This window comes from Dromaius novaehollandiae, chromosome 5, assembly GCF_036370855.1.
Source record: "Dromaius novaehollandiae isolate bDroNov1 chromosome 5, bDroNov1.hap1, whole genome shotgun sequence".
Lineage (NCBI taxonomy): Eukaryota > Metazoa > Chordata > Aves > Casuariiformes > Dromaiidae > Dromaius > Dromaius novaehollandiae.
In genome coordinates, this window is record NC_088102.1 from 521,031 (window position 1) to 593,119 (window position 72,089).

A 72,089-nucleotide genomic window follows, 5' to 3' on the forward strand; every position below is an offset into this window, starting at 1 on the left:
GGGAGCCAAGAGCAAGCGTGAGTGAGAAGCAGTGCGGGGTGTTCAGGGCACCCCCGGGAAGGCCAGGCCCTGCTCTGGGAGCGGTGACGCCTCGCGCGCCCGTCTCGGTCTGGCCCTGACAGCTAAGACGTGTCGGAAGCTTGTGAGGCTCCTGTCCGTGAAACTGAAGGGAGATAGAGATATATATATATATATGTAACAAATAAATGTTCACGGAAGCCTTCAGATCTTTGAATCTGTGAAAATCCGTTGACTTTTCAAGCTGGGGCGCGGGGTGCCGTCCTCAGCCTGGGCAGGCGGCGGGGTCTGGCAGAGCCCTGAGCCGCCGGGCCGCCCCGTCCCGCCCCAGGTGCCCGCGATCAGCAGCTTGGGGCCGCGTTCGTCCTTTCGGCACCTGCACGTTTAATAGCGCCATGATTTAACAGTAACTGTCAGTCCCGCGTCTCGCCAGACCCAGCAGAGGCACCGCAGCATTAAAAATACCTGCAGGATCTCCGGTAGAGTCGACAATATTTTGGGGAGAATTAAGAAAATAAATATTAAATATGACCAGGGTATTTGCTAAAGAGAGTTTTTGTTTTTTCAATCACGTTCTGTTTTCACTACTGTTTCTGGTCTAAAACAGTAGGGGTACCAAAAGTTATAGGCTTTGTTAGATTTCCTGTTTTAAAACTCCTGCTTATCTTATGTCAGAGTCTGAAACAGGGCTAACGTCTCGCATTCGTGCTTGTCTTTGCTCCGCTATGATGGCGGCTGTTTTGACAACGAAGCTTTTTCTGTGTACTTTTTTCAGTACAAGTGCATAGATAGGAGGCAACCTTTAGGACTTCAGACGTTCGGGACAGTTATTTAAAGTTATTTACCGTACTCATGGTAAATATCCCATTAGATGGAGGAAAGGAGAGAAAAGGTGTTTCCCGAAGTGTTTGTTTAATTGCTTATGTCTTCCCTGTTTTCCAATACCTGAATCAGTAATTAAAGGTTTGTGTTAATGGGCAATACATCAAATTAATCACAGAATCACAGAATAGTTGGGGTTGGCAGGGACCTCTGGAGATCATCCGGTCCAACCCCTGCTCAAGCAGGGTCAGCTGGAGCAGGTGGCCCAGGACCATGTCCAGCCAGGTTTTGAATGTTTCCAATGATGGAGATGCCACAGCCTCTGGGCAACCTGTTCCAATGTTCAACCACTCTCACAGTGAAGTGTTTTCTTACGTTCAGACAGAATTTCCTGTGTTTCACTTTGTGCCCGTTGCCTCTCTTCCTGTCACCGGGCACCACTGAGAAGAGTCTGGTTGTGTCTGCTTTACACCCTCCCCTCGGATATCTATAAACCTTGGTATGATACACACACACACACACACACCCCCCTCAGAGCCTTCTGTTCTCCAGGCTGAGCAGTCCCAGCTGTGTCAGCCCCTTCTCACCTAAGAGATGCTCCAGACCCCTAATTATCTTCGTGGTCCTCCGCTGGACTCGCTCCTGTAGGTCCACGTGTTTCTTTTACTGGGGTGAAAGTGCACGAATCAAATTTGTTTGCCCACGACAGGCCTCCATGTAAACTTAGGTATTCAGTTTTCCCATTTATCGTAATTATTGTGAGCCAAGAAGGCCTCTCCCTGTGTTCCTGTATCCTGAGAGAGAATCTCTGACAATGTGCCAGTGACACCTGCAGTCTTTGTGCTCTTTGCTTTTGTCAGAACTGCATTACAGGAGGAGCCGCTGGATAGAGCCAGGATTTGAGAAGGGATGAGCATTGCAGTCCCATTTCTTGGAGAATCACTGCAACACATATATTCTCTGCCAATTAATTTCTTCATATCTTAATCTTATTTCACCATCTTACTTCACCACCTGATGCCTGGCACCATAGTTATTGCCGATAAGTGTCAATAGTCCTGTCGAGTGAGCTTTGGATGTTTTACTTTCTCATCAGCATCACTGAGCACAGACTGCTGGTACAGAGTTCAACGGAAGAGAGTTTCCCGGATCAGAAGTGGGAAGACCTGAGGGCAGCCCCAGCACTGATAGCAGCCTGTATGTAACACTGATCACGCTTAAGTTGTTTTTGTGATTATGCTTTGTCCCTTGTCTAAAATTTAACACAAATAAAGACAGACTATGTCTCACTGTGGCATAGTCTTGTCTCAGGTATTATCCCAGAAGTACACAGAGAAAACTACATTTAAAAATCGCTAAGTCAGAAAACCAACTACTCCGAAGGTAAGCCTTGGTCGGAGTGAAGCTTTCGCACACTTTGCCATAGCCAGCAGTTATCCAATATTTTGCCTTCTCTTGCTGCTTGATGTCTTAGGCCTTATTTATTGCACTCTATTCAAGCCAAACTCTTAAGAAAAATAATTTTCTTCATAGGTCTTCCTGGACTGATCACAATTATCATACTGTAAAGGCCCACAAGCGTTGGTATATTTTTGTGATGTGTCTGAAAGCTGAAGCAGGACTAGGTCGGCCTCACCTGGGAAAGACTGAGGAACAGAGAGACAGAGTTTGACATGTCAATTAATTCTAGCTATAAGAAGTTATTACGCGTTTCCTGGCATTATACAGTTTTCCTTTGTGTTGCTCTGAGCATTTAGCAGTTCTGCAAATTTGATTAAAGCCTTTGAATCTAGCACACAGGAATATTCAGAGTACACTTGGAGAGCACCTGAGGGTTGCTGTGACTTACCTGTAGAAAAGGCTTATGGACTTCATTTCTCCTAGGCAACCTTCAGCTGGGTCACATTAGCTTTTCTCATCTTACCTTGTGTATCTCTTACCTCTGTTCTGCACCGAAAAGCACATGGGTCCTAGAGGCAGGTGGCTGCCTATGCGCTGGTGAGCTGGGGAAGGGAAGACAAAAGGAAAAGAGCAGCGGACCACATACATGGATATGCTTCACAGTACGAGAGGGTATAAATTAATATTGAAATTGATCCTGGCATTTTGTCTCTGTGTTAATGCTTGATCTTGACATTTCCATAACATTCCTTTAATACTTGTTTTTCTTCTAATTCGGGTAATTTCACTGGTTTAAAGAAAAAAATCAGGCAAGATTTTCCAGTGCAGGCACCCGGCAAGGACAGGTTAGCCAAGTAGTAAGTGTCCTTGGCCCTTGGACAGATCTGTGATCTTTCTGCAGGGATCCATTAAGCTTAGAAGCTTTGGGGCTGAGCAAGGTGATCATTCACTGCAGAAACACATTCCTGAAGAATAGGGCTTTGGAGACCTGTGTTCGACCACCTTCAAAGCCAACCGAAGCAGCCTGCAAGCAGGTCATATTCTCCCTTTGCTAGATCCGAGGGAAGCAATAGGGAGACCCAAGGCCACTGGAAACACTGAGCTAAACAGTTCCTCCTTTAATAATTCCCTCCAGGGGGTTGCATGCCGCCTTCTTTCAGATGACCCTGAGCATCTCTGCACACAGCCTCAGGTATTGCTTGGAAGCCAGGCTGCAAGGACACAGCATGCTGCGACCTTCAGCGTCAGTCCCGAGCAGAGGATGCTCTGCTCCAGCCTTCCACCCTCCACCCCGTGTCCCAGTGTTCCTCTTCCATTCAAGCCAAGCTTTCATCTCATTTGTAAGCTGGGGGCTTAATTCTCTCTGTTACTTGACCCAGTGGCGGGGAGGGAGGCCCTAGGGGACCAGAGCCAAGGCTGCTGTCACCTGGCTGCCACAGAGCATGGAAACAGAGGGAGGCTTCAGCTGGTGTACACTCGGTGTGGACAGGGAGCTGGCTCCCGTGAGCTAGCAAGACTCAAATGTCACGGTAATTACCATTATGGGCAGTTTTTTCTTAGACAGCCAGAAAGCCAATCCATGGCACAAAGCCTCCCTGACAAATTCCAAGTTTGTGCTTCAGAAACAGGGAGAACTTCTTAAAGAGAAAGCACAACAAAGTATAATGAAAAAGAGGTGAAATAATATATTTTTGTTTCCCTTCAGTGTGAGAAATAGCTAAACTGTTCTGCCTAAAGTTTTCCAAACAGTATAATACAGTAGCAAGCTTGAAGGAGAAAACTAGCATGAAAAAATTTGAAGCAAACTATAAATGTTTGGCAACTGAAGGTGGTGTTTTATGAGAAGTACTAAGGAACCTTAAAATTCACAGCATTATTAGCTTTGCCTATAATTATACTGGTACCTTGACTGCAGCCTTTTTTTCCTCATGATGAGATGAAGTAATTTGCCCAAATTTTCTTCCACAGAAAACTGGCATAAATTATGTGACAAAATATTAACCTATTCATCAGAATTCAAATGTTTTGCTTCATCACCAGCTTTAAGGTACAGTCTGACAAAAGCTCCCCTGCAATCACAGCAGTACAATAGAGCACTGATTCTTCTTTTTCAATAGGCTGCTGATTAAAACAGGTGATGAAAATCACCTGCTCTAGCTGTGATCTGGCTGAAAAGGAGCCCAGCTTAACCTAACAGATTATTGGGATAAAGATGTTCAGGCAGCAGAGGGTTTATAGGAATTCATTGGCTATATTAGTTAGTGTAGGAAAGATTTTGTTGCTGTTCTGTAAGTATTCTAAGGGAGAGCGGCACATTGCAGCTACCTATGATGTGTCCTCGTTTGTGCAAACTTTGTTCAGGGAAGGGCTGTGAGACTGGTGCTTCATTCAAGTCCTGGGTCACCTATGGGGAAACGGCCTAGGAAAGGGCCCTAATGAGAATATTGGATAGTGTGGACTGCCCCAGCTGGCAGTGGCCTGGGAAACAGGCAGGCTGGCAGGAGTCTATGAATAGCAGGATTTGATCCTGAGACTCTAACTACTGAGTTTTAGGATGAATGGCATCGCTGAAGCTGGCTGAGAAGATCTAGCTCTCCTTTCAGTGGGACTGGCTTGTACAATAGTGAGTGAGCACCTGAAAATCTAGAGAAAGTCCCTCAAAGGGCAAAGAATTGCATGTGCTATGAGAGAGGACCAGGGCAACTTGGGGAAGCTCACTCTGTGAAGGATGGATGGAGAACATCTGCTTTCGGTGGTGCAAGATGAGTTAGTCTTAGCCAGCAAGGACAGGTTAGCAGCGAGTGTCCTTGGCCCTTGGACAGATCTGTGATCTTTCTGCAGGGATCCATTAAGCTTAGAAGCTTTGGGGCTGAGCAAGGTGATCATTCACTGCAGAAACACGTTTGTGAAGAATAGGGCTTTGGAGACCTGCAGAACAAGGCGTTGCGGCGCTGATGTTCACGGTAAAAAACGTGATTTGGAAAAAACTTTAAAGCATTAGGCTGTTGAAACACTCAAAGGGGATGTTACTGCAGTCCAACACCCCTTATTAGAAGTTTACAAACCCCGTCAGGGAGGGTCTGGGTATCTTTGGCCCTCTGTTGATGCAGGTAGGAGTAGATGGCATCTTATTATCTGTTCTAGCCAAAGTGAAAACTGCCATTACTATAAAGGAGAGGGGATTTTCTCTTTGCATTTTTGGAAACACTAAATTCATTAAAAAAAAAAAATCTGCAGAATATAAGTTGTTAGAAAACTGGAAAGCTCAGCTGCAGAGTAGGATTGTGCAATACTGAGGCACAGATTTTAACTCTTTAACTCTAGCTGTCTTGGGAATGCCAGAATAACTGCTGGAGGCAAGTTGATTGCTAGACTGGTGAACTTCAGGAACAGGTGAAGTCTTGCAGCCAAAGTACAGACTATTAATAGGCAGTATGTCGTCGGTGACTGTTATCAGAGCTACGCAGAGAAAGGAAATAACCATTTTTGAAGGTTTTTGAGAACTCAGAGTGTGGCTGTGTCTCAAAGCACAAAATCTGTAGATTTTTAAGCACACTTTTAAGAATGCCTTCATTGGCACATTTACAAAAATAAGAAGTAATAGAAAACATAGGCAATTATAAAAAATCTAAAAAAGTCCTTGTGTGCCCTACTTCTACAGCTACCTGCTCCCAGGTCCCGGCCTGCCAGAGCCCTTCCAGGTCCTCCATCTTCCTTCCCCGAGCACCACGGAGCTCTCTAGACGGCTCAGGAGGAGCACCTCAGGGGAAAAGGTCTTCCCGGTCCGCCCTTCCCTCGCCATGGCCGGGGCTCTTTCCCCACGGGGAGCACCTCGGCGGTGGCACCTCCCCGGTTTCAGAAGGACAGAAGAGGACTCCCAGTGCTTCCTGGGACTAAGTACTTAGACCTCTCCGGTATTTTGTAATCCACAGAACACGGCTTCTCCTCCCCGCCTCGCTTCTTCCTCAGGTTTTTCTCAGGCAAGCCCCCACTGAGGGTTCGGCAACACAAAATCCAGAGCCAAAGCACCCAGAAATGGCCAGAGGCTGCTCCTCCAGACGCTGGAAGATAAATCCCCATTGTGCCGGAAAACAACCCTCCACAGACAAACACACTCTGGAGTCGCTTGCCCACCTCATGGTGTTCAAGGTCGGGTCAGGATTCACGGCCCTCTCTAGCTCCAGCTCCACATACATAGCTCAGACACACGGCAAGAACAGCAGGTCCGCAGGCACCACAGCAGCCCTGCCGCAGCCAGGGGCTGGTCGAGAGGCCTCGGCCCCCGAGGAAGCTCCGCAGGGGCTTCTGTTCAACACGCAATGCTTTATTTTGGTCCGCTGGTTGCGCCGGCTCCATGGTAACACGGCCACCTCTCTGGGCTGGCTGCCCTCTCCTCGCCCCTCTGGCCTTCCCACTCCTCACTTTCCTGGGGCCGGGGCACGCGCATGACCTCCCAGCTGGTGTGGACATTCCTCAGCTGGGACCAGTTGTCTCCCAGGACCTGAGCTGCTGCCTGCTGCACACTGGGATGCTGGTCTTCCTGCATCAGCTGGAGAGCTGGAACAACACAGGCAGATGCATCAGTGACTGTCAAAGCCCAGGACAGACTGGTCCTCACGTCCCTGGCTCTCTCAGCAGAGCATCGCTTGGCACAGCTGCCAAGCCTTCCCTGGCCTCACTGCTGGCGCAGGGTGGCAAGGCTGCACTAGCAACAGCTGCCTTTGCACACTCTCACTGCAAGCCCTCGGCCTTCCGCACATATCCAGCAAGAGAAATTCTCCTGTGAGACCAACGGTCCCTCCAGTAGCAGTCTTCCACGCCCCACGAAGCAGGAAGGAGGCTTCTGCAGCCATTTTGCCAAACGTGTGCAAAGGTCTAATTTCTCAAGAGCTTGACAACTTTTCCCAAGTTTGCTTTCATGCGAAAGACATTTTTGGTTTAGCAGGAACTTGTCTGTCTGGGGATGCAAGGCCTCGGAGTCCATATTCACCTGGGATTAAGTCACAGCCCGGGCAAGGTTTGGGGCAGGACACCAGGCAGAAGGGGAAGCACAGGGGAGCAGAAGGTGGGGATGTCTCTGCCCAGGCAAGGAGAGAGTGCAGTGCAGGAGGGGCAACTGTGACCTACCTGTACTTAGAGCACTCATATCCTGCTCTCCCAGCCACCGGGCATCTGCGTTTTCCAGGATCACACCTACTCACACAATGCAAATGCGTCAACAGCAATACACTTCCCATGGTGGCCCCACTTCCCAGGCTAGTCTCGGACTCGTCTTGCACATTGAGGATGAGCTTTGGGGAGCACAGGAATGTGCTAGATATGAAACCAGCAGGCTCCCGTCTACATTTAACTCCCTAGGAAGAGGCATGAAGTGGAGCTGAGAAAGCTGTGTGCCAGGGGCTAAGCCTCATCTGGAACACTATTTCCACCGTGCTTTTCCTACAGAGACTTCAGCCCCTTACGACCCTTACGGCCCCTAATTCCTCCTGCTGCCAGCCTCATAAGGCACGTGGCTGTTCCCACCCCACTGCAGAGAAAGTGGAGCTGGCCCTTCGCTGCCTCTTGGAGGCAGGAGCAGAAGAGAACTGCAGCTTTGTCTCTCACCGGTTAATTTGATGGCCGCAGTCTGCATCGCCCAACACGAGCTCCAGAAGTAGGTCCGGAAGGTGTCATAGACACTGTCCAGAAGCTCGGGGACGTTTCTGGCCTAGGGGAAAACAGAGACAAAGGAGTTCTTGGGCTGAAAAGGCCCTGCCATTGACCCTGGGCAAGCAGAGTGGGCAAACCGGGAGAGGAGGAAAAGAGCTGCTGGCTGCAAGGCACTGACAGCTCCCATCACTGCCATGCCAGATGCTGCTCTTCCAGCTCTCTGAAGAGCACTCCATGCTCCAGGTCTCTGGGCCAGGGAAAGTCCCTGACACCACTCAGTCTTACCCTGGGCCACAGCTTACTCACCAGGTGACTGCAGACAGCTTCCTGGAGCTCTTCTGCACTCTTCTCCATGTTCAGGGTAACGTGAGTCTGCAGCTTCCGCAGGCCCAGCAGTGGAGTGCACAGCACAAAAGTGCTTCTGCAGGCCTGCAAAGGAGAGGGGCTCCAGCTCAGTCCTCCCCAGGCACAGCCAGGTGCCTTTCAAGGGGACTTCTGGAGCTGAGCACTGCTCATGTGCTGCAAGAAGAGGCAATGCAATTGCCAGCAAGGAGAGGGAAAGCTTGCAATAGCAAGGACATGTAGAGAGAACGTGCAGCTATGTAGAGAGCGGCAGGAAGGGCAGACCTGCTCTGCTCTTGCCCTGCATTGCACTCCCTCGGAAGAGAGAAGTGAAACATGGCTCTTACATTGTAAACTGCAGGGTCAGGGTCCCGAAGGTGGAGCAGAATTCTGACCCAGGTAGTTTTGGCTTCTTGGCGCAGGAAAGATTTCCATCTCCTCTTGGCAAAGGAGGCCAGGATTCCATATAAGGTGAAGGCTGCGGAAGGAAGCACTGCCTCATCCTGCAACCAAGAAACCCCAACCATCAGGTTGCTAACTAGGGCCCCAAAACAAACATCTCTTGACCAGACAAACGCTTGCAGCTGAGCCCAACGTCCTGAGCAACAGGTCGGCTCCATTTGTCCGAGGCCCACGGATCAGGAGAAACCATTTCTCTGAAGGACATCCCTCGGGAAACAAGAGAGGCTGGCAGGGTGCCGCTTCCTTCCTTGTCCCTTGCTCTGCTCCTCGTGGCCTTGCCCACTCAGCTACTGGGCACTTGGGCTAGTGGCCTCTGAGGTCCTCAGCGACTTTACGGGCAGCTGACACCGAGACAAAAGCCGAGCAGCTCTCGGCCTCTCAAGGAGTCCCACAAAGGGACTCCCTCCCTTAGTGGCCAGACTTTCTTCACCACTCTCCAAGGCCAAGCCCAAGATGACTCCCTCTGCGTGCCCCTGGGTAGCACTATGTCTCCTGCTTTCTCTGCAGCCTTCTCCATGAATGACCCTTCTTCCCTGAACACACACAGGCCTCATGCACGTTTGCCCCCATCAGAGCTTTCACATGGATGACCTTACCAAGACTGCTGCCACAAGCGTTATCTACTGCTCTTCACTTACAGCATCAAAGAAAGTCTTGGTGTACAGGGCAATGTCCCGGAGGGTCATGCCAAGGCCCTTCTCTTTCAACTCCGCCACCACTTTGGCCAGCGCTGACAAGCTCTCCCCTGCGATCTGCGAAGAGCTGACGTCCTTGATGGCCCTCAGCAACACCTCCACAACGGCCGCCTTCTGCTCTCGCAGCTGTCAAAGCAGAAGACATACAAGAGCTTCTCACTAGCCAGACCTCGCACATCTCTTCTTTACCATTTCTCCCAAGAACAGAATTTCATGGAGACCATTGCAGAGCACACCTTAGCCCAAGCCTACACGCTCAGCCTCACAATACACCTTGGAGGCCAGAGGCATGGGCTAGAATGGCACATGGTCTCAAGGAACACCAGCGTTTCCCTTTTTGCTGCTCTGCCCAGTTGCTTGAAGCCCTGTGCAGCTCTTCACTAGGACCTTTTGTGTTCAGGGATGCCTTTAGTCAGCAGCAATCTCATTCTCACCTTCTCAGGTGCTCTGCTGGCCAGATTTCCCAGGCCTCTCACCGCCATCTGGCAGACAGTGCTGCTGGTGTCCTGGCATTTGTCCACCAAGGCAGAGAGGACAGGCTGAAGCAGCTTCCTTTCCTGAAGCATTGGGTGCTTCATCAGCTACAAAAGAGCAACATGACCATCAGCACTGATACAGCGATCCTGACCACTCACCATGTGTGAATAACAACGTTCATGGATTCCAGCACAGACAGGACGCACTCTGCTAGGGCCATCCTGAAGAAAGACACGTCCCAGGCAGCAGTTTCCAAAGGCAACTGCCCTCAGCCCTCCCTTTCCCACCTTCCATCTTACCTCAGCAAAGAAGGACGTTGCCGTGGTCCTCAGGTTTGCGGCTGGCGACTCCAGCCAGGGGAAGACAGCATTTACAACAGCCAGTGTGATTACGCCAGCTTGGAGCAGAACACTGCACACACAGCACAATAAGACAAGGAGGCAACAGCCCACGGACTTCCAAAAGGCAAGTGCTGTGGTGCACATGGTCTTCCTCAGCAGCTCAGGACAGCCTCCCCAGGCAGACATGCCAGAGAGCTCCCCATTTAGCCCCTTGCTGGCTTCGAGTCATCCCCCGAGAGGGAAAGAAGACCTCCCAAAGGCTCTCACCTAGTCAGCAGACACAGGGCCTCGTGGTGAGTCTGGGGATTTTCCAGAAAAGCCCAGGTTCTCTGCTTCCTGAGAATCCCTGTCCATTTTTCATCAATGCACTTGCAGAGCACCATATCGAGTGCTTTGATGGAAAGCCTGATTGAAAAAACACTTGGAATCACAGTGCTTGAAACTGTGCCATGATCACAACTAAAGAAGCTCAGCCACTTTCGGAGGTGCTCCTTATCGTGTCCTAAGCCCCACGGAATGACATGCCAAGTACCCCCTGCAAGCACACTCCATAACCCAGAAGTGGGCCAAGCTAACAGGAGAGCGGCATAGCCATCCACTTGGATGCCCCCCAGCTCGCTGAACACCTAGGGAAAAGCAGAAGCCTTGATTTCCTTGATGCTAGAACCTGAGGCTTCTTCTAATCGTCGTCTGGAGGGAACTACCTGCAGACCATAGTCAGCATCTCTTTGCCCTCACCCTTGAGGAGCATGCACATTTTCAGAATACCATTCTGTGCAAAAGATGCACCCCGAGCCGCTCCCCGGATGGGGAAATGAACAGTGATGGGCAAGAATCACCATTCAGTAGTTGCATCCTTGAACAGACCAGTACGAGTGGAATAGGAGGCCCAGCCCAGCTTGAGAGGGACACTCAGTCATGCAAGAGCAAGAAATACTTTGCTCTCTACCATTCGCATGAGCAAAGCCTCTCAGGGGTCACCAAAAAGCTGGCATCCCCAGCTGCATTTCAAAGGAGGTAAGAACCACCATACTAGTCTCTCTCAGCATCGAGGAAACAGGGCAGACCAAAGAGCTCCCTCCATGCCAAGAACAAACATGAGCTGCAGATGTAAGCCAAAGCCAGCCCCCTCCATCTCTGCCCCTTTCGCTCATCACCTGCAAGGATGGCTGTCTTCTCCACATGCCACAGGGACCAGCTTCTCCTCCACTCTTCCTGGAGACGAAGGCATCTCCTTTCCAAGAGTGTCGCTGACCTGCTTCAGAAGCATTGGAAGTAACCACGGAAGCAAGAAGGGCACTGTCTCCTGGGTCTGCACGGCCGACACCAGCTCAGAGATGGCACAGGTCACCTAAGAAGAAATGCCATCACAGACAACCGGTTGGAAAGAAGAGCTTTCCCCACCACTTGCCCTGTCTGCCTGCCTGCCTGCAATTCCCTGTCTGGATCTCTGACTTCTGCCACAACCTTGAAGACCAGGAACAACAAGCTCTTGCAGCTTCTCACAGTGATAAAGACGAGGCTGACCTAGCAAAGCACCCTGGGAGGCTTCTCCACGTGGATTTGCAAATGCCTGTGCAACAAGACGATGCCCTACCCCTCGCTTTCACTCAGCAGGATTCTCGGCCAAAGAGGGGACAGAAATGTGCCTGTCAGTTTACATACCGTGAGAGGTTCCAGAGCAGCCTCCTTGTCCTTCACTGCATCCTCAGGGCAGTTCCTGCTGCTGCTGGTAGTTTCTGCACTCTCGAGTCTCTCTAGTAGCAACTGGAGCACTTGGAGCGCAAAGCAGCTTCTCCCAAGGGTCCTCCACAATGCCGCTGTGTCACTGGAAGTTGAACACAAGTGCACACTGGATCCCTTGTGTTCTCCGACCTGCAACCCCTCAAAGACAGCTGAAATGCTCCCCCTGCGCAGCATGGAGCTTTAGCAGCTCAGGTTTGTCGCAAATCCTTAAGTGCACGATCTTGCAACAGTCTCCCTTTTCAGGGAGAAGAGCAGCCTGCTTCTTCATGGACTCTCTCCCAGCGCAGTCAGGCTGCGGCACCTCTGTGTTCCTGCGATGCAAGGCCGGGAGGAGTGGCACCTACCTGTCCATGGGCAGCTGTCTCTGCAGGAGGCTGTTGGTCACTGCCTCTGGGTGATAGGAGGCCAGCAGAGATACGGCATCAAGGAGACTCTCTTTCAGGGCGCCCTGCTGGCAAGCTGGCAGACGGTCGTAAAGGATGGTCAGGACTTCTGGCACCTGGATGGAACAAGGCAAGCACAGGTCCAGGATGCAAGCTGAGCCCTCCTGACTGGAAGGTGTAGCGCAGCAGCCCAATGTCAATGTCCAAACGCCCAAGAGAAACCAAGGGTGTTTCACCTCTGGGAGGAGTTCTCTCCCACGTTGCTCCAGAAAGATCATCATCCACTGTCTTGCTGCATTTGCACAAGCGGGGCTGATGGACAACGAGTAGCACCAGGCGGGGGGATGACTTACTCTCGCCATCCCGCTCACTGAGACGTCCAGGGAGTGAAGGACTTGCAAGCACAGAGCTTGAAGTGTGCTTTCTTCCCGCACTTTCCTCTCAGAGAGGTTCCTTGTCTCCTGCAAGACAGAAGTTTGCAGACGCTGCCATCAGTTCCTGTTTCTTCACCAGGAGGCTAGAGGCTTCAGGAGGAGACTTGGCTTTTGCTTTGGGAGCACAGGTCCCCTGAGGAAGGACAAGAGTGGGAAGCCTTGGAGGGTGTTGGGGGGGATGGGGAGGGCCAGGGGGTTGGAGGCAGGTCCCAGGCTGCAGGGAAAACGACACAGAATGGCACCCGAGAGAGCCGCTGCCTGTTTGGGAGTGCAACCCAGTCACCTAAATTGTGCATTAAGCCCAGGAGGTGCTCCAAGGCGCGAGCTCTCTTTCAATGACACCAAAGGAAATGCAAGGAACTGTGTTCTTCAGAGGGGTTACGCTCCTTTCCTGCCCTGGGAATACAGCAGGACTGGCCCCCGGGTGGAGGAGGAGGAGGAGGAGGAGGAGGAGGAGAGAGTGGGAGTGCACCAGGGGCACAAGAGCTGCCGTTCGGGGGCCTCCACATCCTCAGGGAAGTCCAATGGAGGGGTCAATATACAAAGGGCACAGAACACAGTCCAAAATGCCACGTTCCCCCCTTACCAGTCTGCTGGCGGCCCGGCTGAACTCCTGGAAAACATAGGCCACCATCCCCCACGCCGAACAGTTCTCCACACCAGCGCTGAACAGCTCCTTGATGAAAGAGAGGACCGCAGCCTTCACCTGCCAGGGAGGCGATGGCAAAGGAGGGTAACGATTAGTCCTTCTCTCCGGAAGCTCAAGGAAAGCTGCCTGTCCCTGACCTATGCATGAAGGCCCTACTTTGGGTCTTTGGTGAGGTGACAAGCAGACAGTCCCCAAGGCCCCTCCTGGCAGCAGCTCTGCTGCTAACATGACAGAGCCGGGAACCTCGGCTAGGTCCAAACTAGCAGCCTCCTCTTGTTTCCTTGCCAGGCTCCACACAGAGGGAAAGGCTTTTTCTGCCACCATCCCTCCCCAACCACCTCCCCTTCCTCCGGCGGTCTCCAAACACCGACTCCACTGCCCTCACAACCAGGCGCCTTTTCTCTCTTGTTCTCAGGGCTGAAAGAAATACAGGTACATTGCCCCAGAGTCCCCTCCCAAAAGCAACAGGGTCAGAGTGGCCCTATCCCACACAACGAGACAGAAAGCACAGGGCAAAAGTCTGGCTTCAGCAGAAGCAGCAGAAGCCCCGAGCAGCTCCACGCCTACCACTATTTTGCAGGGACTGCCTCACACAGAGAGCTCGAGAAATGGGGTCTGCCCTGGAATTCGCTGCTGTTTGCGCTTGGAGCGTTCCTGAGCTTCAAACGTCATCCCTGGGGTAGCGTGGTTTATAACTGCCCAGACAGATTCTTCAGCTGCTTCAGTGCAGTTCAGCAGAACACAATTCCCCTGGGCAGCATAAGCTTTGTGAGCACGCACGCACCTCTGTGCATCACCACTGGAGTGACCTTTCTCAGGTGAAACATGGAAAGGAGCTTGGGCCACATTCAGCGTGCATGCGGTCAAACGCACACCACTGCTCACCCTTTCTTCCGGGTGTTACTTACGGTCACAGCGAACCAAAGATCTGAGCAGATACAGGGACGTTCTACGAGCCTCGCTCTTCCTCCCCAGTTGTGAGAACAGAAACTTCATGGTGGCCTTAGGGAAACTTCGGGCTGGAGGGAAGAAATCATCTTCTAGGTTAACGACCAACCTCTTCACCCATTGCAGAGGTTTGCAGGAGAGAGCCACTCCCTCTGATGGAGAGCACCGTATAGGGGAACAGCCCTGAGGGGCTCCATCCATCCCCACGAAAGCCAAATGTCCCTGTGTCGCCAGTCACTCCTATTTGGGTCTCACTGCTAGAATGCTGGGGACTCTTGACTTGGTCTGAAGGTCTCCTCACCCCTCCTCTTCTGCTCAGTTAGCATGTTCCAGCCACCAGAGACGGAGTGGTCTCCAGTGGCTGGCCTGGCCCTTGTCTGTCTTTGCTTCCTGCCCTGACCTCCGCAGAACCACCGGCCATCGCGTTGCCCCTGCGCGTGCTTGGCTGGGTCATTCTCTCTGTCTCCTCCAACACATTTGCACTCTTTGTCCAACTAGAACAGAACTGGACAGACACTGGAGACAGAGACTGGCTAGTTAGTTCCCCTGCTGGCACAAATCCTCGAGTGTGGTCAGCACAAAGACCTTCTTGGCATGCCATGAACTGATGGGATTAGGTCAGAAGTTTCTCATTTATATTGACTTCACACTAGTGTTCCATTTCCAGAGCCAGCTAAGGAAGCCTGTTTTTTTTTTTTTTTTTTTTTTTTTTAAGCTGAACAGAGAATGGCATAACAGTCAGATGCTAGGCCACATCCTCCTCTTCTGCTTTTGTTCTTACTGGTATTTTTGTGGCACCTTGGAGCCCTTCTGAAAGAGCAGAACCTGGTTGTGCTCTGGGCTGTGCAAATGACAAGCAAAGAGGTGGTCCCAAGTGCCCTAAGGCACTTCCAGTCTCCGTGCATGCAGAGAGCCCACACGTGGACGAGCGCAACGTGTTCATCCAAGCACTTTGCAGAGGAAGGCTGGGGGAACGGGCAACGGTGCCGTCTCTCATCCCGAAAGGAATGGCTGGAACGGCCAGGATCGAACTCTGCCTTCTTCTCTTTACCCAGCAGCAGCATGCAGTAGGACAGCTCTGTTTCTCTCAGGTCATTATTTCTTGATGCATGCTGTTTGTTGTTATTTAAATCACTTTGCCATATGTGGATGTGGGGCTCCCAGGTCTATAATATCTGAGATCATTGTTCGCATTCTTCTAAAACAAAGCTGCCGCAGTTGCTACCTTTCTTCCCTGCTGTGGTTCTGTGTCATGATTTCTTGCTTAGAAGAAAAACAAACCCATGTTTTCTTAGTGAGTCCACCATATCTTAGCTGAATTGCTTCAGGACTCTTGGAACAATTCCCACAGGGGCCTGTTTAGTTTACAAGTCAACTTGTCTGTATTTTCCTGAAAATAAGGCTGACAAGTAAAAACCTCTTGTCTTTTGGGAAAGAACATATCTGGGGTAGTTATCACTCTAATACTCTCAGGGCTACAGACTGCTGCCAGTAGTGCATATTAGGGTTGGATGTTACAGATACCTTGCACATGGGAAATCCTGATTTTCCAAAAAATTCCCCAAACAGAACAAAACAAAAGCCTGGGAATTTGGGAACTGAATGATACTCATAGAAATAGCTGTCACAGTTTTCCTTCCTGAGACATGTTTTTAACAGGTGACAGATACAATTTAGTTCTGCCTTGTCACGGTCACTTTGAACATAAAAAGGTATCATTGTGAAGAAGAAAGACTTGCCAAAAAATTACTTGTCAGTTGTTCCGTTGGCACATTGCTTCTTTCAAATAGTACAGCACAGTATGTCCAAATTAGCCTTCTCTATGGAAATTAAACTGTCTCTTACATTTGAGCTGGTATGCATGAAAACTGAACATATAATGTAAATCCAATGAAATGACAATTATTTTCAGGTTTTAGTTATTCCCGTGCTCTTTTCTGGTCAAAAATAAGTACCTCTACTGTCTACAATGATGTCCTAGCAAAAGTTGCAATGAGACTCTTCTCCTATTACTTCTTGATGATGCAAATTCATGATTTGCCTTGGTTCTGTGCTTTTGTTGTTTGCAGTTTTGGAGGCACGGGAGAGCAATAAATGTCTTAATAAGAAATCTTTTCTGTAGCAGCTGAACACCTGTGTTACTCCTAAAGCCATTGCCGTGTGCAGAACGTATGCGCTCTGCGCCTGCGGTGCAGTGTGGAGGTGTCGTGGGTTCCCAGCTTGCTCCTTCAGAAGCACGTGAGCGTGGAGCAGAGTTGTGCCTGGGCCAGGCACTGGGTGTCAAACCCCAGAGTGCCTGAGGACAGTCACTCTTAGGCTCTTTATACAAAACCCATGCAGACATGGGAATGCACGGTTTCTGGAAGGCCATGTTAGCGCCGTGCACCCCTCTGCTCAGCATGAGGAGTAGGAGCTGAAAACAGCAGAAGGCCAGAGATTGCCAGCGAGTGAGCTGTGTACTGCAAGGGAGGGTCTGTGGAGTCCTTGGTCTTTGGATATGTGGTCTTCTGTACTTTGTGGCCATCTCATTTGACTGGAAGGGACTGATTCTATTTTCTATTTTGACTTCTTGCATAACACTAGGTAGAGAGCATTCATTAATGCTTCTGCTTCGTACTCTTAGTTTTTTGTTTGGGGTTGGGCAAATAATTTTTTCTGGATACCCTCCCATTTCGATTAGGAAATCCTGTGACTTATTGCTGGAACAGCCTGACAGAATTTAGTCACTTAAAAGTAGACACAAGTGCCTTACTTGGGTCTAAAGTTTGAAATATCAGGAAAAAAAAATTGAAATAAAAGCCTGAAGATGGAAATTGAGCCTAAACAAATACATGCCCATATTAAGATCTTTTCTCAGTATAATTGCTGTGAGCACATACTTCTTCCCTTAATTTCCTCCCAACCTCTGTTGGAGAAAACATAATGGAGCCTCCTAAATCTCAAGATTAATTTCTGTAGGTGTTTCCTGAACCTTCCCCACATGTTAGCTCCCGAGCTGGACATGCCGTGATGTGACCTGCCCCAGTGTCACGGGTGCTGGGCCGCCCCTCCTTCCTCTCCGTAGTTCCCTGCAAAAACCGCTGCCCAGTAGTGCAGTAGGACTGGTGCTCTGTTTGGTCCTGTCACTGCCCCAATGCCTCAACATCCATTTTCAGTGGACCTTGGTGGATCTAAGATATCAAACTTGTACTTTAGCTTAATTTTGACATTAACCGCCATATCACTCCATGTATGCTTAGCTTTGATGACCCTCATATTTCTGTGTCCTTACTTTCATGTGCACAGAAATGAGCTGACATCGGTGGAGACCACGCCAATACTATGGTGATTTTCTGGGTTTTATGAAATCATATGGGCTGGCTTTTGGCAATGGGGTATGTACTGATGAGGTACTTCTTATGAAGTATTTCTTATTCCTATGTTTATTTGGTAGTATTTAAACTCTTTTCCTGTTGCATATAGAGATAGTCAACATGTCAATGTTTGAAGCACATGAGCTGGATGGCAGTGTTGAATGGAAGATGCTTTCATTAAATGCAGCTTCTGTAAGAATCTGTGCCCAGTGAACCTGCTGTTAAGGAAAGAGAGTAGAAAGAAGAGAAGAACATAAAGATAAATGGAGAAACAGTTCCCATTTTCACTTAAACAGTAACATTGATAGTGTATATTTCTCAGAGGAACTATTTCTTCATGAAACTGCGTGATACTCCTTTTACTGCTAGGGTTTTGCAACAGTCCAAGGCTTGGTGTAAACTGCTGCTGCTGTCAGCTCACAGCTTTTGAAAGCAAGAAGACTTTGCCTTACAGCAAATATATGTGCGATTGCTAAAGATGCCTCCCTGCAGTCCTGTTTCTCACTCTCAAGAACTTATGCCAAACTACCAAAGATGCTTTTCCTTTCCTTTGCCTTTAGTGGCAGTGGTGAGAGGGACTCTCACCTGTGCAGATGTGCTCTCTGAAACCACCGTGGGAGTGCAAAGCATTTCTCTTTGCTCTACACGTGCACCATTGTAAGATGCTGCGTCTCTTCAGATTGGTCTGCTTTGTGTATCTGTGGACACAGTTTGTCTCATTCTTGCTGTTCTGAGTGCCTTGCTCACAGCTAATTGTTATGCGTTTGCACAGTTTAAATTGCCTGTCTCCCTCGTGTCATTATTTGGCTCACATATCTTCTGAGAACAGTGTACCTTCCTTATCCGATCAGCTATCTGAGGAATATTAGCAATGATTTCAGTGTCACTGCAAGTCCCAATCTCACATATGGTCTTATTCACTTCCCCAGAGTTTATGCTTGTATCAGTGAGCCTGAGCAGGTGCATCAGATTGTCCTGGACTTTAAGATCTGTATTTATATATTTTCTCTATTGCTGTGCTATAGAAACATCACAAGAAACACAGCCAAGCTTGGAACGCGAAGGCTGAGTAAACACAGGAGAGTGATTCATAAGTTTCGAGTGGCTTAACATTTCTGATTTTATTGAGAAACCATGTTTACAGAATACCTTATTATTTGGCATGAGAATGTAGCAAAATGAGGGAGGTGCCTTTTTCTTCACTCATGGAATACTGTTCAAGTTTGTCTGAATTGCAAACTCTTGAATATAATCTTTGCTCTCTCAGTTTTAAGGATATGATTCATTCAGTTTATGTGCTGGAATGCAGAAGGAAGTAGAATGAAATTTCTGTGGCTATTCACATGAAAAGCAATATTTGAAAGTTGTCCAACTTTTTAAAATGCCTGAAGCCACAAATTAAACATCTTTCCACTGTCTTCTTAAATCCAGGCAACACGCGCTCTACCATTACGTCAGCTTGCTCTCCAGCAGCGTGTGCTCTGACACACCACAGCACGCTGCAGTGGCGCACGCTCCAACGTGCTAACGTCACCCAGGCTGCTTACGCTAGCAGCTCGCGGAGCAGCAGCCTTTGAGCTGCACTCCTCCTGTCCCAGCAACCGGCGGTCTAACATCTGCTCTCGCTTTGCAGTGACGTCCCCTCCGGCAGCATCCTTCTGTCCCTGCAGCGGGATGCACCCGGGCAGCTCACGTTCTGCAGGGCACGTCCTAACGCCGCAGCAGCGTGCACGCCGACGGGTCGGCAGTGCCTTCCAGCAGCACGCTCTTGAACAGCACACTTTAATGCTAAAACAGTGTTTCCTAGCAGCGCACACCCGCGGCACACCTTCTGACCGCGCGCTTTCTGTCGCTGTAGCCCCCCAACACCGACACACGCGGTGTGGCGGTTGCAGGCAGATGACAAGCAGCCCAGCAGCACGCTCCACAGCATGCTGACAGCTCCCAGCGGAATGGCACGCTTCCCGGCGTCCCGACGGCACACGTACCGAGAGCTCACCTGCCAGAGACACACGTGCTGGCGTGCCTCTGCTGCTTTAACAACGTGCTTTCTAGCAGCACCTCTTCCGACAGGACTCACTTTAAAATCACACTTTCTGGCATTCTGCTGCACGCTTTCTGCAGCACCACGACGACGTCCCTGCCGGCAGGACTCGCTCAGGCAGCGCTGCCGCCGTCGCCCGCGCGCTCCAGCAGCGCCGTGTGTCCCTCACGCGACCCGCGTTCCTGCGCCTGGCCGTGTGAAACCCGGCTTTCTTTCACCCCAACAGGAAAGACAGGCAGAGGGAAAGAGAACAGTTGCCCTGTGTGTAAGGCTTTTAGTCCCAGAAGGAAAAGGGAGGACAGACTAACTAAAAGTTGTTGGATAATAACTGAAGTGGAAAAGAGCAGCGGCTCTGTCGCGGTGTCGATGTAGCTACAGACCGACAAGCTGGCCAGACTGGGTTAAGGGAGTTATGGCAAAGCTGGTATAGGACTAGCGCTGATGGGGCCTTAACTGCCCAGGCTCACGTTGGAAAAGGTGCAAATAAGGGAAACACCCAGCAAATTATTGAAAAGCATTCAGAACATTATTTCTTTTCTTCAGAAGGTGGCAGAAAAAAGCAAAATCCTGGACAAGTGCAGGAAAAGGAGAATGCATGGAGAACTGCATTTTGAGTAGCTTATGATAAGAGCACCAGCACAGACAGAAGAGGAAGGCTGGAAAGAGCAGCAAGAGGCTAAACTAGCTGGATCATGGGATCCCTTTTGACCTCACGGGACTGGGTGAGGACACATTCCCTCCACGGCCTCCAGCATCTGTTGCAGCTGAGGGGGTGAAGCAGGGACGGCCCAGAGCAGGCAGAGCAGCGCGCTGTCTCGGCTGGCTCTGCTGCCAAATCGCTGCCTCGTGCGAGTGAGACATTTTTGGATTAGCTTTCCCTGAAGAAATGAATCCTCAGGTCTGCAGAAAATTGGCTGAGGCAGTCATAAGCATTAGTGGTTATCTTCGGGAAACGGTGAAAGCTGAGTGAGGTAACAGAAAGCTGGGAAAGAGAAGACATGTCCTTTTCCAGAAAGGGGAAAGAAGGCAGAATGAATTTTAGGTCAGTGAGTTTAACTGCAAGTCCCTGAAAAATACTAGAATAAAGAAACTCTTTGTGAAGACAGCTAGATGTTTATCAGCAGTGTTGTGCTGCACAAAGCTAATTTCCATGTGCAACAGAGAGAAGAGCCTTATAGACACAGAGAAGCTGGCCATGTCTTCTCTTTTGATTTTAGTAAAGCTTCAGCACTGATACTTTTATAAGCAACGTAGAGTAATATTGACAAGTAGAACTAAATTAGGTGGATGAATAATGGTCTGGAAACGGTGTTTGCAGATTGATCGTCAGTCATTGACTGTCAAACTGGGGCGCCACGCAGAGCAGAGTTTCACAGGCATCCATCCTAGATCTAATATAATTTAGTATGTTTATGGTTTATGTATATAACAAGGCAAATGAATCCAGAATGTTTTTGCAGTTGAAGAATAAATAGCAACAGATTGCCTAGCAGTAATAATTGTAATAACTGATTGCTGAAGAGTGTGTGACGTGTTTTATGCAGAGGAACCAAAGGATCCCCTGAGATCCTCCAGCTCAGTCTTCCAAGAGTTTGTGAGATGGTCAGAAACAAAGAAATAAACTATAGCTTGTTTTTCAGACCAGCTCCTACCTGCCAGGCGGTCCATGGAGGGCTGTTTGATGCTCAGGCAAGATTTCTTTTGACTGCCTGTGCATTTCCCCATTTGCTGGCGTCAGAAGCCCTCGTGGGGGAGTGCAGGGAGGAGTGGTGGGGCTGGAGCAGGGGTGTAGGGTCCCTGTCCTGTCTCTCCAGCCGCTGTCAGAAATGACACTGCACTCGGTTGACGGCTGTGCCGCAGCCTCGTCTCAGGCTGTTGAGGCAATGGGAAGGGGATCTCCGGTTCCTCGCTGGCGGCTGGACTAGGTGATCTCCCGAGGTCCCTTCCAACCTCCGCCACTCTGCGACTCTGTGAAAGCTATACCAGCAAGAGCAAGGCTGGCTTCTTAGGGTGGTGGTGTTTTTCTTTCACCTCCTACTTAGCCAGGGGCTCAAAGAAATTTTGCAGAAGATACGGTCTTACTCTGCAATGGGCTTAACTTGATGAAGGCAGTCTATGGTTTATCTAAAGTCTTCCCTTGCTTTAGCTTTGCTAGTCTTGGCAAATCAAGAATTTTAAATTCAAAGTTCCTGAGGTAAGGAAATGGATTGTATGCTATCTTTTTTGGGATCATATGTTTCAAAACAAACACAGATTTTTATAAAATAATGTGTAAATCTAAATATGTGTGTGTAAAAACATTAGTAGTTATCAATAACATTTTGTATTAATGACTGCTGTCCAACTGTCTTAAAGAGGTACACTTTTACAAATAACATTGGAAATTCAAGATTGTGACTGCAAGGAGGGAAAGGCAGTGCCGGATACCAGCACAGAGAGACCCTCAAGGTTCATGAGGGGTTAAACAGGGCAGATTTTATAAAGGCCTTACTTCCACTGCAAGCTGCACGGGGAGCCCCGGGAGCGGCGTGGAGGGGTCGCTGATGGGAGGCTGCCGGGGGCACGTGCCGGACGCCCAGGCAGGACTCACCTCCTTGTGTCCTAAGGGCCCCTTGAATCTACTAGAACCATTTCCTTATCCCAGCTGTGCTAACCTTGGGAAACTGCTGTCTGGGAAGCAGCGAGGCATTGCTGACAGAACGGAATATGGATGCCCGGCCCTGATGGGAATTAGGTCAGTGTGTAGGTTCACACTCTGGGGCTGCTGTCACGCGCTCTGCCCGGCACCGGACTCCTGGCCAGATCTTCTGCAGGTCTTGTTACTACATGGGTCCATTCAGCAAAACAGTATTTTTAATTGCGTTCTTGTCACAGTATTAAAATATACTGAAACCTAATAAATAATTTATATTTTATAATTGTTATATTTTATGAATTAAAGTATGTTTTATATTCATTTTCACCGTGCTATGGAGTAAAGCTTTATGATGATTGCTGCACTGCAATCTGAAATTAAACTAACCAGACTCTTCCAGTTCCCATAAAATGAGAGATCTTTGCAGCTGGAGTTAAATATGCTAAGGACAGTGAATTTAATTTTGACAAATTAATAATTCAGTTACTACAGCCACCAGTAAGGCACATTCGAAATATGAGAACCCGTGGCATCTGAGGTAAGTTATTTCCTCTTATAAGAATTGGGAAGTGTGTGATTCTATAATTGAGCTCACTACATTTTCCATAAATCATTGCTATGACTCTATACTAATCTAATTTAGTTAAGTTCTTATTCTGCTTTCATCACCCCTGTATCCGACATCATCAGCATCTGTCGTGTTCTACCAGATGGAGACGTGTGTGTACAGTGTAGTTTACAGTGATTATGTACAGAAAGATGGGAGTGTTTGACCAATTAATGTTGGTGATTGACCAAATTACCGTATGTTTTGTGAAAAGTTACTCAGACTTCCTTTTACAGAAACCACCATGACTATATTTTCTCTCATTCCAGCATGTGATTGACTTTGTAGCTGTGTAAAATGTGAGACTCTTTTCATGTTGCTCGCTTGCTGGACTGGTTTGTCAAAGCAAGACCTGGCTTGGGTATAATTCCTGGGGCCCCAAACAGCAGCTTGCGGGCAGCACCATGCAGGTGTGCCTCTGGGGCTGGCTGTGCAAGCACCGGTGTTGGCTCACATGCTGGGAAGGATCACCTGGAAGAGAGAGGAACCAAGGCAGCAAGTGGTTTCTAACAACGAGGAAGCCAGTCTGACATCTGCCTTCACTGCTTTTGTGCTCGCCTTTTGCTTACACACGTTGTACAGCTGAACTTCTCTTAAGCAAATAACAAGTTGCCTTTAATTCTCTAAATTCACAGACTTCGTATTCTGTCTGTTACCAATCCTTTTGGCTGCAGTAGAGGGGCAGAAAGGTTTCAAGCTGAGAAACAGCGTTAAGCCTCTTGTGCTAGGGCCGGTCTGTAATTACCAACATCCTTGATGAGACACAGTTTTGGTGCCATTCCATCTACTTATGTTTCCTGCATCTTCCTGAGAGGTAAGGTTTCAAGGGAAAGGTGCAGACTTTTTCTGGCATTCGACCTGGTGACCTCATGGCCCACGGTTCTCCAGATAGCTGCCTTGTGCAGCAGCAAATCTCATGGGGAAACAGGGTGCCACAACACCTTTGTGCTATTAGTAACTATAGACCTGTTTGAATGAAAGCCGTATCGCACATTATTTAGTGATTGCTACAGAACTGTTGCATCCTCATTCTGCCAAACTTTGGATCAGATTTTCATTCTTCAGACTAGAAGGTTATGGATAACAGATTGTCATCACTGGCACTTTATCGAATGCCCATTGCCTTTACTAGTGAAAAGTGTGGTAGAAGTTAAAAAAGACCAATGCATTTGGCTGAAGAAAATGCACCTTAAAGGGAACCACAAGAGGATTGCTCCCAGGACCATATCAGAGCACCTTGTTTTCAGACCAAGCATAATCTGAATAGTCTGAAAGTCGTAAACAGTATTGCAAATGGATTTTGTAAACCAGCTGGTTCTTCCTAGCAGGAGGTCTGTGTGAAGGTGTCTTTCTGTCTCTGTCTCTGTCTGAAGTGGAACCTCACCTGCAGGCAGCTGCATGTTCTTGGTAACCATAAGGATTAGACTGACTGTTTTGCCATGAAGACTCTGAAGCATCTTCATCCTCCTGCCCGGGAGCCTCTCTGCTGTGCCCAATGCCTCTTGCTCACTCTTCCCACCATCTCCTGTGCTCCCTCGTGCCTGGAGGGACGGTGAGGGCCCCAGCAAACCTCAAAAGTGTCCAGGAGGCTCCTGAAGTCCAATACCTTTGCAGCTGGCAGGAAAATGCCCATACAGGCCTCAGTGGCACTGCAAATACGGTTATCCATGTGTCTGATGATCATTACCACCACCACGTAGCTGTGCAGCTACCTCTTGATCTGTTCTACGTTGCTGGGTCTGGAACACTTGAGGCTTGTATTTTAAATCTTTTCATTCATTTGAAGAAATGAATTTAAGCTTCCAGATTCTAAAATATGTTAGGGTTCAAAAACAGGTTTCAAAATAAAAACAGGTTATAAGCTTTAAATAAGTCTTTTCTCTTATTCTCTTAACTAGCTATGTTTTACGCTGCGCACATGCACAAAGTGAATGAACTTCAGGTTTACCCGAATGCTGTTAGCTCCCCCTAAGCAAAATGTTTCACTACAGTCTTCAAAATAATCATAATCATTACCCGACGGATTAGTCCCTTTTCAACTGTGTAGTAATGAACATCTGTTGGAAACTGCTTGATATTTCTGTCAGTGACCATGGGGAAAAAAATCATCCTTTTCAGTCTACTCTCTTATTTTTTTGTTTTTGTCATTTGAAAGACTTGGCAAGTTAGCTTTTCACCACACAGATCCTTTGGTATGACAAAGACATACAGTTTTAGCTGTGGGAGCATTTAGGAAATGATCACTATTTAACATTAGGTTGCAATTAAATGACCTATATGACTGATTAAAGATGATGCCACGCTATGCTATGCTCCTGTTGCTTCTGCAACAGCCAGCTTGGTGTTTTCTGTATTTCGTTGTTAGCTACAAAAAAGTTCCAAGAGGTTCGTTCTCGTACACTCTGCTGATGTTATTTGTGTGATCCTTGGATATTTGCTCAAATACTCATTCTGCAAAGTGAAAAGCTTCTTTTATTCATGGGCTACCTTTGGCAGCCTGCTAGAGGTCACCATCCACTTGGGGATTGAAGCAATTAAAATGCATGAATAATGCTCAGATCAGATCGCGATCACGCTCATCTCTGCACCTCTGGAGAGCTGCACACGTGTGTTAATCTCAGAGCGTCTCTGGTTAGCGCGCTGGGCAGCAGCAAGGGCCGCCCCGGCAGTCAGCACCCCCAGGCTCGCTGCAGACGTGGGCCGGGAGGTGCAGGGCCTCGTCTCCCTCCGCAGCGCGGGAGGGCGGTGGGGGGCTGCGGAGAGGGGCCTGGGCATCGTGTGCCGGGGGGGGGGGGGGGGGAGCAGCCGCGGCAGGGGCAGGTGGGGAAGCCGTGCCGAGGGGAGGGGGGTTTTGCAGCGGTGCAGCCCCAAAAGCGGGGGGTGCGGTGTTGTGGGAGCAGAGGGGCAGAAGGGTTTGGGGGGAGGAGGTGGCAGCGTCCCTCACGCTGCAGCACTTGCACAGTTTGGCTGCTCTCCGAGTAAGAGCGGCAGCAGCTGCAGCGGGGAGCAGACATCGGCTGGTGCCTCTGTGCCTCTGCCCTGCCCTTCTGCTCCGCGCTGCGTGCTCGGGCTGCTCGACAGCCCTGCCCTGCTCGCTGTGAGCTGTTACGCAGCAAAATAAAGTCAGTCAACTAGCCATATGAAAAGGGGACTATTTCGGCTAGCGGAGATTAGGTGGGGAGCATGTTAAGCTGGAATTCAGCACGCTGTGATGTGCAGAATAAACTACCCTGGAAGAAAAGCGGTTTTAAAACTGAGCTTCACTTGGCTTGCTTGCAGGAAAGAAAAATGCTTTCAAACTCTGAAATATTTGGAAGCGTGTGTAAGACAAGCAGTGTACAATTATCATTTATGTAACGTATAATAGCTTGGATAATTCCAGAATAAAAAGGGTCTGTCTGGTCTATTAGATTAACAGTCATATCACTTAAAATGTTCAAAATACTTGCATGCATTTAGATAGTATTGTAAATACCACTGAAAAAATTGTTTTGTGTGGGTTTCTGCATTCACTATAGAGCAACTTAGAGAGATGTAGTATTAATGCACTTTGGCAGCAATGGGACAAAACAGAGGAAATTAATACTAATGAAATCTTTAGATTTATATCTGAAAGAGGCCACAGTCCAAAAAAGCAGTATGACACTAATATTGAACAACAGGTCTGACAACGTATGCTGAAGAAACAGGGTATCAAGGGCACCAGCTGAAAAGTCCAGTGAGAAAAGAAATGGAGGTGATCAGTAAGTAATGCTGAACCTTCTGGCCTCTCCGCTCCTTTCAGCGCTGGAGAGCAGTGGAAAAATGCCGAGTCTGGGTTTGCACAGACAGGTTTGGGATGCAGGAGCAGGGCGGGAGCACTGGGGGGTCTCAGCACCCGCACCAGACGGAGTGCTTTCCCGGGTGGTCCTCGCTTCTGAGCCGCTGTAGACCTGGGCCAGGACGTAGGGGATGGTGGGCCCTGCGTCTCCTTGCCCACAGCTGGCGGTGCGGGGGGGGGGGGGGGGCCGAGCCTGGCTCTGCAGGGTGGGCATTGCATTGCATCGACCCACCAGCCCCAGGGTCCCCAGTGCAAAATGGCATGTGCAAGCAGCACTTGAGGATCTGTCTGGGCATGAGGTTAAATTTTGCTGTGTGCTTCCTGCAAACCGGCAAGGGACCAGCGTGGGGCTGTGCACTGCGGCTGTCGGTCCCAGGACGGGACCCGCATGACCTGCAGACCCGTCCTCCCGACACGCCGCGGTCCGACACAGCCCCCTGGCACTCAGTGGTCTGAGAAGGGTCGAGAGACTGGCACTGGCTGCTGGCAAAATGCTCCAGGTCAGATCTCAGGCGTTTAGTGTTAATAATTTCTGTGCAGCAGAGCACTCCTCTGAGCAAGCAGAGAGTAGTATGTTTGCATTATATATATATATATATATATAATCCCCTGCACCTTGCTTTGCATCACCACCAAGAAACACAAGAGGACTTTCACAAACTGAAGAGGCCGAGGATTCCTTATCTGTCCATATGCAGTCCTCCCGTGAGCCCGGAGGTGAAGGTTCGTTGCTGATGAGGGATGGGACGACGGGCATGCTTAGGGGACTGATATTTTGCAGTGTGACAAGTCATGCTCTCTGCTGTCTCTTAGTCTTAAGGTGGGAACAGAAGACAGTTCTGATAACTGAATGTCAGCAACAAGCTAAAAATAACTTGTAATATATAAATGTATGCATAATAGCAAAATACAAATAAAACATAAGGAATAGGAAACGATACACTTTACTGATAAAAGAATGGCTGTTAAAACCTCACAGGAGTCTCATTTTTATCTTTGAGGTCATTAGCAGCTGGCCAGCCAACTACTCGCTTCCCTTTTTCAGCTGCTGCATTTTCTGTGAAGACTTTGGGAATCTGCTGAATGGGACTTCTCTACGATGTGAGTCTGGAATAGCTGTAACACTATCTCAGAGGCACCTTTTAATTATGGCTAATTTAAATATATATCTGTTATTCATAGCATATTCTTAAAGCTATTTTTAGTCTAATTGCATTTTATATAATCTTCTAAAGCCTAAAAAGAGGTGAATCTGTAGGACTGGATGACACCCCACCTTGGGCTCTCGTCCTCCCAGGCAGCTGCGAGTGCAGGGCCCGTTTGCTCGGGGACCTTTTGTGGGATGCTGGCGAGTGCTGAATGAGTTCTGGTGACTTGGCCTTATTGTCCGATACGTCTTGGTGTTTGCAACCACAGCTGACAGGGAGCATCACAGACCTGGGTGTAGATGGGCCATGGCGGGGACATCAGAACGTAAAAATTACTGTATCGAGGCAGGCTGTTTACCACCAATATCACTTTCCCCATTCTTCATTTGAAAACAACTTTTTGACTGCTGTGTCATTCTTTGTGTTAGTGTCCTTTTTCCATTGTTTAACCATGATGGCAATTTAGTTTCATTTTTTCTTAGATTTTCCAAAAAGTAAATTAAATAATACCCTTACAGTTATTTTTCCTTTCATTCCCTCCCTCTCCCCTTTCCTGCTTCCACAATTTTCTGTAGATCCCAGTTTTAAATTAACCACCCCTGCAGCCATTTTTCAGCCCAGAAGTGCTGAAGCCGAGCTGCCGTTGCAGAGGGCCGTGGTGCTCGGGGCACGGTGCAGCGGACGCGGGAGAGGGCTGAGCGGGGCCCCGGCCCGGCTGCGCGGGGCGAGCTCGCAGGGAGAGGGCAGGACTGTTTGCGTGGCCTGGGGAGCTGACACAAACATGAGTGGAAACGGGGCACCTTTTTCCAAATCCGACTACTAAAATAAGTGGTGAGAGGGCTGCAGGACTGCGTCGTTTCCCCGCATGTGCCCTGCACAGCCTAAATAATTTAGAGTCCAGCCCTGCCACGGCCACTCAGCTCAGCAGATCCAGCTGCAACCTGAAGGATCACAGTTTAATTAAAAGGAAAGGTAAGCGGGAGTTAACTTTCCTCTGAGACTTCACAGCTCTGTTGTGATTTTCACACAGTGCATGCTGAGCCAATCTGAGCAGCTGTAATTTAGATTTTCTGCTTATTTCTTCTATGCTGTCAGAAATTCAGGATAAATCGAAACTAAAAGTGCATTTGTAAGCACTGACTTACTTCTATAACAACCTTTGTATCAACTTCTTACCATTACAGTGTGGAAATTGGATTTTACTTCATGAAACTTTCATGCAGTTTTCATGAATTTCCTCAGGACTGATCAGAAGATCTTTCAGTGCGTACCCAGGTAATGAGACACAGTCCAGACTTACGGGTCCCAAATCCCTTTTTCTCTCAAAACCAACATTTAAAAATATCATTATGATGCACTGTGAAAATCTATCAGCTCCCAGAAACAGAAGCTGGGACAGACGCCGAGCGCTTCGGTCCCGGTAGGGAGATCGGTCACTCGGGTTAGGCGGGAATGGCTCATTTGTCCCCGGGGCGAAGCGGGGCTGTCGGTCGGGGTCTCGCCTGGAGAACAAGCCTGGTGTTTGCCGTTGCAGTGGTGCAACCAAACGCTGCTGGCACTGTCGCCGAAGGCACGAGGTGACCAGCCCGATCTGGGCTGTGCAAGCAACCGTTTCCCATCAAGATGCAGAGATGCAAGGCAATTCATCATTTAAAACAGTAATATTACTAATGATTTGAATGTGGCAGCTGCCTTTTGGTGAAGAAAAGGGAACTCAACGGGATTTTCAAGACTATAAAGTGGAGTGGTTATGGCCTATTTTAGCCTCTCGCTGGGGGCTAATACTAACATGGGCTGTGGGAGAGGCGGCGGCGGGAGGGGCAGAAAAGGCATGTGGGATGCACGCCCCGTTTGTCCGGGAGTGTTCCCGGACGCTGGCGCACTGCTGCATTTACCCACGGGGCCAGGGCTGGGTCCTCCTTCGGTAGCGGGGGGGCAACCAGCCGCCCCAGCGCCAGGTGTGCTGGCAGGAGCCTCTCCCACGCCACCGGGAAGGTCTCCCCTCGGTGGAGACCCTGCTGCTCCAACAGGGGCCGTAGGAAAGCACGGAGCCGCAGAATAACGGGCTGGAAGGGACCTCTGGAAGTCTCCAGTCCAAACTGCTGCTCAAAGCAGGGCTATAGCAGGTTGCGCATGTCCTGGTCCAGCTGAGTCCCGAAAATCTCCGGGGCTGGAGCCCCCAGAGCCCCGTCCCAGCACTGCACCTCGCTCAAGGGAGGATTTATTTTACTTTTGCTCTGCTGGGCTTTCCCTTGTCACAGCTTGCGCCATTGAGGGGAGACGGATCTCCGTGTTTCTCTCTTTGCCGTCATGCCAGGAGGAGCAGGATGCCACTTGCTGCTGCTTCCTTCCTCGGCCCGTGCCGTCCGTGCTTGTCCACCTTGCTCAAGGCCACGAGGCTTCCAGCCTTAGTGACGGTTTTGTTTGATTTCCTTTCTTAAGCAATAAACTAAAACAAAAATGCCAATGTACAGAAGCAAAATAGCCAATAACTCAAGTAATCTTCACACGGATCTTTTGGGAATTAACAGTCTCCTCTGAACAACAGCTCAGTGTTCCCTAATCCTAGGAACAAACAGCCATATAAAGAAAACATGCTAAAAAAGGTGGAAATCAAAACTGGAAATAAAATTCCAAATTATTAATGCTATCGACAATCTGTCAGGTTTGGATCCTACAGAAACAAACTCTCTGAAATTAATTTCAAATAATTTCAAGAGAAAATCAAATGCAAAAACCTGCAGCCTCTCTACAAGAGCTGCTGTAATTTGGAAAGCGAGATTCAGCGTGTTGTTGTGATGTTCATGGTGGCAGTGCTTCATAACTGGGCTGCAGAACAGCCTTGCTTGTTGGCAAGAAAGTGATGTTTTCTTCATCTAGAGCTTTCTCAGGACTCATTTAAAAAAAAAAACCCCAAACCCCAAAATTCCTCCCCAAACAGACAAGTAAGAGTGACAGAGCGCTGCTGTGCTCACGCCTTGCTTTCCTACCGAGGTCGATGCTGTTCGTCTTGGCCCCGTGGCGGCTCATGTGAAAGTGCCGACGGCTTTGGACGGGGCGGGTAAGCCCGGGCTGCCGGGTCTTTGCTCTGTGATCCGCCGGGCGCTGCCGCAAAGGATCAATTAGTGACAACAACTGAGCATCGTTTTGCATTAAGCCCTTACGAGCCATGCACGTGCCCGTATTCTGTGTCTGCGCCAACCACTACTTCTGCCGTGGTTGGGAAATACAGGCAGTGGTGCAGGACATGAGCGGAAGGGCCCTGCGGAGCGGTGACACCCAGGAGAGTACAGGCGGCAGCACAGAGACAGGAGAAGGAGTGAAGCTCGGCTAGGTGACGTTGCCGGTGCTAATCCGGTATCCTACCGTCGCTTCAGCGTGTGAGAGGCTGAAGTGAGAGAGCCCTGGCCGGTGCCAGCCGTCGTGCTCGCTCACAGCCGTTCCCTACCTGCGGCTCCGCGGGTGCGTGAACGCTGCAGCGCGGAGCACGCGGGCTGTGCGGGCTGCTGAAGTGCGGGTGCGCGATAGCCGGGGTGCCGTGCTCTGAGTCGGAGCAAAGGCAGCAGCACTGCCCCTGGCACCCAGCTGGCTAGCGAATAGCCCGGTCGGGCGTCTCTGCAGCGTACGCCCTGCGCTGCTGAGCCCGCATCAGTGTAGCGACGCACATCTCACGTCTGCCTGCGCCCGACCACTCAGTTCCCGCCAGCAGGTTCCCACCAGCCTGCCCTGCCTTTCTGTGACTTTGCTAATTGGCAGGAGGCAGCTGCATTTGCTGGTAGCAATGAGGTACTGGGTTAGTCCTACCTACTGCTCATGTGCAATCAAACCCTGTGTGCGTGTCAAGCCTAACGCATGCCCTCCACTTCCAGCGTGTTGCCTGCGTTCAGACCCATACGGAAACAAAAGCGTGAAATAGGTCCGACTCATCGCAGGGCTGCTGGACATCTGATGCACGTGTGCACAGACCCTGCGGTGCATCCTGGACTTGCAGGCGATGCTGAGCCGGAGCTGCTGCATACCAACGCCCACCTCTTCCGTCGTGAGAGCGTAGGAACGGGCCAGCGACCTAACGAGCCCGACAGGAGCCAGGGGCAATTGGGTAAGGAGAAGTACAAGAGCGAGGCAAACAGTGCCTGGATGCTTTCCCAGAGCATCCTCCCAGCCTCCAGCAACTTGTGACACAGGAATGTCCTTCAGTGGACTCTCGTTCTCATTTCACTTCTGTCCGTTCACTTTTTGAACCCACATGAACGTTTTTGGTACATACAACATGCTGTGGGAGGACTTCCACCGTGTAGTGATCTGCCTGTGAAGAACTGTATCCTGCTAATTTTGAATCTCCCATTTGCTAGTTTTATTCCAGGTTCATCTCATTTCATTTTCATTTCATTTAATTTCAGGTTAATCTCTCAGAAGTTCTTGTATTACAACGACTGGTTGCTCCCTGCACACTTTCTCTAAGCCCTTCAGTGTTTCACAGACCCCTCTATTTCCTCTCACTTGTCCGCTTTCCAGACGGAGGAGTTCTACTATCCACCTTTTTCTTTTTCAGAAGACAGCCCTTATTTCTAATTATTTTATTAGCACTTCTGTGATCTTTTCCAGTAAGAGCTTCCTTTTTTGGGGGAGGGGGGAGGATCAAAAATGAATGTAGTAGAGATAAAGGTGCTCCATGAATTTATATTGTTGTGTAACCATGTTTTCTGGTTTATTGTCTCTCTCTTTAACCAGTAAGTGCTTCCTAACATTTGTGACTGTTTGTGAGCACATAAAGCTTCACAGAACTATCAGAATCCCAAGAATTCGCTTCTGGGTGATAACAGTCAGCTTAGTGCTCATTACAGTTTTTGTGAAGTTGGGATTTTTTTCCAAGTGTAACCCTCTGCATTTATCTACAGTGAATCTGATCTGCTATTTTAATGCCCAGTCATTACTGAAAAGTCCTTCTGCATTTCTTTTTGGTAAGCCTGTCTCTTACTTTCTGTAACTGTGTATTGCTGTCAAACGTTATTACTTCACCCGTGACCCTTCTTTTCTAGATCCTTTATATGTTGCATTGCTCCACTGGTGACCTCTCACCTCTGTAAAAAATTAATGATTTTTTTCCACTCTTTATTTCCTGCTTTAACCAGTAGTGTATCCACATAGGACGCTCCCTCTTATCCCAAAATATCTCAATTTCCTTAAAGGCACCTAGTGAGGGATCTTGCTGAAAGCCTTTGGGAGAGGAGTAAACCCCAGCAACCCACCAGAGCTCTTGGGCTCTGCCTTGGAGCTGCGGCACGTCGGTGCCTTGCACGCGGTGCACCTGCAGAAAGCCGGCAGGCTTCGCGCAGCCTGGGACCCCCGGAGCTGCTGCGCGCGGGTGCAGAAGGAGCCCCTCGTCCCCTCAACCCGGCTCGTTGCACTGCGTGCGCGATTCGCGTGCTCGGCCGCAGGCGCACGTCCTCGGGGTGATCTCCTGATGCTACTTGTGTTTGTCTGAGTCTGAGGCAAACCCTCCCGCTGGTGTAAAATCCCCCAGAGGTTTCCGTCGCGCTCCTGGCGCTTGCAGGGGAGCAGGCGGTGGTGTGGGGACCCGGGAGGTGTCGTGACACGGGCAGAGGCACCAGCACGCGCAGTGCTGGGGAGGACACTGCCAGCACGTCTGCACCCCCCAAGCAGCAGCGCTCATTTGTCAGGGCTGCGTCGAGAACTGCCTCACCGTGCTGCCTTGCGCCGCCGCGGCTCCGGGCAGTGCCCCCCCACGCAGGGACACTGGGCTCTGCCCGGGCTGCGGGTGCTGCTGGCCTCGTCATTAGTTATTTCTGTTTCCTCAGCTTGTTTTTGGGCAAGAAATCTCGGAATCCAGGTGCATACAGCACTATGTTCTGATATCTCTATTTTAAATGGTCTCATCAACCTCACGTAAATTGGATCAGGGATGTAGTCCTTCGAGGACCCTTGATTTAGGAGCAGGTTAAGAACTGAAGCAGAAGGGGCCTGCACGTGCTGCACGATCGCACTCACAGGTCTGTGCGCTCAGTGCGCACAAGCCGTCAGGGTGAGGAGGCAATGCCATCTGCTTCGACAAATTCTTTCTTTTTCCACCTTAAGCATCTGTGCCAATAGCAGTACCCATCACTCTGATTAATACTCCCCTGTGGCACTGCATCTGAATCAGATTATTCCTCTTCCAAGCTGTCATATGCAGCTTCAGTAACATTATAAAAAAATGAATTCTTTAAATGATTAAGTCTCAAAATGGGAATTCTGGGATTTCAGTATTGATTTCAGGTGCAGCAAATCAATTGAGTGCTTTATTTTTTTATTTAAATCTGAAAATTGCAGTGACTTTCACATTTATTGTTCTATTTTATCGGTTTGTTCTAAATTAGCTCTTTCTATAAAAAATGAAAAGAACATTTGTTTTGGCACAGGGGAAAATTCTCTATACAGAATCGCATTATCAGCAGCTCAGGGCAAGGCTGTTGTGATTCATGATCCCCAAGCTTGAAGGCAGGTTTCTCCCAGGCTGCGTAGGGACTGGAAGTGCTGCCATTCTGCCTGAGAAACCTCGTCCAGAAATCAAGGGCGTTTAGTCCTCTGCTTGTGGGTCTGCAGGCTCAAGAGCTGCTGCCATGAACTACGTGGGGGTGCAGTTCCTTGTAGCTGACTTCCCACTCTTCCAGCAAGCCAGGGTACGTGCTACCTTTGCAAGACAGGGGCAGGAGTGCTAAATTTTATGCAGGGATGGGGAGGGGCATATGTAACCTTGGAAATAAGGAAAAGCAGCTGTGTGATGTTCCCTTCCCCTCTGTGGTCACTGGTGACCCGTTGCAGCGGAGAGCTGCTGTACAGGATACCCCAGGCAAACATTAGCTAGCTGTGTGTCTGTACTAAGCTGACCAAAAGCCAGGCAACTCCGCTGGTGCAGTACCGCATCACACCAGCTCCACCCACCTTTGGAAATGTGACATAAATGAAACAGAAATTGATGTGAAAATAAACTCCCAAGGGCAGCTCCATCCCTCATTTCCTATTCCATTCACTTAACTTTCATTTAGCCACCCTTTCTTAATTTAAATTAAGAATTTAAAAATAGATGCTTGTATTTCAGATGACTGAAGTTACTTCCTACCTAGTATTTGTCTCACGAGACCTGCTGAAGAGCAATGGTCCAGAAACAGATCTTGGAATTACAATGAATCGTAAACCAAATACGAACTACTAACAGGTCCTTTTCTTCCCTCCAAAACAAAACAAGCTCAGACATGTAAACAAATGTATTTTCTGCAAGTTGTCACAAGGCAGTTCTTCCGATCTGCATGGCACTGGTGAAGTTTCAGGTGGGGAACATCATCCCAGGTGATGCACCGTGAGGGGCATTGACCAGCTGGAGAGTTCTGGGGAAATGCAACCAGCACGACTAGAGAGCTAGAGGATATCACCCAGGAAAGGCCGCAGAAATTTTCCTGCAGAAAGGATGTTTCATCCAGAGGTAAGAAGGTTAATGACAGATTTGCAGCAGGGGTTGGAGTAAGTGACCCTCACAGTTCCTCCCTGCCCTGGCCCTTCCTATGCCACGTCTAGACTTCTGGATGATGCTGAGTTCTTCCAGGTGGTCAGATGCACTAATGGATCCCTCCTTTTACATAGCGAATAGTTTGTGTCCTGTCATCTCCTGTCATCTATTTTTTTCTAGCGGAAGGACAGCGCTTAGTTCCCAATGGCAGGACATACCCTTTTACTCCCAGACTGCAGCTTCTCCAGCTTTCTTGCTCCCTGGGTTCTCCTTTCAGAGAAAAGGCCCCTCACAGAGGCCACTCATTAATAGCTGCCACTTTATTACCCTAATTTTATGCTTGGTCAAAACCCAGAGAACTGCAGGTGCTAGCCAGGTAATGAGCTGTTTAACCTTTGTGGTCAAACAGTTTTGTATTTGATTTGCCTTCTTAATTTGCAGCTTCAGTGGTTTGTGGTTTTGGGCTTGGTCTCAGTCTGCATCAGCAAACAATGAGCTTCTATGCAAATTTGTGCTCTTTGTGTGTTTTGTTCCTGTGTGTCACAGCTGGAGTCTTATAATCCCTGATCGTCCTTTAAAGCTGAATGGTGCTGATGCTTCTGCTTCACGCTGAAGCCATGTACTGTTCTTTAAGCGTCGGCTGTTGGATGAAGCCCTACAGTATCTTGGCATCGAGGAGTGTTGTGATGTTTTATGCAACAGCCATCAGGCCACCCAGCGAGGTTTTCTCTCACTTTCTTTTTCTGGCTCAGTGATTCCTCACTGCTTCGATGTGCATCTTCCTGCCACCCGGCTCAGGCAGCTCTGCTCAGGGGCCCTTTGCTGAGTGCTGCTGCGAGAGGCCCAGTTCCTCCTGTGCGTGGTGGAGGGTCCCAGCGAGCAGTGTCCGTCTGCCAAGGGTAGAGTGAAGGGGTCACCCCAGGGGCTTTAACGCCCGCCTCCAGACTGAAAGGCTGGAGGGGAGTAGTGCCTTCCCCATCACCTCCTGCACACCTCCTCCTCTGCCAAGCAGCCCGCACAAAGGCATCGCAGCGAGCCTGCAAGAGCCTGCTGCAGCCCGAGGGACGCGCTGGCCCAGCTGCGGGCGGACACGCGTCCCTGGTGTGTCCCCGTGCAGGCAGACCACCAGCCCTCAGGTGCGGGGAACCTCCCTCGCTTTGGAAACGGGAGACGGCTGCAGGCTGCTATGTAGTAACAGAACTATATACAAGTGTGTAGGTATATATATACACGTGTGCGTGTGCATACACGTATTCTATACAATTCTGTAGAGCTCTAAAGCGTATATATATTTATATAGAAACACACACACATATACAAAAACAACGAGAACTCCAGAGCTCTACAGAATCAGGACTGTACCTGTCTATCTGCGTGCACTTGTGAGGGCCCGTACCCGCGCCCAGAGCCGCGGTGGTCACGAGGTGGGGAGGGCTGGGCAGCCTGGACCAGCAGCCTGAGCAGGAGAGGGTGCTCAGCGTGGCCCTGCAGCCCCTCCCGGTCCCCGCGTTTGCCTGCAGCCCTCCCGCGCCGTGAGCAATGATCTCACCAGGCTTCCCCCCCGCCCCGTCCCTTCCGAAGGAAGACCCTTCTACACTTGATTCAAGAGCTGGACAAAAAGTATGCATCAATACAACGAGCTTAGTTGTTGAATTAGAATCTTACCAAAACTATACGTCAGTCTTTTTCTGAAGGTCTGAAAAATTTGAGAAATGTGGACTTTGCAAAAGAAATGTAAAATTCAAGTTTGTTTTTTTTTTTTTGGAAACGGATGCTTTTCAAGTATTTTCGAACAATCAACATTGACATGAAAGTTTCATCAAAAGATTCCCAGCAAGCTCTGCTGCCTTCCGTTATGCTATTGATATGATGACAAGCTGGATTTCTTGCTGTCATTTGCAAGCTGTTACAATAAACTTGGTATTAAAAGCATTTTTATTACAGTACTGACACACAAAAATCTGTTCAAAGGAAATTTTAAATGACAGAATTGTAGAGGATTATGCTGGTATCAACAGATATGCAGGCATTACACCAACCTGAGAGGAGCCTGCACATACTAGCTGCCTGCAGTGCTCCTGCAGAGTTGAAAGGAAACGGGAACGCTCCTGTACGGCTGACGGAGCCCTTTCTGTTGCAGCCCGGGTTTCCAAGTCTCTGGAACGGCTCAGCTGTGGAGTTCTGGGCACTGCATTTCTAGCAGGATGAATTGTTAGAGATTTCAAATTTTACTGATGTGAGTTACAGCTTTCAGCTGGTGAAATGCTGGAGAACAGAAACGTATACTTTAAAACTGTTTTTACTCGACAGTGACTCACAACTCACTGGCAAAGATCACTGTAAGCTCGTGTTTGGGTCACCCACCCAATTTGTGCCCTGGGAAACTGTGTGCAAACCTCACAGTTCACGTACAAATGGGCGTTTGGAAGCCTGATTAAAGTGCGGCTGTTTTCCAGATTTAAAAACGTATTCTGCCTTTCTGAGGTTGGTCTTTGGGACAGTCACTGTCAACAGACCGCAGAGAGCTGAACGAACCGCATGAATCACAGCCCTCGTGCTCGCCTGGGCTAGACTCAGCACTTCATCAGCCTCTTTGGTGGAGCGGGGTCAAGCTCTCCGTATTCTTCAACGCTGACGCGTTTCACTGCTGCTGTCTCAGCTCTGCCTTTCAGTTCCATGGGGAAAGGGCAGAGGAATGACTCTTGCTAAGTCAAGCAAACAGTAAAGAGGTGAACTTCTCCTTCTACACCATACTCCTTCAGTACAATGTAGTTGTAAAAATTTGTGTTTAATAGAGTAAGAGCTGAAAACCTATCAGAGACCTGTCTTCTTTGAAAATATGATGCCTCTTTGCAATTATGTTTTATGTACTTCCCTGGTGATGTTATCTATTGCTGCAGAATCTTTTTACTTAGGACACCATTTCAACCAAATTGTTTACTGAAGACAAGTATGCATGTAGGAATAAAGCTATTCCTATCTTATAATGTGCATAATAGCAGAAATGTGCTCCCATGCAAACACGTTCCCCAGCTGCCAGGGTTTATTCCTTGAGCCCAATGGTTGCCACATTGTGTGCTTAAGCACAGCATTGCCACAAAACACAACTTTAACATACAGTTAATTTTCAAAACAAAAAAAATTTCAAACTCAGAATAACTTTGGGTCCCATTAAATTGTGGCGTGGAAAATGAGGCATAGTTTATATTCCTTTTATGAGACAGGAGTTGAATGTATGACTGAGAAACTCGTGTCTTAATCCCTTGCCGTATGTTAAAAAATGGAGTACATGAATGAAATGTTGTAACTCCAGTGCTTACATGACAAGCAAATAAACCTCCATGTAGGCTCAGCAGTAATCTTTAATTGATTTTTCTGGCTGTTTTATATCTCGTACAACTCAATGGTGACCATCAAAATCTTGAATAAAGAGATGAAATCTCAAAGATTGAAGAATCTGGTCCTCTGTGTGGTGGACATGTGTTTCCATACTTGCACAGTTCTAGGAGATCCTTCACCTAAAGTGGGAGTCAGGGAAATGACTCAACAACAATTTCTGCACTGATCGGAGGGACTGTTTTCACCTCTGCAGAGTGTCTGAACAGCTGGGTCCAACCAATACCCCGGGCAGCGCAGGTTGTTCCCGTGCGAGACCCAGACACACACGGGACCAGTCACCGCAGAAGAGCATCTGACGGGGAGGGGCTGTAAATCCTGGTTAAATGTGAAGTGTGCATCAACTGCTCCTGGAGACCTTCTGGATTTCTTGCTACTCTTGATAAGGAATGAATATATTCACTGCGGTTTCAGATAACCTGATTTGCATTCTGTTATTTTACATTAATTTTACTAAATTTAACAATGTCTTCAAATTATTTAATTAGTTTAAGAGACAGGACGCTAAAACTTCCTGCTTAACTTCAACCTAATCTTCTTGTAATTCTCATTTTCCTTTTGGCATGCAATCCCCTGCAAGTTTGAATTAAACTTTTCTTAAGCCTAATTATGCAGCAGATCTTAATGGCTGACAATTTCCTTTGTTGCTTGCTGAGCATTTACCAGTCTCCCAGCTCTATCTCATCAGCAAATTTAGCAGTTTATGGATGGTCTCTCTGTGTAGGTCATTTATATGCATTAGACTGAAGAAAGGTTCCAGCAGTGACTCTTGGGACCTACGGTCAACACTTGCTGGCTGCTTGCTGTAATTCATTTATAAGTCCTTTTCCCTGCAGCCTGTTTAAAATGTTCAATATATATCCTGAAATGCTTCTGGCTTTACTAGGTAAAAGTCTGCAACTGATTTCCACACAGGTCCTCCATGAGCTCTGTGTAGACTGTCCTATGTGGGCTCCGCTTTAAGACCATGATGACAGTGTGACTGTTTGCAGAGCGAATGATTCAGTGAAAAAAACTGGAATGAGATTCATGTAAAATAAGATTTTATGTCATATTCAATACTGTTTATTCTGAATTTGTCTGTAGTATTACTTTCTGGCCTTGATCAGCTGTCCAGGACCCAAGTTGAAAAACAGGAGGTTCTTGCTACTTGCTTGTTGAAGCCACTGAGGAACCAGGTCCTAACACTGACGCTTGGGTGGGAATAGTTAAAAAACTGTCTCCCAGAACCCAGAATGAATTAGCTTTTAGCCCCACCTAAAATTTTGTAGCAATCCTGTGAATTATGGATTTTCAGAGATTGTACATGCCAGTTTGATCATAGTATTTTCTTCTTGAAATAAGCCAGAAGAGGCTAAAAAGGGGTGGTTGCTTTTGCAGCCTTTCCCTCTTTGCATTTCTGGCGGAAGTCTGTCGGAAAGAGCCGACGCCGTGCAGCGAGCGGGACTGCGGGCGAGGGATGCAGAGGTGGCTCTGAGCAGGAATGCGCGGAGCTGAACACGCCGGCAGCACCTGCGGGGGCCGGGAGGACGTCCGACCGCGAGAAGCTGCCTGGGGAATTTCAGTGGGGGATCAAAACCGGCTTCAAAATAAGATTTTCCTGTAAGGTGATCGGGGGGGGGGGGGGGGGGATGTGACCTCCAAATAAACCACCTGCGTCTGGGTCTAAGGCAGGCCTATACCATTAAGGCACTAAACCCATCATGCTTTAAGCTGAAGCAGGGACACAGCCATGTCATCGTCAGACTAAGATCTGGATTCCTGACGAAGATCTGGATTCCTGACGAAGATCTGGATTCCTGACCGCTGCCCGGCTGCACCGTTTGCAGCACACGACGATGTACAAACCCGCACGGTCATTAGCACTTTCTGCCTGTGATTTGTAGGGATGTAACGGAAGGCAGCGACGCAGCATCTGCTGCCAACCCTGGTCCTGCCCCGCGCAGAGCCACGCGACGCAGCTCCCAGCGCCTGACGTGCGGGTGGTTCGCCAGGGCTGGCCTGCTCCCACCCCGCTCACCACGGGTGTTCCGGGCAAATACGGAAATTGTCAGGCCAGACACTTCCCTCCCCCTGCCCCAAAAAAGAAGTGAATGAATTTGAGAGCAGCAGCATTTTGTAAGAACTTGGTTCAGAGCTTATTGGTGCCTGCAGGACCAGTATTTATCCTCAATATTCTGGCGTCGTTAATACAGTGTTTATAACAGAAGAAACAGACCCATCCGCACAGGACAACTTTAGCGCTCTGTAAGAGAAACCATCTCTAACGAAGGAAAATCTTCAGACATTGCCAGTAAGGCTAAGTGTAAAAAAACCCAAAGAAAATGCATTTTCTGGAGTAGAATGATTAAACCAGCTGCACCTGAGGGCTGTAAATCCTGAGAACTGTATTTCCTCGCTTGCTGCACAGATGATCAGGCTCTTCCATCTCCTCCCATGTAGAAGCCGTTCCCAGAAAGCCTTCGCCTCACCCCATAGTCTGTGGTGGTGACCAGGCAGTGCGATACCCGTGCATTCAACAGCCCCTTTTTTTGTTTCTAGGATGAGACTTATAGCTTGAAAGAAGCTTTTTTTCCCCTCCCAAGCGTACAGAAGCGCGTTGCTGCGTGCCCCGGTGTTAGAGTCCGCTCAGTTGCCGTGTCGGGAGGACACAGCCGCGGGTGTCGTGAGCAGACTCTAACAGCTGGAATCAGTGTGGCTCTAATGGTTCCCACAATGTGTAAGTGTTCAAAAATATTTCTGTTTTAAACATTTCCATTTTGAAAACAGCAGGAACATGAGCTTTTGTAGCATCAGTAACTGTAGCGCTAAAACAAGCACTGGACAAAAGGACATATTTGAGGAAACCTGCTGAGCTGATCGAAGAGGAGGGTGGGTGAAAAGGGTCCTCACTGCGGTCCTAACATTTCTTCCCCTCTTTCTCACTTGATCTGGCTGCAGCCCTCATGCAGCCTCTGACCTCCATGCTTCTCGGTAAGTACGCTTTCAGATTCACCTTTAAGTTTGAATATATAATTAAATGAGTGATTTTGAAAAATGCATTTTTCCCCTATCTAGGCCGTCACAGCATCATGGCCATGCAGCTGTGGTTACATCTGTGTGGACTGAACTGCTGATAAGTGCTACTGTCTAGAAATCATAAATTATTTCCAAAGTGCAGATGTGCATTTGGACAAACATGTGATCATCATTGCTAACATTACCTCAGGAAACAGAAAGCAACATGTCAACAGGTGAAGATTTAATCCTGCAAAAAGGAAATGCTGCATGTATCCTGTGCAGTAAAACATAGGAACAACTTTATGGGATTTCGACTCCCTCGTGGTAAAGATGCTGCTGTTGGACAGCTTTGCTGAGGCCGTTTTTTTTTAGCTAGTCAGTGTGACAGAAACATTGTACTTCCAGCATTTCTTTATTAATTATGTAAGCAGCAATAAAATGGTATTCTCTAATTTAAAATTGGTCTTGTGCTGTGAAATTATATTTGTGGAATGGAGAGGACTGTATGTGTTTTAATTTTATACATCTTAAAAAAATATATCTTTGACTATAAACTTGGCCCAGTGCCATTTTCATTGCATTATAAACAGCAGACTCTATCCTGATTTCTTCAGCTTTTCTGCTAATGGGGTATCACATTGAATGACTTAAGTTTCATCAACAAGTTTTTGAATGAATTTCCCTTTCAAATGTATGTATAATCTTGGATTTTCCTTTCTTCCTCTTTTTTGTTTTTGTACTTGTTGTACATATCAGATATATCTTGGGCCAGTACTTCTACAATTATCTGGCTTTTGTAGCATAAAGAAACTGCAATAATACGCAGGCCAGCAGAACGCCTGTCTCCTTTGCCATGTGAATTATTGCCGCATTCAAAGAGCTTTATTAAATCAGGCGTTTGTGCTAGGTAGCAAAATGTCTTGTGATTATGTTATTACATGACGAATTGTAGCTTCTACTCACGAGAAGGAAGAGTTGAGGATGCAGGAGCTATCCCCGAAGGCCACCGAGCACACAAGGCTTTGAAAAATAGCAACAGTCTAGAAACAACAGGACGCACGCTGCATGGATTAGCAACCAGCTACCTGCGCCTCTCAGCATGTAACTGTAAACAGAGAATCGTCGCTGTGAAACTCTTCCCTTCACTTTGTGTTTGACTTTGTTGTCAATTGTCCAATGCACGAGAATGCACAACCAGTATTTTTTAATGTGTCACGTTAGCCAGAGACCATGGGAGAGCTGTCTACTAACGAGAGAGATCGCTGTACAGAGCAGTTTGGAAAACTCATAAAGCTTCGCGAAGGCAAATAATTGATTTTAGCCTGGTCAGATGAGACACCTAAGAGCAAAGAATGGAGGCTAAGAGGACAGGAGAGAGGTCTTTCCCTGGGGAGCAGAGATTCTGGAAGGATTTAGGTCATGGTGACTAAGAGAAAGAGGAAAAGACCAACTGCCACAGAAGAAAATCATCAGTGGCAGGCATCTCATAACGAGGAATCTCTGGGCCAAGTCTGGCCACGTCCCTGTCACCCAAAGGAGTGTCGGGAGCTGGTCGCTGCTCCTGCCCTGGCCCGTGCTGTGCGGTGGCTCCAGGGCGCGTCGTCAGCCGGGTGGCTTTGGAGCGAACCTCGGGAACGGCGCGTTGCCTTCCCAGGACGGGAGCGTGCGGAGCTGGATCCAGCGAAGAATCTGACCCTGCAGACACCGTAACCTACACACCCGAGAGCCTTAAACTCATTTGGGTGTGAAGTCTTCGGTTCAAATCAGATTTCTGAGTTGATCATCTTCTAAGCAGCAATCTGTGGCTGCCGGGCCTCGTATGCCGAAGGCATTGCAGGGAGCCAGCTGCCAATTAGAAGTTTAGTGTTTTAAGACTGCTGCTGTCCGGTGGGTGGATAGCGCAGGAGATCGGCCGCTGTTTTACGCCGCTGATCTGTCTGGAAGCTGTGGTTCTTTGGCGGTGCCTGGGAAGGGTCGTGCCGCGCGCTGGGGGGCCCCGGGCTGCCCCTGCCGGCGCCTCTGGCCCCAGCCGTGCCCGAGGCCTCGCGAAGGGAGGTGGGTCTGACCTGGTGCAGCGGGGAGCGCAGGGCAGCGTGGCGTTACAGCTGCCTGCCTTGCTGCCTGAGCTGGGGTGCCGCCCCGGTGGGCAGCCGCTGTCCCCGCTGCAGCCCCCTCCCCGTAGACCTGGCGGAGCAGCTCCGCAGCGGGGTTCAGCCGCGCCGGCCGGGAGGAGAGTGACGAGCCGTGTCATGGGGGATGCGCTCTGTCCTTGGCTGCTTCTCACAGGCGAAGGGTGGGTTTATCTGCGATTTGGGCTCCTCCTTTTCGGCTGGCCAAATTACGCAGTATGTGCAGAAGCAGAACCGGTTCTGGGGTGAACGAAGGGCTTGAAAGCGGAACGGCAGGCACAAACACCGTGAAAAACTAACGGGAATCTCCCGAGCATCTGTCAATAATTTAAATTTTGTATCATCTTACATCAATTGTAATGTTTAAATGATTAACTGATTTCAGCTATAGTTTGAACCAGTCAAGATTAAACACAGCGCTCCTGAAAATAGATATCCACTCATCAAAATGAATGAGCTCTCGTAGCAGACAAGCAGCTAAGAAATAGATTTTTATAATTTCTTTAATAGTTGCAATAGTTAACCTTATATTTACATTCACTGACCATGAACCACGGCTCCTTTAGAAGCTCGGAAGCCAAGAGCATCAATCACCTCGTATTCCGCTGCCAGAAAAAGCAATCTCACCTCCATAAGCTGATGAATTCTCAAAGCAGCCCCCGAGAGCAGGGCTTCACTGCTATGAATGATCTTTGCTGCGATTTTCCGTGGCAGAAACGGGAGTGCGTCAGTGGCAAGGCTGTTCCAGTGGACACCCGCTAATGACACCTGCGGTTGACACACAAATGAAACCGTGTTAAGCAGCAGCAGTGCCATACAGGTGCCGAAAAGCTGTGCTTTCAGAACAGCGTGGAGCCAGGACCACTGCATTCATTGACCCACACTGTGAGTTTGCAGTTTCTGAGCCCACATAAGAAACGGCGAATTAGGAAACCTAACTGGAAACGCTCTGTTATAGCATCGTTGCAAACACAGTGACTCATTTTACTGTTTAAATGAGGTTACCTTGAGTAAAATAAATATGAACAGCATGGCTCAAAGTATCTAATTGCAAAAGAATGTATTGGACTCTAAATAGACCAAACTGCATTGAATTAGCAATGTACTATTATAAGACCAAACAGTTTTTTGGAAGCAATTTAACTTCATTTCAGAATTTTCATTTGAAATCTGGATCATTTGCTTTTTTTGCTCAATTCATTCACCTGCATTTTCTACATTGATTCCTCTGTTTTCTTGTACTCCCATAAAGTATTTCTCCTGAGATGATTATTTTTCATAGAGAGTATTTCTGGTTTTAAAAATCGTATGAAAGCAGAGTTAACATGTGATCTAGTTGCACAAAGTGACATAAAAGGGATTGATTTTTATTTTTCAGTATTAACTAAAACCCAAGTGTACACTCGAGTTAAAGAAATTGCATTTCCAAAATAATAATAAAATATATTTTAGAGAGCATATATAAGGCTTTATCTATCATCAGAACACAAAACCCCCCCGAATGCATTAAAGAGTGAATGACAGGGTGTTGCCTTGAAAACATGGTTATTTTGAGTAACCTAACTGTTGTGCAAACATAATTTATTTTCTTGATCAAGGTAATTACTCTTTTTCTCCACAGAAAACCACTGACCTGGGCTTGAACAAGCCAACTTTGCAGCATTTAACAGCAGCGTTTGAAAGAGCTCTCCTGCTGTTTATATGCAGAAATGCCCATAACTTTGCAGCTTCATCAGGAACATACTGACATTTGGTTTTGAAGAGCTGCAGCTGGACTAATGCTCGGCTGCAGGAAAACCCCTGCAAGAAGGTTATTTGCTCCTGACCAGCCAAAGCCCTTGGAAGTGATGGAAGTGACACAACGGCCCCGAGGGCCCCGAGGGCGAGGCGGCTGCTCGAGGGTCTCCGAAGGGCAGGTCCGGGCAGGGACATCCCCGTGCTCTTCCGACGCAGGCGGGGGTGCCTGGGCAGCGGCGGGACCCCGCGCAGCGCGGGGGCTGTGGCCGGCGCGGTGGGGGGCTGCGGAGGCCGAGGGCCCTGGCGTCTCCGCGTGACCGCGCGAGTCCCTGCTGCGCCGGGTCCGGCTCTCCCGGACCAGGACGAGCAGCAGCTCTCCGGTCCCCTCCGGCCGAGCCAGTGCCGCTGCCTCCACCACCTCGACGGCACGGTCCCGCTTGGTCTCGCAAGCTCGCTGTAATATCGAGGTCATTCAATTCTTCTGTTTTCCCCTGCAAAATTTCAGGTTATCACTTTGCCCCAGGCCAAATGGCTTTCATTACAGGTGTCATCTATTTTTCAAAGTATTTCCACTGGATGTAATGAAAGAACATGAAGACAGAGACCTATTTATTGAAGATGGGAAGAAACAAAGAATGTCTATTGCTATTTGACGAACTCTGGCATAGCTCAAATGTATGTGTGTTTAATGTAACAATTTTAAATGCTCCTTAGCTCTTTTGAAATGTCAAGCTATTAAAATGCATGTATTTTTAATATTTAATATTTTTACTATTTATTGATAAACTGGAGTGAACTAGAACACATAAACTGACTCATGAGAAAATCATTACCAACAAAAAACAGTCAGCTGCAGACTAGCACAGTGAATGCTTCTCCGAATCAATCCGTTTAGGAGCATTAACCTCAGGGGAAAAAGTTATCACAGGCAGGAAGAAAAAATTCTAGGACTTTTCAAACTGTCAAGTTATCAGATAGTAGTTATCTCTGGAAAGGAGATAAACCCCCTTACTTTTAGTTTTATTCAGTGTTTGTGTAAATTGAATATTAAAAATAATTCATATGTAAAAGAAAAAATAGAGGTGAACAAAACCTTGGCTAAAGGCATGTTTTGCTCTCAAAACTCAGTCTTCAAATGCAGTCCTTCAAAACACAGAGTTTAGCTTGAGAGAAGTATATTAAGGAGCAGAAATGTCCTGTACACCATTGTTCATTAAAGATTTTAGTCCGTAGCCTCAGACTTTCTATATGCGACATTAGAAGTTTAATTTTCTGCCTCAATTTTAAACTTATTTCAAGCATATGTTACAAGATCTCACACATTTACAGCCCATCTGCATTTTTTTTTTACTAATCCAGAATCACATCTTTTTCTCTCAAGAAATATTTAAGGATGATTTGTCCTGGAGTTGCAGACGCGCATTCATTTAACCACCTTCGGCTTCCTCATCCAAAGGCCCGACACACCATGTCAGCCCTCCAGCACCCACGGAAACCACTGCGCTGTGCTGTAGGCAGACGCACGCGGTTACTCTGTACCACTTTTTGCCATCAGAAAAGGGACCCTCCGTAGAAGGTTGTGAGCTGCACATTTCCATTGAAATAAGCTTCTGACTGCAGGCCTGGCTGCTCGGGTGACTCTGATGTAGATAAATGCAATTCTCACCTTTTTCATACTCTAGATTTTAAAAATGCAGCTGGAGTAGCGGCAGGTGCCCAAGCCCCGGGAGGTGTGTGGATGCGTTCTCCCTCCTGCGTCTAGCTCATGGGCCTTCGGCTGACGCCCCTCCTGCAACGCCTGCGAGAACCTCTTCCCCAGCAGCCCGCGGCAGGAGGAAGCCGCTGACGGACTTGAGCCCAGGTGTCCCCTGCCCACGCGTCTGCTCCCAGGGCTTCTCTCCGGTGATGCTGAAAGCTGCTTCCCGGAGGGCTGTGGCTGGTCCCCACCCGGGCAGCACACGGCGGAGCCGCCTGTCTCTAACACCCTGGGACCTCCTCTGATGCCAGATCTAATGACTTCATCTGGGTTTTCAGATACGAAGCACTTTATTCAGACTGGCCCGGACACACGTCTCGTCCGTGGGTTTGGCTCTCCCTGGGCGTCCCAGGCTGGGCTCCTCGGCACCCCGCCGTGAGCGGCACGGCTGCGGTAGCGCAGCTTCGCGTGCACGTTGGGCAGGATGCAAGCCAAAGAAACCGCTCCCAGAAACGCCTCCGACTGCAAGAGCCGGAATCACGGTCCTGCTGGCAATTTTACTGTTGGCTTTGTACCTGAGAGCGCCGAGACCACGTGTGCACTGGGCACGCTGGATGCGGCACTCTTGGTCCGGCCCTTGTTCCTTCCCACCCTGGTCGCCTGAGCAGACGGGAAGGGCAGGGCCCGCGGCTGGGGAGCAAGCGCTTCCACGGGACGTGCTCTGGCCAACGAGCAACCTCTGCGGCAAGGGAGGTCACTGTGAACTGTCACTTATCGCTTCTTCTGCAGCTTTTTCTCGTTGTTGACAAGCACTGTGCACTTCAGCCTCCCTTGGTGCTACGCCAGGTGCCTCAAACATACCCAAGGAAGGACTCAGAGCGCAGTCCGTGTTTGTGACAGCCCTGGACCTCACTGTGCCAAAGCAGACATTTGAATCAGGATATTCTAGGGGACAGGGGAAGAATAAGGGGAAGCACTGAATGATGCTCAGAGGCACAAAAAACAGGTCATGCAGGACCATGTTCCATGCTTGAAACATTCATAGGGTCTGCAGATGCTGGTAGTTGCAGAGACTGAACAATAGCTTAGATACATCAGTATTTTGTAGAATACAGGCTTCCAGACAGAAATGCCTTTATGTTGAGCAGATACATCTGTTTTCACCCTCCACAGGGCATCCAGCTGCCTCGGGGTGGGTGGCAAAGCAGGGTATGTCAGGCGTGCGACGCTCCCGCATTTGCTCCGCAGCTGAGCTGAGCTGAGCCGAGCCGAGCTGAGCTGAGCCTGGCTGAGCCCGGTGCGCTGCCGCGCTGCAGCCCTGCTGGGCACAAACCTGCTGCATCGCTGGGAGAGCCAGGTCTCCCCGCAAGGCTTGGCCTTGGCACGGGGACCTCGGGCTCAGCCCCAGGGGCCTCCTTGCCTGTGTGGGCGAGCGGGGAGCCCAGGTTCCCAGACCACCCCCCGGCTCAGCCCCTGGCTGGGAGGGGGCTGAGTGCCGAGGGGGCCGCGGCAGCAACGTGGCTGCGGGATCAGCAGCCTTTGCTGGCTGGGGAAAAGGAGATGCCCATTATGTCTTTCTACTGCTAGATCAGCTCCTGTGCTCACGACTCGAATTGCTAGCAGCTGTATTGCGAGAAGTGTGGGAGAAGTAGAAATTCAAAGGACTTCTTGTGAAGAAAGAGGGAAACGTGAAGCAGTCCGGCTGGTTAAAACAGGATCAGCAAAATGAGAGTGGAGAGACTCCATCTTCGAGCAGTCATTGCTCCTTCAAATACCATGCACCTACACTTCCCTCTGGTTTTTCCCCCTCCAGAAGTCTTCTCTGAAAGGAAGAAGGAAGTTCAGACACACTGCAGAGCTTCTGCAGCTGCACATCACCGCCCCACGGCAGCTCAGCTCTGACGCTGTGCAGCAGGTCTGGTACTGCCTGCGCCCGGACCACTGGTGCGGCGTGTGCGCTGCGTCCGACGCATCCAGAACTCAGCACCTGATCAGCACAAACGCATAATGTGTCCAAGAAAGTCTCAACAAGAACACAGATCTCCAGTGCATCCTATTATTGGCCACAACAAAATAACTATTATCTCAAGTAGCAAATTAGAAAATGATGTAATAATACAAGTGAACTGCAAGATTGCAGTGTTACTTCTCCAGACCGGCATAGAAACATTATGAAAATGGAAGGTAAATCTTTGAGATGCCTGGAAGGTGTTGTGCACACACAGCAGCTCCTACGTGCTGTGTTTCATCCAGAGTCACCATGCTGCTCCTCCTCCCTCCAAGTCTCTTCAATTTCCCAATGGTCTTTGAAAAAAAGAGCACCTCAGCATTTCCAGTGGCAGGTCTTTTCCAGAATCCACATTAATCTAATCTATTATACCTTGATGTCAAAATTATTCTGAATGTTTTCTTTGTAGGCCAGTAAATTATCATTGCTAGTAAAACGCCACGGGCTGTGCAACGAGCTGACTGGGCCTGGGTTTGCTCTGCTGTGAGCTGATGGCAGCTCGTTTCAGCTGATGGCAATGGTCCAGCTGTCAGGGGAGTAATGCCCAAATCTGTTCTAGTTTTGCCCTAGTTTTGTGCAGCCCTGTGGGGCACCACCAGCTGACCACGGGCTCGCGCTGACCAGGAGCCATCGCGGTTGGTGTCAGCCACCCGCCAGCCCAGCAGGACGGGGTGGGGGGGCGAGCGCTGGCGCGCGGTGCCGTGGCCCCCGCGCATCCCGAATCCGGGGTCTGTCGCCGGTCGCTGCTGGCACCTGGCCGCGGGAGTGGGGAGCGCCCAGCGTGGGCACTGCAGAGAGCAAACGCCGAATAACTGGAAACCAGTGAAGAAAGAGCCTGTTAGCGGTCTGCGTTAGAAAATGCATAAAAACGAGCCCAAGCAGAGCCAAGAGTGAGGGGGAGGAACCCCCCCCCAGCAGCGTCACACCTCTCCCTGCAGAGCGGGGGATGCTGACTGCTCGTAAAGATGGGGCTCCCTGTCTTCGCGGGGTGCACAAGCTCGTTAAAAGCGTGGGCACAACACCAAAGGAAAGGGGACAACGTAAGGAGTTTACATATAATGATTTTAACTGTATTTAGTGAGGCATTTCTGCAATAATTAGATGACTTGGACTAAGAGTGAGTATCATTGTAGCTGGACTAGAAATGGTAACTGCTTGCTGTGTTTCCATTGGGCTGTTCAGACTTTGACCAGGAAAACAATAAATTCCTGGCTCTACATACGAGATGTCCCCTGTTCGCCCATAACACGAGATGTCCCCTGTTCGCCCATAACAGGATTTGGAGAGCGACAGCTTCTTAGTGGCGAGTTGCCTGCGTGCAGCTGATCCGCGGAGCTGCCTGCGAGCAAGGACTGGGTGGCTTTACGCAGGAGCAGGTCTGTCGGGGCAAGGGAAAGGAAAACGCTGTACATCGACACCCCGCAGGACGACCTCTTCCGCCGGCACACGTCAAACAAACGGTGCAAACGTCTGGCTCTGGCCAGGGCAAAAGAAACAAAAGTGGAAGGAAAGAATGGAAGGAAATTTTTTAGGTGACTGTTTGACTTAGGTTTATTTTAAGAAATTATTTTATATGAGACTTTTCACTTATCTCTGTGCTCAACACTATGAGCTGAGAAAGAAATCTCGAGCTGGTATTAACTGCAGTTTTTCTAACTCCAGCTGATTTATGATGATTGACTGAAGTTGGAAATCTTCCCCTGAGCAGATGTTTTTATTAAAGTTCTATTTTAGTTTTTATATTACGACAAGGTGCTTCTGAGGAGTAATCTGAACCTATCCACTTTCAAGAGATGTTATTTCATGTCACTGGGGTATCGCGTGGAGCCACTAGCAGAGCTCCGAAGTGCTTAGCAAAGGGTGGTGTACCACTGAGGGTGTATTCGTCAGGCATGGGGTAAGATACAGATGAAGAAAGTATGCTCATCATGCCACTAAGACCTTACCAAATAGCTTGAAAGCCATGTTAAGATCCATGTTGTCACCACCAGTGTTTGTTCCACCTTCGTGGATGCAATTATTTCAGAAAATTACAACTTTGTTCATTTTTTACATAATCTATTTTTATTAAGCATTAATGTAATTGCAAAGGAAATGAAGCAAAACAAATCTTTCACAGAAAAATAGGTTCAGCTAAAACTGTGAGGATGCATTTCAATGGTTTTTAAAGTCCAGTGGAAACCTGTGAGCTGGGAGAGAGCGTCAAAAGCCTTACTGCAGTCAAGGCAGCCAACATCCACGGCTATCCCCCACCTACCCGGCCACGCTCCGTCACAGAAGGCTGTCAAGCTGGCAGTCCACGTCAAGCATTTTCAAAATGTTCCTTATAAGAGGAAACAGCTATTTAAGTACCAAGTTCGCTACACAGTGAGGACAGAAAACTATTGACTGATGATACTAAGACGGTACACATCTGCAATGCCTTTCTTGAATGAAAGGCAGGAATGCATACCAGAAGGAAAACTGATGGTGTCTAGAAAAATTAGGTATTTTTTACTCGACTGGGCCTAGTGATATTCATGCTACAGAAATGGCGAAAGAAAATCAGCAGTTATTTTTGCGTATTAATGGAGAGCAGGGAAAGAGGCAAAGAGATAAAATGCGTGTCCCTCCCTACGAAGGAGGGAGCGAAGGGGATGCAGCGAGTCTTTGCCCACTCAGCTCTCGAGAAACTGCACTCCTGGTAGCTCGCAGAGCAGCTAATGTGCGCACACCTTGCAGAAAGGGAGGCTGTGGCTAACAGTGACAATAGTAATTATTGTTCTAGTTGTGGCTGACCTCAGGCCAACCCTTCTGCAGTTTCCAGATCATCCTTCCCCTCTCCTTAAGTACTGCAATTATTTCTGTAGGCTTTCTGGTCTCTGGTGTTCCTTTAGACTTTCAAAATTCATTAAAAATTATTACCGCTTTGGAGTGCATCTGAGCTGGATCACTTTACTGTTGGCTGCAGATGACCAGGCCTGTTGAGTCAGAAGTAGTTAATTTTAGCAAAGGGGCTGGCGGGCACCTCGGGCAGTTCAGCGAGGATGAAGCCGAGTCCCGCCCCGGGAAGGAAGATCCCGGCAGGACGCGGGCCGGGAGCAGCCCCGGGGGGGGGGGGGGGGGGGGGTGCAGGTCCTGGCGGGCAGCTCGTCCGCTTTAGTTCACGTTTCGCCTAACCGAGCAGAGCCTCCTTTGCTGCTTGCAGAGCAGGTCGGCCTAGAGCAGGCAAATGAAGGAAACCGCTAGTTAATTCCAAGCAAGGATACAAGATTTTCACTGAGAAGGGATTACAAGGAGAATTCCCCTCTGCTTGCAAACCGCAAGAAGAAATATCTCCTCTTTACTTGTTTGTGCTTGGCTATATATAAAGTGTGGTGCAAAGAGCTCTTCTTGCTGGATGTATTTCTCCCCGCCCACATTGCACTTCTGCAGCCGCTGGCTGGAGTATTGGTCAGAGGACGGAGCGCTGGAAACGTTCCACCCTTCATGTAACAGTAAAAGGATTCCAATGAAATTTGGGTTAGACGCTGTGCTCTGAGGTCAAAAAGTGAGGAGAAGGGACTGATGCGCTCTGGACTCGTAACCGCAGGTCTGTAAGACGTCAGCACACGCTGCCTGGAAGAGCCGCCTCGTTCACCCCCCGGCAGGGCTGTTTGGTTTTTCTTCTGCCTTGATGCTGAATAGGAACAAGACAGTCTCTGGCTATGTTTAGGCCCTAATATATATGCCAGATGATATTACATTATTGCAGAAAAGAAGCAAAAGGCAGATTTATTCCTGACGGTGCCCTTTATTTACTATGAAAGGAACTAAATGTATCACGGCTTGTTTATCACGCTGCCTTCACAACACAGTGCTTAACACAAACACTGTCCTCAATGTTTAATAGTTTTGCAGAAATGAAACATAGCTATTAAATAAAGATACACAGACAATTATCCTGTGCAAATGTCCATGAAAAGCCTGGATATCTTGATGAGTTGGCATTTCATTTTCAGTAAAAAGGAGCTGATTGTCTAGGATTAAGTATTGCAATGATGTATTTGTCTACGCCAATAATTTTTTTAACCTTTATTTCTTTCTGGCACACTGAGAAATAGGGCGAGGGTGGAGGGAAGCCAGTGGAAATGCAAAACGCCCTCGTCCAGCAGGACCGTGTCGGCCGACGGCCCTGTCGCTGCCCGGGCGTCGTGCCAGCCGCCCGGCCTCCTCCCGAGAGACCAGAGCAGATCTGGCTCCCGCGCTCATCCCTGCCCCGGCCTGCCACATGCACGGTCATGCTCTTTTCCTTGCCGTTTCCTTTCTTCTCCCCTAAGCACACGGCTGCTGACGTGTCTGCCCCGTGATACACACAGGGCTCTCCTGGAAGCTGGTCGTGGCAGCGATGCTGTTCGGGGCTACGCGTGCGGTGCAGCGTCCGAGGCGCCGTGAGCTGCCATAGCGATTGGGTGCCGGTAGTAAATGATGTGTTTTTGGTGCTTTGAGAGAATCTGCCTTATGTACAAATTATGACCTCCGGTTTGATTTGAGAAACATCTGGCGCTATTATGTCTGGTGGCTGCCTTTCAGGCTGTTCTGCTTTGTACCACGGAAAAGATGACGGGCGTTTACCAGCCTGTCTTTGAAAGAGGCACTGGTGAAGGTCTGTCACCTAGCGAAGAGGCCTCGTGCAGACAGAATAAGGGAGATGGATGAAGTCTGGGGCAAACTGCTTTCTCCAGCTTCCCTGCGAGGGGCTGGCGGTCGCAGCACTGGAGCTTTATCTCGCAGCACATCAAAGAAACCAGTCAGCGATGCTGGTGCTCAATGGAAACGTGTGCGCACGCACAGGAGCTGCAGAGCAAGAAAGAAAACCGAGCTCCGTGCTCTCCAAGAGGTATTTTAGCTGTGGAGCAGCCCAGCTGGCGGCAGGAGAGCGAGGATGTGGGTCACTCAGAAGAAGAGCCTGAGTAGCACTGGGAATCCCACAGCCTTTAAAGGACTCGGGCCTGTTTTCAGAACCACCAGAAAACGTTAAGGAAATTGAGGCAAGTAAATGCATAAAAAGATGTTATTCTTCTTTCTTGGTCTTTCAAGGCTTTCTTGTGCTAATTAAAATGATCTATAAAAGTAATTAGAGCTCTAGCAAACTGTATGTGTTTCTTTGATTTCAAATATTACCCTGCAGCATGGGATCATAATTTTTGTTATAGATCGGCCCTCACTATTAAGGGCTCCGCAAAGCCCAGAATGGCTCATAGGTATATATATATGTATGCATATATATATATATACCTCCACATCTACCAAGCCCACACCTAACCCTCCAGCTACGTGCATAACACCACAGCAACTACCACCAAATCACAGAGCGGTCGGGGCTGGCAGGGACCTCTGGAGATCACCTAGTCCAACCCCTGCTCAAGCAGGGTCACCTGCAGCACGTTGCACAGGATCGTGTCCAGGCGGGTTTTGGATATCTGCAGAGAAGGAGAGTCCACAACCTCTCTGGGCAACCTGGTCCAGGGCTCTGTCACCCCCACAGTAACGAGGTTTTCTCTCATGTTCAGATGGAGCTTCCTGCGTTTCAGTTTGTGCCTGTTGCCTCTCGTCCTGTCGCTGGGCACCACTGCAAAGAATCTGGCCGTGTCCTCTTGACACCCTCCCTTCAGATATTTGTATACATTGATAAGATCCCCTCTCAGCCTCCTCTTCTCCAGGCTGCACAGTCCCAGCTCTCTCAGCCTTTCCTCATAGCAGAGATGCTCCAGTCCCCTCAGCATCTTCGTAGCCCTTCGCTGCACTCCCTCCAGTAGCTCCCTGTCTCTCCTGTACTGGGGAGCCCAGCACTGCACACAGCAGTCCAGATGTGGCCTCACCAGGGCTGAGTATTTGGGGAGGATCACCTCCCTCGACCTGCTGGCAATGCTCTGCCTGATGCAGCCCAGGAGACCATTGGCCTTCTTGGCCACAAGGGCACATTGCTGACTCATGCTCAACTTGGTGTCCACCAGGACCTCCCCCCTCCCCCCCCAGGTCCTTCTCTGCAGAGCTGCTCTCCAGCAGGTCAGCCCCCAATGTGTATTGCTGCATGGAGTTATTCCTCCCCAGGTGCAGGACCCTGCACTTGCCTTTGCTGAACACCGTGAAGTTCCTCTCTGCCCACCTCTCCAGCCTGTTGTACTATCTTCTGGTCCAACTAATCTGGGCACCCCTGGGCTGCTCAGCCTCACCGCAGACCCTGGGAGGGTGATGGAGAAAACCCTGCTGGAAACCAGGTCCGGGCATGTGAAGGACAAGGAGGGGTCCTGGGAACAGGCAGCAGGGATTTAACAAGGGCACTTGGTGCCTGACCACTCCAATTGCCTTCTACAAAAGGACGTCTTTCTGCGTGAGAGGGGGAGAGCCATGCTCTTGTGTACCTTGACCTTTGCAAGACTGCTGTAGTATTGCACAGTATCCTTGCAGCCAGCCCAATGAGCTACGGACTATGCAAGCAACGGTCAAGGCGAGTGGAAAAGTGGCTGGACAGCAAGGCTCAAAAGTTGTGATTAACAGTGTGAAGGTGAAGCGAGGAGGTCAATATGTGGGGTCAATACCATGTAATGCCTTCATTAATGATCTGGATGATGGGAAAACCTCAGCACACCATGATGAAGGAACCAGAGGGGCAGGATAAGTCCCCTGAGCACCTGCTTTGCAGTGTTGTGCGTGAGCAGGGCACACGCAGCGCTCAGCGCCCAGAAATGGGGCATCCAGTGCTTGATCTGGGCCCTGGGGACCCTCCCTGCAGCCTGCAAGGCTATTCTGTTGTCTTTAGGGACTGCTCACCGCTGAATATTCCTCCCTTGCTCCCTCACACCAACATACACTGAGATCTCCCTCAGGTCTGTAAGATATTTGGTGCCCTTGCAAGGCAAAATTTACCTCTTTCTGGATATGTGTCGCTAATTTATGTTTTGGCCAAGAAGCACTAGCAATAAACTGCAATATTTGCATACAGGTATTTAGAGATTAGGGATGTTGCCCACTCTAGAAGAACTAATATTTCAGAGATGAGAGCTGAAAAATAAATAAATGTTTTAAAAAAAATCTAGCTTGGGGCCTAGATTTCAATCTTCTAAGAAGAGCTACAGAAAAAGGTCAGTTAAAGCCAAGTTGCTCCAGTTTGGATGTATCCTTATGCATGCATGTTCCTGACTGGGGAGAAGCCCTGGAGAAGTCCCTGATGAGCCCGGGGCCCAGCTGCCACTGTAAGCACCGTGCATTGCCACCCATGCCGCAGGTGACCTGATTTCGCCTGGCTTTGGCTGTAGACGGTGCCAGGCCGAGACTTGCTGGTGCCGGAATCGGCACCGGGGTCTGGATGAGGTGGGAAGCCCCAGGGCTTGGAGCGGCTCTCGGGACAGCCAAGCGTGAGGACGTGCCCCCGAGCCACTGCCTGTTCAGGCGGAGGGGCACGCTGCCGGCACGCTCTGCCCCGTCCCTGGCGGGTCTCCACGTCTGGCCCCGGCTGCCTCCGTTGCTGCGGTCAGGACGGAGCAGGACCCAGGGCCACCCGGGGCCGGGGAGCGGGCGCGGTGCCACTGCCCGTGGCCGCGGCGTGAGCTCCCGCGGCAGAGGGGCTGCCGGTGGCGGGAGGCGCGCGTCCTCCGGGGCCAGCCCCGCTGCCTGGGCGGCGCGCGGCGAGGACGGCTCAGGAGATGACGCGTGCCGGTGCCCAGACCTGGCTGGCGTCCTCGCCTCGCCATCCTGCGCGTGTGCACACGCCTGCAGAGCCGCGAGCTGCCCGCGGAGACGCCCAGCCGCGCTGCCACTGTGTCAGGGCTCTGCTGTGCCCTACGGCAGCACGGGCTGCTGCAGAGACCAGCACAGCGATGACGCCAGGCATGAGGCAAGCGAGCCGATTGACGCCGGGAGCCAACTTAACAAGGGTGTAATTTGAAATGCAATTTAATTGCCGACTCCCTAACCACAGATATTTATTAACAAGTGGTTTATTTTTAGTTGCTGATCCATAACTTGCCATTTATTGTCAACCTAAACAAACTTGTGATTTCGGTGAAGTGATTTAATGCAGATGTGCCTGCTCTCCTCAGTGAATGCCAGAACGGGTGTTCAAAAGCCCCATCCAAGCAGCACAGCTGCTACGTACACCTCCGCAGCGGGCCAGCTGTGCCGTGCCCAGAGCCACCTGCAGCCCCTTGCCGGGGAGCCGGCGGTCACCTGCTGCTCCCTCCTCTTGGTCATGAAGGTGCCGGACAGCCCCCAGCTGTCCTTTCCACAGGACACGCCAGATAAAACGGTCAGGCCTGATGACAAAAGGACCGTTTGCTTCCTCTGCTGACCAGCTTTCAGAGATGTAGCTGTGACCAGCCATGAAGGCAGCGGGTGAGTGACTGCAGAACCGTTACCCGCCGCATCCCGCGGAGCTTGCGAGGCCCTGCTGGGAACGACCGGGGAGCCGCTGAAAGCAGAAAAAGGAAAGCGCTTCACCTAGCAGGTGCCGAGCTCCCGGGACGCCCTGTCCCGAGAGGAGGGGAGGCAGACGCATCAGCAGCTCCAGAAGCGGGATACGAGACTTCACGGCCAGCAGGTAGAAGAGGAGCAGGCAAGGACGCACCCACCACCGTCGCCAACCCGCTGGCCGCGGGTGCTGGCGGGGCACGGGGCAGAGGCTGAGCACCCCCAGCCACAGGCGCTCCTGGAAGGGCATCTGCTGCCGCGTCGGGGCTGGCGTCCCCGTCCCCGTCCTGCCCGGAGAGGCCTGGGGGCAGGGCACCGGCCGCGCCCGGCAAGGCACTTTTGTGCCGCTCTTCTACGATTATACCAGCAGCAAGGTGCGCGTGCGTGCACACCTACGCAGCACCGCACAGTCCTTGGAGCCTTTGTAGGGCGTGCTCCTTACGCTGAAATACATAAATGCACAGTACATTATTGCCTGATTTGGGGGGACATATGCCATGGTAAACCTTTTTAGCAGAAACTGACATTACTGAAGAGCAGAAGAGAAAAGAAAAAAAGCAGAGCGGAACACGCCAACTTGTTTTAATTCAAATATTTGCTCTTACAAACCATGGGGAGAGAAATACTTGGAAAAGAAAAGGATATTCATGAATGTGGCTTTGCTACACGGGTTTCTGCTACGTGGTTAGTTAAAGAGTGCCTTCAATTTGCAGCAGCTACCACAGACACTTCAACAGGAGGCGAAACAAGCACAGAAGCCCAAAGACAAGCCGTGCCTTAGGAAAGGAGAATCACTCCCGGCATCTCCGCACCACAACCAGGAGCCTGAAGCCTCTGACTCAGGTTGATTAACTGTATTACAAACACGGTGCAACACAGACCATAGCTATTGCTCATTCCAGCCCATACTTAAAACTAGCAGAAAATTAATCACCACGAATCTTATATAACCCATTTTATTTTTTAACTCAAGGGTCATGCCTTTATGAAAGTGTAAAGGCATTTAAATTCTCGGTTCACTGCTTCATTTCACAGGATGATCTGACACTTTACTGCTCTGATATTCTGAAAAATTCTCTTAACTTGCAGCCTAAAATCTTTCATGAATAATTTGCATCCTCTCGATCTTGTACCACTATCAAAGGAGTAATTAAATACGTGCAATCTGTAGTATGCTGCTATTCTGTTTTTTTTTATTTTTAAGTTATAAAATGTACGATACATTTTAAAAAGAGAGTTTTCATCCCACAGTCTTCAATGTGAGAATGTGAAAATCAGTAACAAGACTGTTCTAAAAATCTGTCCAAATGATATAGAAAATAGTTTCCGGTGATATGAGTAACATATACAGGATATGTGCTAGTTAAGTGCAGAATGACTTTGTATAGACAAAACGCATCAAACAGTTCCTAAATTCACACTGAATTCTCCACTGTTCTATACTTCACCACATGAGAGATATGTTAGCGTGGACAAATTAATATAATATTATTTTCATTTCATAGCCTCCCATCTGTAAGGCCTTAATTATCACCCAGCTCATTTGTGGGGGGCTGGAATCACTGGCTTCCAGGATACAGTTCCGTTTCCTAAAAGACTCCTTTGCGTTTGCTTTCATAAAAATCTTTACAAATAGCCCACCATTTATGCTCTAACCTGCTTGACGGTACTTAAAAACCTCAACTATCCAGCTGCATTTCTTAAGTCTGATAGCATATTTCCTCAGGTTGCATTCTTAAGTTACTCTAATAAATTTACTTGGTTATTTTTGCACATTTTCAGCATGCAGAGGTCAAATGCAGGGAATAATATACTGCATTTTTCATACACAAAAGTTCCTGAATGGTTACTTTAAGTGAAATATTCATGTAGCCATGAACAGTCCTTCTATAATGCTTCAGAAAGCAATTAATTCAGAGCAAATTCTGAAGCAACCATTACAGTATCTTGTTTGGTCTCTGTCATTATACATGTCCCTTAGATTCAACTTCGTTAATCCCGCGTTTGTATTTCTGGAAGATGTTCTTGGTTAAACAAAATTATTTCCTAATTTGAAGACATCAAGAAATAAAGAATCTAGCACTTCTCTCTGAGGTTGATTTCAGTGTTTAATCACACCCGGTATCTAATTCAGAGAGAAACGAGGCATACAGTTTGTGTGCATTAACCTCCAGCCTCTGGGCATTTTGCCCTTCCCTCCCCGGGCTGCTGGCACAGACCCAGGTGGCTGCATCCCGACCTTGCAGGAGGTGCAGAATTTGGGCTCTGTGTTTGTGGCCCTTCTGCTAAAGACAGCGCAAACTCACACTGGCCTGCTGGCAGGTAAACGTAAGCAGCCATTGCACTAGTGCAAGTTTTCACATTTGCAGTATTCGGCAAGACACAGCGTAGAAATAAGACGACCCCTCCATCCCACCCTGCTCTCAATCTGATCCTCGTAGGCTTTCTGCATAGCTGCCTAATTGCAATTAATCTGAGACAAGATATTCCAGCATCAACACCACGACTCAGAGGCAGTCACAAGCCGTGCTCACAGCACCGGTCAGAGGAAAAACAAAAGCTCATGCAAAATGAGCTCCTCACGAGGAACACCATTAAAGTGGAATTTTGGGGAGAATAAATCAAGGAATCTTAGTTTTATTTTTCACCCTTTTTCATACTTTGTTAGCTGCAAATACTTATACAAAATCAGTGCAGGGTGTTTTATGTAACTAAAACTGATAATCTAGAGTCAGTACACACCATAATCCTGTTAAAACTACCTCATTTTACATTATTTTAAATGCATACACTTTCAAAGACCTACAGGAAATTCTTGTAAAAATTACTGTTGAAGCTAGCGCTAATATTTAATGATGCTGCTGAATATAACATTACCCAGTGGGAAGCATTTTTATCAGCTTGGATCACTCTGCAGAACAAGTAACCCTGGCTTTAATTAACCGCTGCTGAATCGTTACCTAGCAGATTCTCAGACAGACGTTTATACTCGTTACCCTGAAACTGTTACACAAACCTCTCCGTTTTTAGGAGCAGAACTAGCACAAGCAGCAGGATCTACTCCCAGCAGCAGGTTTAAACTGGACTCAGTGAGGCCATTTAGGTGAGGCGGGGTCTTTACGGGGGTGGCCTCCAGGATCCCAGGCCAAGAGCCCTTGGCGTCTCCGTCGATGCGCTGGACGGTGGGACGGAGCGCGGCCCTGGCGCTGGACCCGGCGGGTTGGTGGGGGCCCTGGTCCGTGCGAGCCCCGAGCCCCGCGGCGAGGCGGGGCACCCGCGGAGACGGACGGGAGGTGCTGGAATGAGCCTGGCTCGGGCGCCCGGGCTGCTTGTGTCCGAGGCAAGCGAGAGCCAGAGGTGAGGTACAGCTTGTGGAACGGGGGCAGAGGAAGGAAGGCTGCACCGGAGCGGTCCCTCTGGGCAAGCATGAAGCAAACAGCACGAACCAGAGAGCTGGCGGGGTTTTGTTTTGTTTTCTACTCAGCTGAGCCAGTGAGAGAGACAACGGCTACGTCAAACTAAGCTCCACGACAGACGTGGTTGCAAGAGCAAGGTTGAAAAAGAGCCTGTGAGAGAAAGTGTCAGGTTCCCTTAAGCAGACACGAGGCACACTGGGATTTCCAGCAGAGGAGGAAGAAGGGATGGGGGCTCCTGAAAAGAAATTGAAACACGAGTTAAGGTAGAACATTCAGTTCTCAGAAATTACGAAAACACACATTTGTGTCCAAAATGGTAAGAATAAAGAACATTTCTTATTTATCAAGTATAATAATCTAATGCAGGGGGCTGTGTGTCACAGTTTGCAGAGCTTTCATGTGACCAGTCACGATCCTGACTTGTCCTGGTAAGAAGCAAGGTACTATACGGGAAACTTACAGAAGTGAATACAGAAACAAGATTTAAGGTCAAGAATATCTGTGTATTAAAAAACACACTATTTTCTGGAAAAAAGTTGCAGACTAAAGAAAGAGAGCTGTACAGCAGGAAGGGGTCCTGATCAACTGCTGAACTGAGCAGGGCTTCGTGTTTCACCTCTGCTCTTTCTCCATATTCCTGACGCGTGCAGCTTTTTTTTTTTTTTTTTTTTTTTAAACCACCCTAGAAATACGTGAGGACTCTGAGGGCAGGCTAATAAAATGTGACATGGCCTGGCTTTGAAGTAACAGCTAGAGATCAGTCTACATAGTTCTATGCCATAGCTTCATCATTTGTTACTGCTGACTTTTACAAAAATCTCAGAAGAGACACAGAATCACATGAACTGAGAAACAGATTCACCCTTCAGATCTCAATTGAAAGAAATTGAGTTGAACACAGGCTTTGAAAGCTGTAGTGCAAAACAAATGATGTACTTAATAAACACATTTGAAGTGAATGGCAAGTTAAGGACAAGCCACTTAAGCCGCTGTACAGGAGATCCGGCAAGGGGAGGTGCAGCTGCAAGGCCATTCCCACAGTGGACACCAGGAATGGTGGGAAATGGTCCACTTCGATCAGGAATTAGACATTGGAGGTAGCCAAACATTAGGGTTTGTTCTGTGAGCTCTTCCCTGTGTCCATGAAGGGTCAGGGTCCACTCCGGCGTCAGCCGCCACATCACCCAAGATGCCCCAGGGACTCTCTCCGTTCGGAACGGCTGCAGCCATCGTGTCTCCTTCTGCATCTGCCCCTTCACCCGTCCAAACATCGTCTACGGCCTGGACCTGGAGGAGTCGCAGCTGGCTGGGGATCATGTCGTGCATGACCAAGGGGATGTTAGCTGGCAGCTAGCTTTTAAAAGGTTTAATTTTGTGAGAATGTTTTCTGCAAGACCACAGCCTTAATTTTAGCAGCACTAAAGAATGTTTCAACAATTAACTTCATTTCACTTTCATTTTCAATTGACTTCATTTGTGAAGTTTATTCATCTACAAATTAGAATTCACACACTCACCCAAATGCAAATTACAGACTGTTAAATATGTGAAGTGACATGTATCACTGATAGTCCAATTTTTTTCCATTCTTGAGTTTTTTTCAAAGTAGTAGTTCCTTAACACGAGGGAATATGTATGACAGTCTATAGGACAGAGCTAATTTACGATGTAGGTGTCTGAACCAAAGACTGGTGCTTCTCTTTCTTGCCCCGTAAAGCCAAGTCACACAAAGCACTTTTCAGCTGTGTAGCTTCTAATATTTCAACAAAAGGAAATCTTTTGCTGGTGAAAAAGCACTTTTCTATCACACTTTTAAACAAAACCCTTAAAGCCCCGGAGTGCAAGTGAGCATTGTTGCTTACTGCTGGCCAGAGGAGCAGATTTCTGTTGCACAAATGATAGTTTTTCCTCCATATCGAAGGGGATCATTCTTGACAACGGCTAGATATGATGCAGGGGCAGGCCAAGACACTTGGCCAGAAGGGCTGGAATTACAAGTAGTGCTGCCCCACAGCTTGTTCGTCAAGGCCTAAAGCTTTATGCTCTCCTGTCAGGACTATTTTATTCACTGCATCCCACTTGGGGACGGGCTCTGGCAGGAATAAACTGGATCAGACTGAGTCCATCACTTTCAGTGTCCTTCTCTATCAGCGGCCAAAAGCAGCCCTCGTGGGCAGGGTACCCGGACAGGGGAGGCACATGCCAGTGCTTCTCCCTGTGTCTCTGCTTCATTCTAGGAAGCTTCGGCTCGGTATGTGCTAAACCACAAGTGGTAAATGTGCACCTTGTAGCCCTTGATGAGTTTCTCTTCCATAATTCCCTCCATTTTCTTGAGCTCACCTATAATTTTTGCTATCCACAACTTCCCATGGCAATGAGTTCCACAAAGCTTTCCATAAAATTATGGGAAATCAGCTTCTTCAATTGACTTGAAACCTGATAATTCCATTCAGCATTCCCCACTTCCCATACTGTGAAAAACTGAATAATTGCTCCCTGATTACCTTCCACGTGTCAGTCATGATTTTAGTCCTCTGTGTTATCTTTCCTCCGTTGTTTCTTTCCCAGAAGAAGGAATCATTTACTTAATGTCTTCTCCTACAGAAAGGATTTCATACCTTTGATCATTCTTGTTACTCTTTCCTATATCTTTTTCATATCTACAACATCACTTTCAAATGTCAGGGGACCAAAGATTTGCATAGTATTCAAGCTATAGGCACCCTTTGAATTTAGGCAGGGGTATAATCATACTTTCTGGTTTGCTTTTTATGCCTTTTTCCAGTAATTCTGAACATTATTTGCATTTTTTAAAGCTACACTAAGTATTAAACCAGTAATTCTCCAAATAATACCCAAATTAAAATATCCAAATAATTAAAAAAAAAAAAATGTTCTGAGTGGTAACATTAAGAGCCTAACATCATCTCCATATGGCTGTTTTTCTCTGTTGGAATTACTTTGCATTTATCAACCCTGAATTTTTTTCAGATTTAGTTCTCCATCACTGTCACAAAATCCTGATTATGGAAAGTTTCAGAAGCTCAGTCTCTGACCGTTTGGGATGATTTGGGGTTTTCAGCACAATGCTATTCATTCCCCTCCCTAATTATCTCTGAATATGTTGAAAGCAGAGTGCCAGCACAGACCCTTTTCATTTCCCACAGTAACCTGCCTCCAGGATGAAAGCAGAGTATTTACTCCTGTTTTGCTTTCTATCAATCATGTACTAATCCCTCAAGGATTTAGTTTCTGGTGAAGTTCCCTGTATCTGGATTTTCAGAAGGCTTTTGAAACTCTTCACCAGTTGGACCCCCTTATCCTCAGGTGTTGGCTCTTTCCCAAAGCTAACAGATTTGTGAGGTATTTTTCTCTGTACAGCAAGCTTTGCTGCCTCCTCCCCTTTTTATCACATTCATCCATCATGCATCTGCCCATTTCATTCTTCATTTTAGTCCCTAATACAAAGTAGTTGGACTGTTACACGCAGACTCTCCACACAAAAAACTCTTAAAACATGGTGAAATAGCTAGATCCCTGCTCTCTTTCGGTACTAGAGGAATTGTGGCAGGTTATGCACCAGAACCAACAGATCTGCTATTTCTTAACCCACGTTGCTTAGAAAGCACCATCTCTTTCCTCTGATGGCATTACTATTCCCAAAATCCACACCAGTAGAACCACATTGCCTTTCACACTGGTATTCCCAGTAAGGCTTCAGCTGGTCCAACTGGGATCTTCAAAGTCCCAGAGAAAAGGGATCTTTCCTTATCCTACACTCTCAGGGTCATAGCCCATAGCTCTTTTCCCTTCAAACTATTATTTTGAAAGGGCCTCGTCTCTTTCCCCTCCTGCCTTTAACTCCGGAGCAGAGGCAGGCTTCCTAAAACCCCAGCAGCTTCCAAGCGCACCTACACACTCACCACGCTGCTCCAAAGAGCAGACTCCCGTGCAACCCGCAGCAGCAGGAAGGCTGGTTACTGCTTCTCACCAGCCGCGCTCAGCTGCTCGCCAACGTGTTCCGATACCATCATCGCCTGTTGCTCATCAGCTGCTTGGAGCAGACATCCATGCTCCTTCTCCTTCCCCCTCTTTTTTCACAGCGTGACTGGGCTGGAGTTTTGCAATTACAGCTAATTAATGCTGGAGATAATAGCAGACAGCAGCTGCATCCAGAGAAGGGAAACACAAAATTCAGTTCTTTCAGCGGTTCCCAGTCAAATGACCTTCTTGTAGCTTTGCTGGGAGATGCTAAATGGTTTGACGCAAAAGATAGTCTTAGGCATTTTGCTGCCAGTTTCCCTGCAAAATACACAACGACATGCAAAATATACCAAGTTCTTTGGCATGCTGTGGTGACAGCTTGTCATTTTACAGTCTTGGTTTTTGTTTGAGTTCTGTTTTATTTTGTGCCAAAAGTTTCTATTCATGGGAAACAAAAAGTGCTTGAGAGAAAGTATCAGACTTCATGGTTTTCCTGACATATTTCTGACAGGTTTTAAAGCATTTAGAACAAACCATTAAAACTATCAAAGTGAAGAGCTGGGAGAAGGAGGGGGATCAGTGTTATAACTCCTCCCCAAAAGGACAGACAGCGGTAACAGATGTGCTAGCAGGGAGCCCAGGACTGCAGCCACCACAGCAAGATAACGCCGGAGCCGGCAGTACCCCACGCCTCTCCAGCAGCCCCGGAGAAGGGGGTCACTGCCAGCCGAAAGCCCTGCAGCGGCCAGTGCCTCTGCTCACGCCATCCCTCTCCCCAGCCGCCTGAAGCTGCACGGGCTGCAGCAGAGCTCGCGCTGAGCGGCTGGGCCACGCACTCGCTATCCCCGCGAGAGGGTACTCCGGGGACCGTGAGCGGGGGCAGCCCCCACAATTCGTCTGGCTGAAAGTGGGTGGGTGATGCTATCCCAGGCATCATCTGCTCACTGAGTGCAGCAAAACTGCAGATACCCATCGTCTGTGGGTGCATCCATATGCCCGAACTGAGAAAAGTGCCAACTCTCACGGATACACCGAGGCAACAAACAGGGCGTCTCATGCCCACCTCTGCCTCTGTTCTGCTCCCCCTCTTTGCAGCTGCATCATTTTTAGCACTGCCGGTACTGTGTCTCCCCAGCGGACCACCTTGTGCCGGTCCCCACGGCTGCATGCCCTGAGGACACTGTGCCGTGCATGCTTGTCCTGAGCAGGGCAAGGAGCTGCGTCCGCCCTTGTGTGCAGCCTGCAATGCCTTCCTAATTCAATTCATGTGCAATGTTTCCATGACTGCCCACCTGTAGAGGTTACGAAGCATATGCGATGGCATTCAGGAGAAAAAGGCACAAAAAAGAAAAATATGTTCTTTGGTCCCTTCCCCTTCCTCCTCCAAGTATTGTCCTGTTAGGGTGATACCAGCACTGCAGAGAGACTGAGAGACCTCAGAGGTGCCTGAGAGCTCGTGGCAGGTCCCCCTGCTCTGCAGACCACCTCATACATTCACCCCTGCTTTCCCTGGACACCCTCCAGTCATCCTTGCCATCCACACCCTGCGCTGCCAGGCACATCACCGCCCGATGGGAAGTCCCCCACTGCCGACCATGAACAACTCAGCTCTCAGGAACTGCTCCTCTGTCCCCCTTGCCAGAAGCAAGCCCACAGAGAAGGTGATATCCCCATGCTGACTCCATAGTGATGTTTAAAATGTCCAACACCGCCCGCTCCCACCATCTTTCTGCTGTCATTTGGGTGATGTGACACACACACCATGCAGCAGATGTCTTGTCCCTGCTGATCTAATACTGCAGGTCTGAGCTCAGGCTCTGTTAAGATCCCGTTTCACCGGCCCGGCCTCCTGAGGCTGCGATGTCCCATGGTTGTGTCCCGCCCCGTGGCAGGAGCAGTGGCAGGAGGCATGTGCCTGGATTCCTGGCGATGCGAAGATCCGTGCCGGGGTGGATGCGGGTGGGGAGCGGCAAGGGCTGCCGGGGACTGCAGAGGCAGACCGGTGCCTGATCGCCTGCTCTTGCCTAGACACGTGCCTGGATGGTCCAGCCGCTGAGGTTTGCATGTGTGAGCCCTGGGGGCTGGGGCTCCTGCCAGGCATGGGGGAGGCCAAAGTCCTTTCCAGGAATGAGACATTTCCTTGTGGGAATCCAGGCACAGTGCTCCGGTTGGGAAAGCAGCACACTGATTTCACATCAGTCCGTAGTCTGGACTGGGACAGTGGGAGAAGTGGCTGGTCTGCACCGTCCAGTGAGGGAGGACGAGGCGCAGCGTGTGTCTCTGGCCTGAGGGATGTCAGATGAAGTGAAGGTGTTCCTACCTTGTCGGTGTTTGAGGTCCAGGCCAGGGAATTTTCCGTGTCAGTGCAGAAATTTGCAGATATTACCACGGATCCTCTCCCAGGGCACGTGGGATGCTGGCAGCCTTCTGCACCTCTCTAGCGAACTGCCTTCACCATCCCCTGTGCAAGGAGGTTTCTGTTGGCCTTGTGTGTCCAATGTTTGGAAGATGAGGTACCGGCAGAGGGTGGACACAGAAACCACAGGCGTTCCCTGCTTACGAACTGCAGCCTTTCCGGATGTATTAGCGGATGCTGCTGGGACTGTGCTCCTGGCCTCTCTGCCTATAAAGGGTGGGGAGTCAAGGGAACTGTGGGTTCACCATCCCAGACACCCTGAGATCTCCTCAGCCTGTGCTGGAGGACCGCTCTTTGGCCTGGCACGCAGCAGGCCATGCGGACCTCGGCTGGCGAGTGTAAGGCGCACGCGTGGTGCTGCCCTCCTGGTCTCACCTGGTCCCTGCAGCTGGATTTGGCACGATGCCTGGTGGAGCCTCCCCGGAGACAGACCCTGCAGCGGCTCTGCAGCTGGCCACATTCAGTGGGGTGCCCTGCGTGCGCTGCACCTCTGCCATGTTCTGGGCTGCGCTACCCTGGAAGAGGACACAGAGGTGCAGCGCGAGCCCCTAAAGCCTTCCTGTGATGGAAGTGCAAATGTTTGTGAGCTATAAAGGGGAAGAAGGTAAAGTGGAGTGCAAAGATGATTTCGAGGTCTACATAAAACAAAGTAGATGTGGATCGCCTTGCTTGGTGTTACTCCATTCATCTTAAAGGAGGGAGTGGAATAATGCTCCAAAGAGGAGAACCCCAAAAGTGACCATAAGGCATGTATTTTTGCAGATCTGGGATGAGAGATTTATAGAGCTCAGGTTCCTCTTTATTAAAACAGAACCCAGAAGATGCTGCAAGTAAACTTGACAGTCCCTTGGGATGAAAATAACTGCTTTGAAAGATTTTGTTACTCCAGCTGTGTCAGACTGAGAAAGAACCAGTGCTGAAATCTGCCACAGGATGTTCCCACCAATAAAGCATGAACTTAAAGGAAAGACAATTTATCATTGGAACAAATGACCAACGGGAACAGCCAGTTATCCCAATTTTGACATATCTGAGTCAAGTCTACATGCCAGGATATTCTGTAATCTAGCATTTAATCTGCACGTCAGGTAAATTCTTCCCGCATGAAGAGAAAGCTGTATGCTCCAGTTCTTAAGTCACCGGACCAGCTTCACTGCACCTCTGCAGTGCGGACGGCCTGTCCCCGTGATGTGAGCCTCGCGGTCTCTGGAAGCATCGCGCTGCCATGCCTGCAGGGACACTGCTTGTGATGTTGCCCAGTGTGAGCACTTCCTTTTGGCTTCTGGCCAGCCCTGGGCTGGGAGCCGCTGGAAGAAGCGGGTGTGTTAGCAGCTAGCTTCTCCCTGTGCAATTCGTATGCAATTCAGCTCTACACACCTGTGTCATTTCGTGTCATCTCCACTCTCGAAGTTGCAAGATAAGAGAAATCCCACCTACCCTGCGGCAGGCCAGAACTGGAGCAGAGTTGGCAGTTTTACCTGAGACAGACAGCTGGAGATGTGCTGATTCTGGAGAGCCAGCGGTGCCCGCTGCAGTCCTCGCGAGTGAAGATCACTATCAAGCATGTTGCCTGCTTCCCCCTGTACACATACATTCCTACTCCCTGGGTCACAGAATATTTCTGTTTCAATTGAATGGCTTTTATTAAGAAAGAAAAATCTTGTTATTCTTATTCTCTATGCTAGTTAGAGAAACAGCTGTCATCTTTCGCTATCTGAGTGCTGAATATTTTGATCTGCTTCCATACATATTTAGATTGTTCTATACAGCCATGCAATTATTTTCCACTGTGTCCTTGACAGATGGAATATGACTGTTTAAATTGTATCCTGTGTATACACTTGTTCATCATCCTTTATTCAATTTTAACAATCTGAAAGGCTGCTGGAAATGATTTACTTTGTGTTTGCCCTAATTGCTGAGCTCAGAGATTGTGGTGGGAACTCCTGGAGACAGTTTTGTGTGCTACACACTGATGGGAATGTGAGACAGCAACAAATGAAGGTGTACTCCTGCAACGCTTTCATTATTTTCCTTCTTTTCCTAGCTGTTGCTGAATCTCTAGAAATGCTCAGAAGATCAACAATGCCAAATTTTAATGAATTTTAATAGTGTATGAGACGTGGGTCTATAGAATAGAAAATCAAGTACATGCCTGAGTATATTTCAAGCGTGCAATTTCTCATAAATGTCTCAAAGACCTCAATCCTTTTCTTATTTCCATATCTGAACTAGTCATTTTGAAATTTATCTTGATGGCCTTTTCATTATCTTAGCCTGTAGAAAATTATAACAGTGATTCTTATTCCCCCTGTCTGCTTATGAAGTGACTCCATATAGCTGGGAAAAAGCCTCTAAAGAACAGTTGTTCCCATCCTGTAAATTGTCACGTATTATAAAAGGAAATCGCACTGCAGCAAGCCACAGAAACTCCGTACCTGGCTCCCACTACTCCTCTGCACCTCTCACACAGCGATTATGTGTCTCTTTAGGGGAGCAAACAGGCACTGACTGGACTGAATCCCACTGCACCGGTCAATAGGCCCTAACTTCTGCACACGGTGAAATTTCATCTGCAGTGCAGTGGTATGATGTATTACAAGATGTCACATTAGGTGTGAATAGCAAAGCAGATATAGAGCTTTAACAGATTATACTTTATAAAGAACACACACACATGTATAAAGTCATGGGGCTTCATATAACAAATAACACACCAGTAACAGTATTTAAAGAACACATGGTTTCTTCTTTCCATATACTCCCTCTCAGAACACAATTATTAAAATTTTATCGTATCTCTGAGCTTGTGAAGACATCGATGCAATGTGTCAGCCATGGCTGCAGAAGGTGAGGCCAGACTAAGGATAGCAACTTTTCATTATTACTCATATTTCATCATTGCCAGCAGCACCCCGAGTAACTCCCACCATTTTCTATTTACCCCTGATTTTCAGGAAGCCCGGACATGGAGGCTGTGCCTGTCCTGCCACGACGCTTTCCAGATTTGGGACCTTCCCTCCCTGTGAGTTTTCCTTCCCATCGTGACTCCAGTGACAGCCCAGGCACCGCCTCATCTTCCCCAGCAAGTGTCTGGCTCTGGGTTCGTGAGAAGGACCATGTACATCAGTCCGGGGAGTTAATGGACAACTGTGTGGTCAGTCAGTCCTCCTCCACCAACTGAGAGTTCACTCTCTTACTGTGGTTTTCTTTCAAAAGCCAGACATTTCATCCTATTCCTTGTTGTCACCTGCATTCTGATCTTCAAATTTTCAGGACATAAACTATTATTTACTGTGTGCAGTGCTGGGCTCCCCAGCACAAGAGAGACAGGGAGCTACTGGAGAGAGTCCAGCGAAGGGCTACGAAGATGCTGAGGGGACTGGAGCATCTCTGCTATGAGGAAAGGCTGAGAGAGCTGGGACTGTGCAGCCTGGAGAAGAGGAGGCTGAGGGGGGATCTTATCAATGTATACAAATATCTGAAGGGAGGGTGTCAAGAGGACACGGCCAGACTCTTTGCAGTGGTGCCCAGCGACAGGACAAGAGGCAACAGGCACAAACTGAAACGCAGGAAGCTCCATCTGAACATGAGGGAAAAACCTCATTACTGCGAGGGTGACAGAGCCCTGGACCAGGTTGCCCAGAGAGGTTGTGGACTCTCCTTCTCTGCAGATAACCAAAACCCGCCTGGACACGATCCTGTGCAACGTGCTGCAGGTGACCCTGCTTGAGCAGGGGTTGGACTAGGTGATCTCCAGAGGTCCCTGCCAGCCCCAACTGCTCTGTGGTTCTGTGATTATCTTATTTTGAAATCCTGTTGCTCAAGATGTTGCAAAATATATCTATTGCAAGTGTACTGGAAATGGATCATGTCCTTCTGTATGCTTGAGCATCCTCCTGTGCCAGAACACATCCACATTGTCTCCCACAAACAAAAGAAATAAATCAAGTATGATTATTTATTCTAAAATAGGCAAACAGTAACATCTGGTCACGGAGAACCTCCTGTCTTTGTGCCAGAATTTAAACAGGATTCACAGAACAAATGAAATAATAAGTCTAATTGCTATGGCTGCTGCAGCCTTCTCCGGACTGTGGCGTGCCGATGATCCCTGGTGTGACAGAGGCTGTGGTTTCAGTTAGATGACAGGTATCTGGGCTAAATAAATGCTGCAACTGCCTAGTAGTTTTTAATGTTAAACTAAGCTACAGTCAAACATGAGAAAAAGAAATGTGTCATTAAGAAAATGCAAGGCCAGACTTGGTGAGGGGCTGAGGGACAAGCATGCCAGGGCAGAGTAGGGGTAAAGGGGCTGTTGGGGAGAGGAGGCTTTGGGCTTCGCTTCCCCTTGACTGAGTGCCAGGAGAGGAGGCATCGTGTTCACCCCCTTGCATTGCCC